Raw genomic sequence first — 54,472 nt, 5'->3', positions numbered from 1 at the left:
TTTAATATGTACTGCAAAAACTCGCCAATGAAATGTACTTACAGTAGCACAAACACGGGAAAACAGAGCGTAAACTCCCTGTACACAAGATTTAAAGTCCACCCAGACATTTAAAAAGGTTCCGTCTCGCGACCTTTAAACCGTGTTGCCACCCGGTGTTCGTTATTTACTGACTACGGCTTCATTCTTGAAGCTTTTTTCTATCTAGATATGCGAAATACTAAAAAATGATTTTTTGACCTAATTTTATCATCTCAGCTGTTGTGCCTCTCCTTAAGCTTGTTCTCAGCCCTACCTCTCTCTCTTACTTTCCTCACACATGCAGTTAATAACGCTCAACACAGAATTTTAGCACTCATGATCCATTTGATAAACTGAAGATAACTTTAAATTGATGTTATAACGTTAAACAAGAAAAAAGAAAAAAACTAATACAAAATATCACTCCGTGCATAATCTGTTTTTGGCTTAGTTGAGAAAAATTACAATGGTTATTTTCGAACCCACATTTATCTATTTTATTTTTTGAATGACCAAGTAATATTCTGTACATTCAAGCTCTTCTTGTTCCTATATTGCGAAATTTGTAGTAGGCCTCTTGCAGTGTTCTTCAAACCACACAGGACGGGGACATACAACTCCCAGTCAGTTATCTAAGCATTCAACAATAAGTTGAGAGAGTAACGAGTCGGAAAGGACGAGTAAGGCACTGTCAAAGAGTCGTGTCATGTCGCACAATAATGAAAGCCACGAGCTGACCTGAGTCCCTTTTCTTTTTTTTTATTTTTATTATCTTTTTGGAGGAAGAGGGGAAGTTGGCCAAGGGCAACAAAAAAAAAAGTCCCACTTGATTGCCAGTTCCCTAAAAGATTCAGAGAGTTAGCCAAAAATCTGGGACAAATGTCTTGAAACCGCCCTCTTAAAAAGTCGTAGGAAGATGGAAATATAGAGACAGGCATGGAGTTCCAGAGTTTACCAGAGGAAGGTATGAATGATTGAGAACACTAGTTAACTCTTGTATTAAAGAGTTGGAAAGAACAGTGGTGAGAGGAAGAAGAAATCGTTGTGCAGCGAGGCCGCATGAGGAAAGGAAACATGCAGTTAGCAAATTCAGAAGAGCAGTTAGCGTGAAAATAGCTATAAAAGATAGCAAGGGATGCAACATTCCGGTGGTGAGAAGAGGCTGAAGAAAGTCAGAGTCAGAGGAGGAAAGCTCATGAGACGAAAAGCTTTTGATTACACCCTGTCTAAAAAAAACTGTGAGTGGAACCCCCTCAAATATACGAAGAGTACTCCATAAAAGGGCGGATAGGGCCCTTGTACAGAGTTAACAGTTGGGGAGGCGAGAAAAACTGGCGGAGACACCTCAGGACTCCTAACTCAATAAAACCTGTTTTGGCCAGAATTGATATGTGAAGTTTCTAGTTTAGACTTTAGATTATGAGTAAAGGACAGTCTGAGGATATTCAGTGTAAAGAGGGGGACAGTTGAGTGTTATTGAAGAAGAGGGGATAGTTGTCTGGAATACTGTGTCGAATTGATAGATGGAGGAATTGAGTTTTTGAGATGTTGAAAAGATGTTGAGTTTTTCCTGCTCCAATGAAAAATTTTAGAAAGATCAGAAGTTAGGCGTTCTGTGGCGTCCATGTGTGACCTCTTGATTTCCTATAGGGTTGGTCGTCTCTGAAAAGACGTGAAAAAGTGTAAGATGGTATCATCAGCGTTGGAGTGGATAGGGCAAGAAGTTTGGTTAAGAAAATCATTAATGAATAATAGAAAGACAGCGGGTGGGTGAAACAGGACAGAACAATAGCAATAGAACTGAGGAACACCATATATGACAAAAATGGCCGAATTGTTCACTTTGGGTTAAAAGCTGTTAATAGATTTAGTAACCTTGAACAGACTGCAAGAACACACAGTGGTTGATATGTCTACTACAATAGCAATAGAACAGTCAGAAATAAAACTTGAGATGAAGTTGCAGAGAGAAGGATAGAAACCATAGGTGGGCAGTTTTGAAATCAAAGCTTTGTGCCAGACTCTATCGAAAGCTTTTGATATGTATAACGAAGGAGCAAAAGTTTCACCGAAATCTCTAAAAGAGGATGACCAAGACTCAGTAAGGAACGCCAGAAGATCACCAGTAGTGCGATCTTGACGGAAGCCATACTGACGATCAGATAGAAGATTGTGAAGTAACAGATGTTTAAAAATTTTCTTATTGAGGATAGATTAGAAAAAAAAGTTTAGAAAAACAAGAGATTAAAGCTATAAGACGGTAGTTTGAGGGATTAAAACTGTCACCCTTATTAGGAACAGTTTGAAGAGTTTGGCCAGGCAAGGTGCAAGCACAGAAGTACAGGTTTTGAGAACAAAAGGAAAGACCCTATTAGGTCAATAGCCTTTCGAGGGTTTAGGCCAGAAGGGCATGGAAAACATCATCTCGAAGAATTTTAATTGTAGACATGAAAGAGTCAGAGGGAGGAGAGGAGGGAGAAAAAATCCCATAATCATCAAAGGAGTTATCAGCAAAATCTAAGAAAAAATTTCAGCTTTAGAGATAGAAATGATGACAGTAGTGCCATCAGGACGAAATAAACGAGGGAAAAAAAGAAGTAAAGTTATTGGACATATTTTTGGCCACATGCCAAAAGTCTCGAGGGGAGATGGAGTTTAAAAGATTTTGACATTTTCTATTTATGAAGGAGTGTTTGGCGAGTTAAAAGCAGACTTGGCATGATTCCAGGCAGAAATATAAAATGCATGAGATTCAATTGATGAATGGCTCTGTTAAACCAAGGTTTAGAAAGTTTAGATTGAGGAAAAGAGTGAGGAATGTACGTCTCCCTGCCAGACACTATCACGTCTGTTCTGCGTTTAGCACACAGAGATGGGTCTCTGACACGGAAACAGTAATCATTCCAGGGAAAATCAGCATAATACCTCCTCAGGTCCCCCCAACTGGCAGAGGCAAAACACCAGGAGCACCTCTGTTTTGGGGGATTCTGAGGAAGGAATAGAGGCATAGAACAAGATACAGATATGAGGTTGTGATCAGAGGAGCCCAGCAGAAAAGATAAGATAACAGCATAAACAAAAGGATTAAAGGTAAGGAAAAAGTCAAGAATGTTGGGTGTATCTTCAAGACGGTCAGTAGGGTGTTGCACCAGTTGCTCTAGGTCATGGAGGATAGCAAAGTTGAAGACTAGTTCACCAGGATGGTCAGTGAAGAGAGAGGAAAGCCAAAGATGTTGGTGAACATTGAAGTTTCTAAGGATGGAGATCTCTGCGAAAGGGTAGAGGGACAGAACGTGCTCCACTTTGGAAGTTAAATAGTCAAAGAATTTACTATAGTCAGAGGAGTCAGGGGAGAGATAGACAGCACAGATAAATTTAGTTAGAGAGTGATTGTTAAGTCGAAGCCATATGGTGGAAAATTCGGAAGATTCGAGAGCGTGGGTACGAGAACAAGTTAAGTCATTGCGGACATAGACGCAACATCCAACTTTGGAGCGAAAATGAAAATAGAGAAAGTAGGAGGGAACAAAAAAAGAGGCTATTGTCAGTTGCCTCAGACACCTATGTTTTGATGAGGAAAAGATGATGTTTAACAGAGAAGTGGGTTTCTACAGATTGAAAATTAGATCTAAGACCGCGAATGTTGCAGAAGTTAACGAAGAAAAGCTGAGGGAGGTGTCAAGATATTTTGGGTCGACACCAATAGAGCAGTCCGACTTAGGGACATTTCTGGTCCCCTCCCCAGAAGGAGACTCCGAAGTTGTTGTAAGAGTCACCAAATTTTTTATTTTTATTTATTTATTTATTCTTTATTTTATTTTAAGTGAAGGTTGTGTGTGTGTGTAGGAAGTGCTTGTAATCTTGTGTAAAGGAGGAGAGTTGTCTTTAAAGGGCAAGCTGTGACTGCCTCCTGGAGTTGTAAGACACAAAGGGAAACGTTGAGGGAGTTCACAGCTATCTTTTATGGTGAGTTCACAACATCCCTTGAACTGATCCAAACAAGAAATGGACAACTAGGAGTGAGATCAGGTCTAGTTCTATTCAACCTCGCTGTGATGAAATTATCCTTTCGTTAGGTGTCTACTACCTCCTCCAGTGTGTGTGTGTGTGTGTGTGTGTGTGTGTGTGTGTGTGTGTGTGTGTGTGTGTGTGTGTGTATGTATGTGTAAGTATCTTTCTGTGTGTGTGTGTGTGTGTGTGTGTGTGTGTGTGTGTGTGTGTGTGTGTGTGTGTGTGTGTGTGTGTGTAGTATCTTTCTGTGTGTGCATGTGTGTGTGTGTGTGTGTGTGTGTGTGTGTGTGTGTGTGTGTGTGTGTGTGTGTGTGTGTGTGTGTGTGTGTGTAATTCACCTCGGTGGTCTGCTGGTCACCCAACCAGTCTTCCCCATTACAGAGCGAGCTCAGAGCACATGGACACGTTTCTGTGTGTGCGTGTGTGTGTGTGTGTGTGTGTGTGTGTGTGTGTGTGTGTGTGTGTGTGATCATAATAATAATAATAATAATAATAATAATAATAATGATAATAATAATAATAATAATAATACGGTTTATTAGTAAGTGCAGTGCATACATACTGAAAATGTACATGTGTGTGTGTGTGTGTGTGTGTGTGTGTGTGTGTGTGTTGTGGTGGCCTATGTCCACATATCTATATTATTATTATTATTATTATATCTATATTATTATTATTATTATTATTATTATTATTATTATTATTATTATTATTATTATTATTATTATTGTATTATCGTAGCATTATGTATATTTATTTGTTTATTGTTATAACTATTACATGATATTATTAATTGTCATGTATCTCTTTATAAGTTTATATATATTTTATACAAAATATGCCTCTTTGCTTTGCATTATGGGAAACGTATTTCTCTTGCACACGCAGCCCGCTGCCGCCCGCGAGTCATGATGGCCCTTCAGTGTTTGGCTGGCTACCGTACTGAGTAGATGTGTGGCGCTCTTGTGTGTCTAAGTCCTTTATGTCTGTACTTTGCCCTGTAGCAATACACTACTGTACTCTAAAAGTGTTTATCTACGCCCTGGGACATCACTACTACTATTGTGCTGCCAGCCGTGCTACTCACACATAACACCGCTGAAGTAACTCCATCCCTGTACATAGTGGTGGCAACGGTGGGCACCACAGTACATATTGGTGGCAAGCGGTGTTGCTTGTGCCTCGTCAGAGACCGTTCTGAAGCCCTTACATTACCTGGACTCATTGTTCTACGCAACAACTTCTGCTGTTTCTATGTGCTGCCTTGTCTCATCAGCACGCTACTTCTGGGTGAGCTGTTTGGGTGCCTTGTGCCACGGACTCCCTGCTCACTCCTCATAGCACACCTTTGCTGCCGGCCTACTGCTGCTAGCCTGCGCTGCACAGCTTCCTCTACGGCTCCCCGTTTGTGCTGTGCCTTCTATCTACTGGTGCTCAACATAAGTATCAATTGTGTGTTGCCTTCCGTGCGTTGGACCCTCCCACCTCGCTGGCCCCCACCACGGCCCATGCATGCATCAAGTCTTCTCCGGCTGCCTGAGTGCCTGTCCAGTAGTCCTTTTTTAGGGAATGTGGTCATAGTCCGTACCACTGGTTGCGTGAGTTGTAATTAACATACATTCATGTTTTGTATTTTCCTTTCTGTGTTGTAGGCTGTACCTCTCCCGCCATTTGCAGCAAGTCACCATTTTGTCTACAGGCCTTGTGTCCTGCCGTCTGGTTGACTGTAGCCTGTTGTGTTGTTTTCATTTGTCCTCAGAGACGTACTTCTTCTCTCATTGGCGCATTTGCTCGCCGAGTCTGTGACGGCTTTTGTGATTACACAAATATATCACGTGATCACCAGTGCCACTGATAGATTTGTGGATTCATTCTATTACATCTATCTATTTCAATGATTAGTTTTACACTACATATTATTTGTGCTGTGTTTATTTTGCCATTTTTTGCTGTTATCTGAGATGTATAGCCAACATGCACAATTTTTCACATTTCTTAAGCTAAATTTAGTTTTCTGCCTTGTTACATTTTTTTTTTTTATTTCCATAACACTATTAGCCTAATTTATCTAAATATTGCTAATTTTTTACAAGTACATTCGCGTTTCATTGGTGGGTTTTCTGGTGTTAACTATTTTTTTTTTATAATTTTGTATATTCTTTTCTTATTGTGTTTATTAATTTGTGCCTATCAGGTTTGCACTGCTGTCTTTATTTTATGTGTTGTGCTAATGCTTGGCATACAGTTTAAGCTGTTTTGTGAACCCTGCTCCCCTGCACCTCCATGCCCGACGAATTCTTGGATAACTCAATATTTTGGACGCATCTTTTTGTCTCACAGTTAGTAACTTATCCTAATTACTATTTTTTCTTTTTGTTTATGTTTTTGCGTTGTGGTGCTATCTATAATTTTCTTGTCACTCTTTCTACTAATGCTACTACTGCTACTGCTGCTGCTGCTGATGATATCTGATATCCTTTCTCCCATGGTTTCTCCTACTATTAAATTTTTGCATTAAGATCCTACCAATAAGAAGTTTAATGGTGAAGACATTATTCCTTATCCACCCACACAGTTCCTTCGGACGTGTGAGGATGTGCTTACAAATTCCCATATCTTTACAGGAGCAAATAAAATTTCGTTTGTGAGATCTCAAGTCATTCCTGGTTCTCTAGCATCAGATTTAATATGTGCTTCAACTTTTGAACATAAGGCTTTAAATTATGGCTATGTAGAGTTTAAATCCAATTTCTTACAAGTATTTGGCTTTTAGGAATCTTTTAATGGTTCTTTGATGCTGCTCAAACTCTCAGTGGCAGTCATGAAATTAAGATTTGCGTGCGCACTCTCGCTCAGTTCAGCTTTCATCACAGGCTGTTGAATCTTTTAGGGTTCCACAGTGAATCTATAACTGAGGAAAACTTTCGTCTCATTATGGACTTTCGGTATTATATGAACTTCTTAAATCCTGAGGAGCGCCGCATTGCTTCCACCCTTGATTACAAAACTGGCAAGTCACTCTTAGATTTTGATTTTTAAAATTGCAAACAAGAAAAGGGAACAGCCTCCTTTCATTGCTGACACTAATTGGCCTCATTCTGCTTCCTCACAGGTCTCTCACACCACAGACTATCACAATGTGCCTTTTTGGTGTAGTTATATTCACAAACAGTACCCAATGTTGCTTTTCGCGTCAACGCGATTAACGCTTTGCGGCTCGTGCATCACAGCCTCAGATGTTTCACTAATGTGCAATGGTCCTCCGCTTTCTTCTCAGCGTTCAGCTCTAGTTAGCTTTACCTCCTATGGTCGTTCTACTGATGTAAAGTCACATATATGTTATAGACTCGAGGCCATACCATGCTCGTTTATCATCACGGCAGGGTCGCACTGATAACTTACTTTCTATCCGTCTGTCTAAATTTTGCTTCGTTCATGATCCTTCTTCTTACTCCTCAGAGGAATGTTTTCAGATTCAAAAGCTTCAGAGACAACAACAGCAAATGCTTCTTCAACTCAGAATTTTCACTGTGCCAGCCTTTGATGCCCAATGGATTGACGAAACCTGTATCCTTGCCAACAGCTACCTATGTGCCTTCTTGCTAGATACTGGCGGAGACGCCTCAGAACGCCTAACTTCATAAAACCTGTTTTAACAAGAGATGATAGGTGAAGTTTCCAGTTAAGATTATGAGTAAAGGACAGGCCGAGGATATTCATTGTAAAAGAGGGAGGCAGTTGAGTATCATTGAAGAAGAGGGGATAGTTGTATGGAAGGTGTCGAGTTGATAGATGGAGGAATAGAGTTTTTGAGGCATTGAACACTACTAAGTTTTTTTCTGCCCCAACCAGAGATCGTAGAAAGATCAGAAGTCAGGCATTCTGCGGCTTCCTTGCGTTATTTGATAACTTTCTGAAGGGTTGGTCATCTCTGAAAGGAAGTGGAAAGATGTAGGGTGGTATTATCAGCGTAGGAGTAGATAGGGCAAGAAATTTAATTCAGAAGATCATTAATAAATAATAGCAAGAGAGTGGGTGACAGGACAGAATCCTGAGGAACACCACAGTTAATAGATTTAGAAGAACAGTGGCCATCTACGACGGTTGCAATAGAACGGTCGGAAAGGAAACTTAAGATAAAGTTGCAGAGGGAAGGATAGAAACTATAGGAGAGCAATTTTGAAATCAAAGATCTGTACCAGACTCTATCAAAAGCTTTTGATATGTCTAACGCGACAGCATAAGTTTCACCGAAATCTCTTAAAGGGGATGACCAACACTTGGTACGGAAAGCCAGTAGATCACGTAGAAGAGCGACCTTGACGAAGCCATACTGGCGATCAGATAGAAGGTTGTAAAGTGACAGATATTCAGGAATCTTCCTATTAAGGATAGACTCAAAAATTTAAGACAAGCAAGAGATAAAAGCTATAGGACGGTAGTTTGAGGGATTAGAACGGTCATCCGTTTTTAGGAACAGGCTGAATGTAGGCAAACTTTTCAGAGACGACCAACCCTTTCCTTTTCCTGTCATCCCTATTCTGTCCAACCTTCTAATGCAAGAGTTAACCAGTATTCTCAATCATTCATACCTTTTACTGGTAAGCTCTGGAATTCCCTAGCTGCTTCTGTATTTCCATCCTCCTGCAACTTAGCTTCTTTTAATAGGGAGGATTCAAGACATATGTCCCACTTTTGACAACTCTTTCTAATCTTTCATGGGAACTGCAATTCTAGTGGGCCTTTTTTTCTAATATATATATATATATATATATATATATATATATATATATATATATATATATATATATGTATATATATATATATTTTTTTTTTTTTTTTTTCCTTGGCAGTTCTCTCTTACATAAAAAAGAAAAAAAAAACAAGAAGGAAAGGTAGAAGTCGATAGACATAGTTGCAAGAGTTTAGCCAAGCAAAGTGCAAGCACGGAGAGACCATCAGGTTCATACCCTTCCGAGGGTTTAGGCTAGCGAGAGCATGGAAAACATTTTAACAAAAAATGTAGAATCTAGGCATGAAATAGTCAGAGGGAGGAGGAGAGGGAGGAACAAATTCAGAATCATCCATGGAATTTTTGCAAAGGTTTGAGAAAAGAATTCAGCCTTAGATATAGAAGAGATGGCAGTGGCGCCATCAGGATGAAATGAAGGAGGGAAAGATGAAGAAGTAAAGTTATTGGAGATGTTTTTGGCCGGATGCCAGAAGTCACAATGGGAGTTGGAGTTTGAAAGATATTGACATTTTTTTATTTATGAAGGAATGTTTGGCAAGTTGAAGAACAGACTTTGCATGATTCGGGGCAGAATTATAAAGTGCATGAGATTCAGGGGATAGAAGGCTCAAGTACCTTTTGTGGGCAACCTCTCTATCATGTATAGCACGAGAACAGGCTGAGTTAAACCAAGGGTTTAGAAGGTTTAGGTTGAGAAAAAAGAAAGAGGGAATGGAATGTACGCCTCCATGCCAGACACAATCATCTCTGTTATGCGTTCAGCATACAGAGATGAGTCTCTGACACGGAAACAGTAATCATTCCAGGGAAAATTAGCATTATAGGTAGATGGTTGGATAGATGGATGGATGGATGGATAGATATAGATAGATGGATGGATAGATAGATGGATAGATCTATGAATGGATGAATAGATATAGATAAATGGATGGATAGATACATGGATAGCTGGATGGATAAATGGTTGCATAGATGGATGAACAGATAGATGGATGGATAGATAGATAACAATAGACCAGAGAGAAAGAGAGAGAGGGGGAGGGGGTGCGTACTTGCCATACGCAATATGACCAGTCATGAGTCATTACCCATTGGACTTTGGTAAATGATTCCAGACAGTCTTACCGGGAGTGGCACTGGCGGTGCAAGTGGCACTGGCGGTATAAGAAGCGCCAAGCAATACTAGCTGATGACTGCCGCCAAGAAAATTTTTGCGGGTACGAATTTTTTTTTACCAGTATAGCACCTTTAAGCATGTTACCGGTAGTACAGGGAAATGTACCGGTACTTGCCCACTTTTAGTCTGGCATCCTCTCAGTGTTTGGCTGGGTACCATAGCGTACGGTCCCATCTCGCGCTTATTCGTCTTAGTCCACTGGAGTGACCCCACTAGAGTAAGTATTGCTGGCAACAGTGGGCACCCCAGTACATGTGTGTGTGTGTGTGTGTGTGCTCGCGGGACATAATGCAAATCGTTTTCTTTTTAGAAAATAGATGAATCATGTGATGTATAACGAATTTATGAAAATAAAAAAAAATGAAGAGTTACGGACATGACCAAATCTCGCTCGTATCAGTGAAGTGAAAAGGTGTGAAAGAAAACGGAAAGTCTCGTGCACTGAGCTTCGGGGAAAGGGGTGTATGCAAATAGCAAGATCAGAATAGTAATCACAATGGAAATAGTGATCAAGATAGCAATTGTCGCAAAGAGGAAGAGAAATTGACTGAAGACTAGAGAAGTTGATAAGACTTTTGATTTTAACCTTTGCAAGTAAGTGAGTGGAAGTCCTCACACATGTGAACCATACTGTGTATAGACAGAGACAGGTAAGACTTGTAAAGTTAGCGAGCTCGAAGATGAGAAGGAGAGAGAGAGAGAGAGAGAGAGAGAGAGAGAGAGAGAGAGAGAGAGAGAGAGAGAGAGAGAGAGAGAGAGAGAGAGAGAGAAGAAACTGGCGGATGCGATTCAACAACAATGAACACAAGTACAATACAAGAAAAACAACAGACAACATGAACGGCAACACAAGAACACCTGAACAATAAACTAATACAACAACAACAATAACAATAACAACAACCACAGAAAAAACATATTATATCTAGTGTTGTTGTTACTGTTTATTATCAACTATTTCTTTCATCATCACCATTAGCATCACCAAACAGAAACAATGCTGGTAATTCTTATCCATTTATCTTATAGTAATTTATTTTATATTTTGTGAATTACATTCCCTTGATCTGATTATGATATATTTTGTTTTACTTTTCCAATTATATTGCTTATATCATATTTACTTTTATTCATCTTATTTTTTGTTTAACTTTATTATTAAGTACAGAAAACTATAATCCGTTATTACGAACATCTATTTTTTCATCGATTCTAACATTTTGAGGTATATCTTGGGAGAGAGAGAGAGAGAGAGAGAGAGAGAGAGAGAGAGAGAGAGAGAGAGAGAGAGAGAGAGAGAGAGAGAGAGAGAGAGAGAGAGAGAGAGAGAGAGAGAGAGAGAGAACAATTTAATAGTCTGATCAATAGTGAAGAACACTTGACTATGTTCCTGAGCAACCGGTCGTAATTCATGTGTCTGGTTACTTGAAGAGCGATGCTCGTATAACCTACAAACTGCCAAGATCAGTAAGTACACTCGTGAACGTAAACTACATGATACTTAAGACTTACATCGACACAACCTTCCAGATAACTATCCCCTCTTTTCAATGGCACTCAACTGTCCTCATCTTCTACACTAAATATCCTCGGTCTTTTATTTACTCATTATCTAACGGGAAACTTAACATCTCATCTCTTGCTAAAACACCTTCTATGAAGTTAGTCCTTCTGAAGCGTCTCCGCCAGTTTTATCGCCCTTTCAGCTACTAACTTTGTACAAGGGCCTTATCCGTCCTTGTATGGAGTACTCTTCGCATGTTTCGGGGGCGTTGCACAGTTTTGTTAGAGAGAGTGGAATCAAAAGCTTCTCGTCTCATCAACTCCTCCACCTATGACTGATTGTCTTCAGCCTTTTTCTCATCGCCGCAATGTTGCATCCCTTGCTATCTTTTATCACTATTTTATGCTTACTGCTCCTCTGATCTTACTAACTGCATTTCTCCCGTCGTCCTGCGACCTCGCTGCACAACGCTTTCTTTTTTCTCTCATCCCTGTTCTGTCCAACTCTCTAATACAAGAGTTAACCAATACTCTCAATCTTTCATGTCTTTCTCTGGTAAACTCTGGAACTCCCTGCCTGCTTCCTTACGAGTATTTCCATTTTCCTACGACTGGACTTCTTTTAAGAGAGAGGTTTCAAGACATTTCTCCTAGACTTCTGACTAACAGTTTATATTATCCCACTCTCACCACCTTATCCATAACGCCACCGCCTCCCTAAAATTAAGCCTGTTCCTAAAAAGATTGGCCGTTCTAATCCCTTAAACTATCTCTTTTAGCTTTAATCTCTTGCTTGTTTGCATTTTTTAGTCTATGATTATTTGGAAGATTCCCAAACATCTGTCATTTCACAATCTCCTATCTGATAGCCAGTATGGCTTCCGTCAAGTCTGTTCTACTGATGTTCTTTTGGCTTTCCTTACTGAGTCTTCGTCATCCTCCTTTAGAGATTTCGGTCAACCTTTTGCTGTCGTGTTAGACCTATCAAATTCCTCTCTCTCTGCAACTTTATCTTAAGTTCGACAGTTCTATTGTTGCTGTGGTAGACGGCCACTATTCTCCTAAATCTATCAACAGTGGTGTTCCTCAGTGTTCTGTACTGTCACCCACTCTCTTTTTATCATTCATTAATGATATTTTTAACCAAACTTCTTGCCCTATCCACTCCTGCGCTGAAAATACCATCCTACACTTTTCCACATCTTTTCAGAGACGACCAATCTCTTAGGAAGTCAACAGATCACGCAGGAACGCCACAGAACGCTTGACGTCTGATCTTTCTAAGGTTTCTGATTGGGGCAGAGAAAACTTAGTAGTGTTCAGTGCATCAAAAAACTTCCTCCAGCTATCAACTTAACTCAACCTTCCAGACAACTATTCCCTCTTTTTCAACGACAGTCAGCTGTCAACATCTTCTACACTGAATATCCTTGGCAGTCCTTTACTCATAATCTAAACTGGAAACTTCACATCTCATCTCTTGCCAGAATAGCCTCTATGAAGTTAAGTGTTCTGAGGCGTCTCCACCAGTTTCTCACCCCTCCAACTGCTAACTCTGTCCAAGGGCCTTATCTGTCCTCGTATGGAGTATTCTTCCCATATTGGGGTTTTTCTACCCACACAGTATTACTAGATAGAGTGGAATGAAAAGCTTTTCGATTCATCAACTACACTCCTCTGACTGTCTTCAGCCTCTTTCTCACCCCCAAGATGTTGCACCCCTTGCTATCTTTTATCGCTATTTTCATGCTGATTACTCTCCTGATCTTGCTAACTGCATTTTTCCCTCCTCCTGCGGCCTCGCTGCACAAGGCTTTCTTCTTCCTCTCATCCCTAATATGTCCAACTTTATAATGGAAAAGTTAACCAGTAGTCTCAATCAATTATACCTTTCTCTGATAAACTCTGGAACTCCCTGCCTGCTTCTGTGTTTTCATATTCCTGCAACTTGACATCTTTTAAGACGGAGGTTGCAAGACATTTGTCCTAGACTTTTAGCGAAGTCTAATAATATTTTACGGGACTGGGAATCAAGTGGGCCTTTTTTGTATTTTTTTTTTTTACACTCAGCAAACTTCATCTCTTCCGTAAAAGAAAGAAAAAAAAACTGTGCTTTGGTATCTTCCTATAAGTTTTTGATATCTACCTCGAGGGATGCTGCTTAGAGGCTAATAGGTATACAGTACATACATGGGAGATAAGTATACTTCTTTATGTGATCAGATGTGAGGTGTTGTGTCATTCTTAGATGAGAATGTAAGTCGTTGTTTTTCTCCAACACAACATTGATATGTTTCTCTTCATACTTTAATTTGTTACAATGTAGGTACATGTGCTTTAACCTTTATTAAGATGTTTTTTTGTACATGGCACTAATTTACATGCAGATATTTTGCATTCTTCTTCTTCATAAGTGTAAAACACAAATTTGCTGTCACAATGCAGTCAGGCCTGTAGTGTCAAATAACCTATATGATTCTTTGCAGGTAACACTTCTCCAGACATGACGGTGGACAAGAAAGTGTTGAATATCAGCTCCCCGGTTGAAGACAAGGAAACCGATTATAAAGTTGAAAGGGAAAACTGGAAGAATCCCCTTCAGTTCATCTTTTATTGCCTAGGATATGCAATCGGATTCGGCAACGTATGGAGATTTCCTTACCTGTGTTACAAGAATGGAGGAGGTAAGCTTAGAGGAGAGAGGAGAGGAAGGCGTTGTTCTGGCAGTTGATTACTCCGTTCCCCAGCAATGAGATGACTTGTCACTATAAAGCAATTCAAGTTTGAACACACACACACACACACACACACACACACACACACACACACACACACACACACACACACACACACACACACACACACACACACACACACACACACACACACACACACACACACACACACACACACACACACACACACACACACACACACACACACACACACACACACACACACACACACACACACACACACACACACACACACACACACTTGGTTGAAATCATCAGCGACAACTGCATTATTGAGTAGATAAGCTCACACCCTAAAATCTACAGAAGAATTTCTAGGTATCATGAAGGCATCGCTCCCAGCGATGCCATCGTGTCCATGGATTAGCCCTCCTTGGAGTGGCTATGTAGGATGTAACACGAGTTTCTGCGGATATTGTTGGAGGTGAAATTGCAAGTTATTCTAGTCGAAACAGTTTAATGGACATAGACATTTTGAGGCGTTGTTTAGCCATGGCGTGAAATTGAAGTGAGGCCCAGCGACAGATAACAATAGTAGGGTTTGGTGGGTAAACACTGCAAACGAACACCATTTCCACACACTCTACATTGCTTCAACTTATCCAATACACTCTGAACGTATTCATTGCCATTGTCTTTAAAGAAAAATGTGTGATGCTGAAAATCTCATGCCTTCCTTTTCATTGACCGGATACGCATGGTGCCACGAAGGCATGATGTTTTCTATTATATGCTTATCTATTTCATGTAGGAAGGGCGGTAGCAAGGACAAAAAAAAAAAATTGCAATAAAAGAAGCCCACAGAGGTTCTTACCCATACAAAGATAAAAATATCAGCCAAAGCAAGAGGATGATTGTCTTGAAACCTGCCTCTTCAAAGAGTTTAAGTCATAGAGAGAATGAAATGCAGAAGCAGGCAGAGAGTTCCAGTTTTTTTTTAGGGAAAGGGATGAATGAATGGAAATAATGAAAGTAGTCTTTTGGGACGTTACTTCCTCTTCCACTTGCATCAGCCTTTGCTTGGGAAAGATGTACTCCGAAGTGTACAAAAATGTCCAATCACAGGAAACTGGCTACCATCTTCATAGTGGCAGAGCTCTCTTGACGTCCCTTTACTTGACGATGTAGTCATTATTCATAAAAGAAAATAACCTTTAAGAAGACAAAAGTCCTGTGAGAGGTTTGTTTATCAACAGCACCTTCCCTCCCTTTCTGCATGGAATGTGCGTGTCACCTGCCCCGCCTGTGAGCTTCTTTTAAGTCACGAATGATGTCATAACCCCTTTATTGTCCTTTCCGTTTTGGAATGCACCACTCCTGAAGGAATGAAGAAAGTCTTGTGTAGCGAGGCCGCAGGAGGAGCAGAGACTTGCAGTTAGCAAGATTAAAAGAGCAGTTGACATGAAAATTGCGGTTCATAGAAAACATATTTCCTATGTGAAGTATGCTGTCTTTTTTTTCACAAAAATTAGCTCAGCTGAAGTTATATTAAGAGACATAAGCGTAAATATCTTGTTACAATCATCAAAGAAATTAATCCTCCTGAAAGATCTGCAAACGTAGGTCCTTGTGGCCCAGTGGGTGGAGTGATGCACTTCGTGTCTGGAGTGAGGAATTTGAGGGGCGCATATATTCGAACTCCCTCTAGGAATTTACAGTAGGCTCATGGACCATCCACTCCATCACCGTGTGTGCCTAGCAAAAAGGCCTTTCCTGAGGAAAACCTGCCACCTGCCACACCTGTGATAACGTCACGGGACTACTTCAGGGATCAAAAGAATCACAAAATCTTTATAGGTCTTAAAAAGAGTGAAAAAAAATCAGCAAACATTTGAAGAAAGAATGCGTGTCTGTGGTATAGTTCATTATTTCACCTTCCTAATTGTCTGCAAAAACAAGCGTTAACAAACCTAACAGTCCTAACTTGAATGATTTTCTAATATGTGCAACGAGGATTGTTACTTCCAGATAATGACTAGTTTAGCGACCATTTTATGTATAAGTGAATTTCCATTTCAAGTTTTAGAACTACTAGCTAATTGTAATGATCAACTTCTTGTTTTCAGCCGCTTTTCTGATCCCTTACGTGACGATGCTTTTCGTGGCAGGAATTCCTGTCTTCTTCATGGAATTAAGCATCGGCCAGTATGTCAATCTAGGGCCCGCTGTTCTTTTCCCCAAGATGGCGCCCATCTTTTCTGGTGAGTCACTAAATGTACGTATATACCTTTATGAGAGAAGTAGTCCTCTTTGAGTATGTTGCTGTCCCAGATCGGAATACATTCTCTTATCCATCATTTTATTATGGCCTTATTTGGGAATAGTAGGCAGTAACCACCCGTCACCATAGTTAGACTTTGAATACCCATAGGACAGTTGGGAGCGAGGTGCTGCAAGACATGGCAGCTGTGGTTCCTTTTTCGTAGAATTGTATTTACTACACTATAAAGTCTTTTTACCTCGTATTATCCTCCTTCCACGGAATATGTGAACATTTTGTGTTCCAACTGAGAAGTTGTTTTAGTAACATTTATGGTGAAAGGAAGAACGGGAGAAAGGTTGCATCTTAATCTAATCGTAAAGTAAATGCAATACAAATGTAAATTACAGAACTTCTCTTGAATAAGATAACATCATTTTCCGACACGTCTCCTGAATTAGTTGAGGCTCAGGAAAGACTTTGTGTGACAACGAGGGCGCTGTGCTTCTTCATTTTTAACCCACAACTGTATACACGTATGACAATAACACTATGTATTATACACTCTTAACTAACTGCACATGTACACAAGTGATACATATTTCATCTATTGTATGTTAATTACCTATTCTTTGTCATTTTCTTTTCATTATTCTTGTATCATCATTCCTATTGTTGTTGTTACTGGTATGTATTAAATATCGCATAAATGTAGACGCTTCACCTTACTCTTTTGTTTCTAGCGTTCACTCTGTTGTGAGGCGCGTCTCATAGCACTCAGCATGCAATCTGACTGTGGCCCTTCACCATCCGTGCTGGCACAACCACCCTAGCACAATAGTCGTGTTTACTCATAACATTAAACACACAAAGATAAATGATAACTTATTATGTGATTTTTTCTAAGTGTCACCTCAGCATTACGTTTATAAGCCACAGTGTACCATGTATTGCACCAGTAATTACAGACTTTTTTTATGCAAGAGGAAGAGCCCCCATGGACAACAAAATATAAGAAAAATAAAGCCCACTGGAACTGCAATGTCCCTAAAAGATCTGAAAGAATCAGCCAAAAGCCTGGAACAAATGTCTTGACATCTCTCTCTTAAAAGAAGTCAAGTCGAAGGAAAATGGAAATACAGAGGCAGGTAGGGAATTATAGAGTTTACAAGAAAAAGGTATGAATGAGTGAGAATACTGATTAACTCTTGCATTAGAGGGTTGGACATAACAGGGATGAGAGGAAGAAGAAAACCTTGTGCAGCGAGGCCGCAGGAGGAAGAGAAGCACGTAACTAGCAAAATCTAAAGACCATTTAGCATGAAAATAGTGATAAAAGGTAGAAAGGGATGCAACATTTCGACGGTGAGAAAGAGGCTGAAAAAAGTCAGAGTAGGGAAGTTGATGAGACGAAAAGCTTTTGATTCCACTCTATCTAATAAAGCTGTATGAGTGGAACCTCCAAACATGCGAAGAGTACACCATACAAGGACGGACAAGGCAGTTGAAGGGGTGAGATAAACTGGTGGAAACGCCGCATAACGCCTAACTTCATAGAAGTTGTTTAAGCAAGAGATGAGATGTGAAGTTTCCAGTCAAGATTATGAGAAAAAGGACAGACTGAGGATATTCAGTGTGGAAGAGGGAGACAGTTGAGTCTCATTAAAGAAGTGAAGATAGTTGTCTGGAAGGTTGTGTTGAGTTGATAGATGGAGGAATTGAGTTTTGGAGGCATTCTCTGTCCCAATCAGAAGTCTTAGAGAGATCATGAGTCAGGCTGTGGCGTCCCAGCGTGATTTGATGACTTCCTGAAGGGTTGGTCGTCTCTGAAAGGAAGTAGAAAAATGTAGGGTAGTATCACCAGCGTAGGAGTGGATAGGGTAAGAAATTTGATTAAGAAGGTCATTAATGAATAATAGAAAAAGAGTGGGTGATAGGATAGAGTCTTGAGTAACACCACTGATAATAGATTTAAGAGAAGAACAAGGGCCGTCTATCACGGCTGGAATAGAACGGTCTGAAAGGAAGTTTGAGATAGTGTTGCAGAGAGAAGGATAGAAACCGTAGGAAGGCAGTTTTGAAATCAAAGTTTTGTGCCAGACTCTATCAAAAGCTTTTGATATGTATATCGCGACAGCAAAAGATTCATGAAATCGCTAAAAGAGGATAACCAAGACTCAGTAAGGAGTTTTTAGCAAAGATTTGAGAGAAGAGTTCAGCTTTAGAAACAGATGATATGGCAGTGGAGCCATCAGGATGAAATAAAAGAGGGAAAGATGAAGAAATAATGTCATTGGAGATGTTTTTTGCTAGATGCCAGCATTCACAAGGGTAGTTAGAGTTTGAAAGATTTTGGCATTTGGTAAGTTGAACAGACTTAGTATGATTCCGGGCAGAAATATAAAGTGCACGAGATGCAGGAGAAGTAAGACTCAAGTACCTTTTGTGGGCAATCTCTCTCTATCATGTGTAGCACGAGAACGTGCTGCGTTAAACTAAGGTTTAGAATGTTTAGGTTGAGAAAAAGAATGAGGAATGTACGCCTCCATGCCAAACACTATCACCTCCGTTATGTGTTCAGCAAAAACAGATGAGTCTCTGACACAAACAGTAATCATTCCAGGGAAAATCAACATATACCTCTTCAGGTCTCCCCCATCTGGCAGAGATAAAACTCCAGAGGTAGATCCGCTTTGGGGGGGCCTTAGGAGGAGTTAGATATACAGGACAAGATACAGAAATGAGATTGTGATCGGAGTAGCCCAACGGAGAAAATAGGGTAGCAGCATAAGATGAAAGATTAGAGTTGAGGAAAAGATCAAGAATGTTGGGTGGATCTCCAAGACGGTCAGGGATACGAGTAGGGTGTTGCATCAGTTGCTCTAGGTCATGGAGGATGGCAAAGTTCAAGACTAGTTTACCAGGATGGTCAGTGAAGGGAGAGGAAAGCCAAAGCTGGTGGTGAACATTGAGATCTCCAAGGATGGCGATTTCTGCGAAAGGGTAGAGGGACAATATGCTTTACTTTGGAAGTAAAATAGTCAAAGAATTTACTATAGTCAAAGGAGTTAGGGAGAGATAGATATCACATATAAATTTAGTTAGAGAGTGACTGTTCAATCTAAGCCAGATGGTGGAAAACTCGAAAGATTCTAGAGTGTGGGCACGAGAGCAAATTAACACGCGCGCCGCTGGCCATTTTAATCCTAAACCAATCCGTTGTGCCAGCCAATTTTACATATTTTTTATGCATTAAAAACTCGTAAATCATGTAAGAATAATGAAAACATACAAAAGTTGTCCTAGAAAGTAAAAAAGTAAAAAAAAAATATCATCATGCGTAGGTAGACTGGCTATTTGTATGTTAGCAGAGGTTGGTATATTTTTACCTACCGCCGCTTCGCTGATGAATAGTAGGCTTCCTCATATGCGTTTGCATGTGTGGTTGCATTTTTTTCAGCTGTATTTGCCATATGAACACCCTATTTTCACTTTAGAAATGCAGAAGCAAGGGCACAATGTACAACCCTACATCACACTCAGTACACTGAAATCGCGAGTCAGTGGGCCACTCAAGGAGCGTACCAACAAACTAACACTTTCAGTTCCTAGGGGGGAGCTTGAAGTACACGTTGTGTGTTTTTTATAACGTTATTTTGACAAATAAACATGCAAGAATTTTTCTTATAGGTTGCCGCCGTAAATTTACAGCGGTGGCAGTGCGCAGGTTAACTTATTGCGCACATAGACGCAACATACAGCTTTGGAACGAAAATGAGAATAGAAAAAGCTGGAGGGAACAGAGAAGGGCTACGGTCAGTTGCATCAGACAGCTGTGCTTTGGTAAAGAAAAGAAGATAAGGTTTAGTAGAGGAGAGGTGGTGTGTTACAGATTGATAAATTAGATCTAAGACCGCGTATGTTGCAGAAGTTAATGAAGAAAATGTTAAGGGAGGTGTGAAAACGTTATGGGTCGCCAACGAGAGAACAGTCCGACCTGGGGACATTTCTGATCCCCGCCCCAGAAGGGGACTCCAGGGATGGATTTGGAGTTGTCATATTTTAATTTTGATTTTTAAGTGAAGGGTGTGCGTGTGGTAAGTGCATGTAGTTTTATGAGAAGTAGGAGAGTTGTTTTCAGAGGGCAGGCTGTGACTGCCCCCTTGAGTTGTGAGACACAAAAGGAAACGTTCAGCGAGATCACAGCTACCTTTAATGGAGAGTTCACAGCACCCCCCACCTGAACTAGTGCTACTAGACCTCGTTGAGAGTAAATTATCGTTTCGGAAGGTGTCTACTACCTCCTAGCATGCAAACATTTGCCACACACCTTTTGAAGTTCATGCGCACATCCACACTCTTCTGTCATCCGTTTTGTTCCTCCTCCCGAGCAACAGTCCTTTAATCTCTCGTGTACTTCTCTCCTTTGGGGACAGTCCGTTGTTTGGGACGTGGCTTGTGCTGGGATCTTTTTCTCCTATTCTTTGTATTCAGCAACCAAATTATTATTATTATTATTCATATTCATATTCATATTATTATTATTATTATTATTATTATTATTATTATTATTATTACTATTATTATCATCATTATCAATATCATTATTATTATTATTATTGATATTATTATTATTATTATTATTATTATTATTATTATTATTATTATTACTACTACTACTACTATTATTGTTATTATTATTATTATTGGTAATAATAAAAAAATAATGATAATAATATTGTTATTATTATTGTTATTATTGTTATTATTATTATTATTATTATTATTATTATTATTATTATTAAAAAAAATATACATTATTATCATTATAATTGTTATTATTGCTTTTGTTGCTATTATTCTTAAAGAGACCTCTACGAAAATGTCAATTAGAAAGTAAAGTAACATGGCCAGGAGTTTGTGGAACAGTAGTGAAGTAGAATGAGCAGTGACAACACCTTTACTTCTTGACACATTGAAGAATTGACCCTCACATGAGAAACACTGACACCAATGACAGAAACTTCGATGACACCACCACAAACACAACAACCACTTGCTCACAAACACCACTAACAACCCTCCTGCAGGCCACAAACACCACTAACCACCCTCCTGCAGACAACAAACACCACTAACAACCCTCCTGCAGGCCACAAACACCACTAACAACCCTCCTGCAGGCCACAAACACCACTAACAACCCTCCTGCAGGCCACAAACACCACTAACAACCCTCCTGCAGGCCACAAACACCACTAACAACCCTCCTGCAGGCCACAACTAAGAACACCACTAACAACCCTCCTGCAGGCCACAAACACCACTAACAACCCTCCTGCAGGCCACAAACACCACTAACAACCCTCCTGCAGGCCACAAACACCACTAACAACCCTCCTGCAGGCCACAAACACCACTAACAACCTCCTGCAGGCCACAAACACCACTAACAACCTCCTGCAGGCCACAAACACCATAAACAACCCTCCTGCAGGCCACAAACACCACTAACAACCCTCCTGCAGGCCACAAACACCACTAACAACCCTCCCTGCAGGCCACAAACACCACTAACAACCCTCCCTGCAGGCCACAAACACCACTAACAACCCTCCCTGCAGGCCACAAACACCACTAACAACCCTCCCTGCAGGCCACAAAAGCCACTAACAACCCTCCCTGCAGGCCACAAACGCCACTAACAACCCTCCTGCAGGCCACAAACACCACTAACAACCCTCCCTGCAGGCCACAAAAGCCACCCTCCCTAAAGGCCACAAACACCACTAAAAACCCTTCTGCAGGCCACAAACACCATTAACAATCCTCCCTGCAGGCTACAAACACCACTAACAACCCTCCTGCAGGCCACAAACACCACTAACAACCCTCCTGCAGACCACAGACACCACTAACAACCCTCCTGCAGGCCACAAACACCACTAACAACCCTCCTGCAGGCCACAAACACCACTAACAACCCTCCTGCAGGCCACAAACACCACTAACAACCCTCCTGCAGGCCACAAACACCACTAACAACCCTCCTGCAGGCCACAAACACCACTAACAACCCTCCCTGCAGGCCACAAACACCACTAACCCCCTCCCTGCAGGCCACAAACACCACTAACAACCCTCCTGCAGGCCACAAACACCACTAACAACCCTCCCTGCAGGCCACAAACACCACTAACCTCCTGCAGGCCACAAACACCACTAACACCCCTCCTGCAGGCCACAAACACCACTAACAACCCTCCTGCAGGCCACAAACACCACTAACCCCTCCTGCAGGCCACAAACACCACTAACCCCCTCCTGCAGGCCACAAACACCACTAACAACCCTCCTGCAGGCCACAAACACCACTAACCCCTCCTGCAGGCCACAAACACCACCAACCCTCCTGCAGGCCACAAACACCACTAACAACCCTCCTGCAGGCCACAAACACCAACCCCCTCCTGCAGGCCACAAACACCACTAACAACCCTCCTGCAGGCCACAAACACCACTAACAACCTTCCCTGCAGGCCACAAACACCACTAACAACCCTCCCTGCAGGCCACAAACACCACTAACAACCCTCCCTGCAGGCCACAAACACCACTAATAACCCTCCTTGTTGCCCAAAAACACCACTAACAACCATTCTTCAGGCCACAAACACCACTAACCCCCCTTCCCTACAGGCCACAAACACCACAAGCACCAATAACAATCCTTCTGCAGGTCACAAACACCACTAACAACCTCTTTCAGGCCACAAACACCTCTAACATCTCTCCTGCAAGCCATAAACACCACTCTCCCTGCAGGCCACAAACACCACTAACAATCGTTTCTGCAGGCAACAAACAGCACTAACAACCCTCCTGCAGGCCACAAACACCACTAACAACCCTCCTGCAGGCCACAAACACCACTAACAACCCTCCCTGCAGGCCACAAACACCACTAACAACCCTCCTGCAGGCCACAAACACCACTAACAACCACTCCTGCAGGCCACAAACACCACTAACCCCTCCTGCAGGCCACAAACACCACTAACAACCCTCCTGCAGGCCACAAACACCACTAACAACCCTCCTGCAGGCCACAAACACCACTAACAACCCTCCTGCAGGCCACAAACACCACTAACAACCCTCCTGCAGGCCACAAACACCACTAACAACCCTCCTGCAGGCCACAAACACCACTAACCCCCCCTGCAGGCCACAAACACCACTAACAACCCTCCTGCAGGCCACAAACACCACTAACAACCCTCCTGCAGGCCACAAACACCACTAACAACCCTGCAGGCCACAAACACCACTAACAACCCTCCTGCAGGCACACACTAACTCCTGCAGGCCACAAACACCACTAACAACCCTCCTGCAGGCCACAAACACCACTAACCCCTCCTGCAGGCCACAAACACCACTAACAACCCTCCTGCAGGCCACAAACACCACTAACAACCCTCCTGCAGGCCACAAACACCACTAACAACCCTCCTGCAGGCCACAAACACCACTAACAACCCTCCTGCAGGCCACAAACACCACTAACAACCCTCCTGCAGGCCACAAACACCACTAACAACCCTCCTGCAGGCCACAAACACCACTAACAACCCTCCTGCAGGCCACAAACACCACTAACAACCCTCCTGCAGGCCACAAACACCACTAACAACCCTCCTGCAGGCCACAAACACCACTAACCCCTCCTGCAGGCCACAAACACCACTAACAACCCTCCTGCAGGCCACAAACACCACTAACAACCCTCCTGCAGGCCACAAACACCACTAACAACCCTCCTGCAGGCCACAAACACCACTAACCCCTCCTGCAGGCCACAAACACCACTAACAACCCTCCTGCAGGCCACAAACACCACTAACAACCCTCCTGCAGGCCACAAACACCACTAACAACCCTCCTGCAGGCCACAAACACCACTAACAACCCTCCTGCAGGCCACAAACACCACTAACAACCCTCCCTGCAGGCCACAAACACCACTAACCCCCTCCCTGCAGGCCACAAACACCACTAACAACCCTCCCTGCAGGCCACAAACACCACTAACCCCCCTCCCTGCAGGCCACAAACACCACTAACCCCTCCTGCAGGCCACAAACACCACTAACCCCTCTCCCTGCAGGCCACAAACACCACTAACAACCCTCCCTGCAGGCCACAAACACCACTAACAACCCTCCTGCAGGCCACAAACACCACTAACAACCCTCCCTGCAGGCCACAAACACCACTAACCCCCCTCCCTGCAGGCCACAAACACCACTAACAACCCTCCCTGCAGGCCACAAACACCGCTAACTCTCCTCCCTGCAGGTCTGGGCTGGAGTATGGTTGTCTGTGCCTTCTTCGCGTCCATCTTTTTCAACGTCATCCTGGCTTGGTCCTTCTTCTATTTGATCTTCTCATTCTACCCTATCCTTCCCTGGAGTCACTGTGATAATGACTTCAACAGCCCAGGTGAGTCATTCAACTTGTGCTGGAGTGTGCGTGGTCGCCCCAAACATATGCCACATAGGAGTACAAGTCCTGTACTAGTGTATACTCAATAACGTGAAGGCTTAAGTGGTACTTTTCCAAATATCTCTTCCATGATGGAGTGATTACTTCAGTGAATTCATGGATTAGATCAGGTCATGCAACAGACCAGTCACGTATCCTGAAAACAAATCCTTTTCATTGAGTGGATGAATACTTAACAAAATTAGATATTGATGGAAGTCACACCTGAGTTAAAAATGGAAGTTTACTTTCCCTTCCTAGACCAGTACTGTGGAATTAATCGTCATTTCGCTAAGTGTTTGTTTTATGTATCATAGATGATACATAGTACATACTGGTCTCAGGCCTTGTCATGCAGTGTTTTGATAGACAACAAAACATGTGCTACTTTCATCTATAAAAGTACCTCATAGAAAACGTGCATTTGTTTCGAGAATGTTTCCTAAATGCTTACTGAAACTGAAAACAACCATGATGTATTATGTATGGTGAAGTGCTTCCTTCTTTTCCAAACGTTGTTAAAGTATGGCAAAGTATCATGTAGTTATTTGCCTCTCAGTGTGTTGTTACAATTTTCTTTTTTTTTCTTTTTTTCGATAAATTTTATAATTCTTCTCCTATACTAAATACTGTAGTGGTTGACGCTTAGATCAACACACATTGAATAAGTGTAAGTGCCTGTACCATTATGAATTAATATTGAAGTCATTATTTTTTTGTGGAATTTCTGTTGTTTGTATTTGTATTAAACTTAATGATGAGTAGGTTAACTAACAACCTTCTATTTTTCCTTTTCGTTTCTTATTACTCTTGTCCTTTTTCATTCCTCACTTCACGTCATTCTTATCACCTTTCTTAATCGTTCTCTTCCACATTTCTTTTTTTTTCTTCCTCTTCCTTTTCTTTGCCCAATGCTTTGTTTTGTAGAATGTTACTATGAAGAAGGCGCCGCTTTGTGCAGAAACCAGAGTCTCTTCTTCTTCAGTCAGTCATGTCTGTCCCTTGAGGATTACTGTGGCCTGGCAGACTTGCTCCCATTTAACGAGACACACTGCCGCAACTCGGCTAACACTTCCTTAACTTCCACCAATAGAGTGGTCACCAAGATCTCGGCAAGTGAGGACTTCTTCAGGTAAAAAGCGAGGGGGTGAGGAGGCTCCTTCATTATCTAACTGTGTGTGTGTGTGTGTGTGTGTGTGTGTGTGTGTGTGTGTGTGTGTGTGTGTGAAATAATAATGATATATATTGATATTTCGGTTTATTTAATCAGTCAGCTGAAAATTCTACATATCATCATACTTATACATATCCTAATATACTACTAACATTTACACCTTTAGTTTACGCAACCCCACGGTGGCATCTGACATCCCGATGCCCATAGACAGTATGTGCATGGATAGCGCCAGATAAGCCTAGTGACCCAGCACCTGACCCGTGTGTATTTGTTTATTCGGAGTTTGTTCCTCCTAGACAGTAACGAGTCACAACTTTAGACTGACGCCAGGTTCCTAATCACTGCTAGCTGAACAGAAGCCACACACTTGAAAAGAAGCCTTGTCCAAATGACCTCTGAACTGACCCGTCAATCGAACTGGCTCTCTCGATTGTGAGTCGAGCGTGCTACGACTGCACCATCTGATGTGGTATGTGTGTGTGTGTGTGTGTGTGTGTGTTTCACTGTTTGATCTGCTGCAGTCTCTGACGAGACAGCCAGACGTTACCCTACGGAACGAGCTCAGAGCTCATTATTTCCGATCTTCGGATAGGCCTGATACCAGGCACACACCACACACCGGGACAACAAGGTCACAACTCCTCGATTTACATCCCGTACCTACTCACTGCTAGGTGAACAGGGGCTACACGTGAAAGGAGACACACCCAAATATCTCCACCCGAACCCCGGTCCTCTGGCTTGTGAATCGAGCTACCGGGCGTGTGTGTGTGTGTGTGTTAGGGTGTTTCATAAAATCAGACAATATCAGATATTTGTTCCTCATACATGCCTGAGTTCCTCTTGCCAAAATATCATCCCTCTCCTAAATCTACCCTCCTATGATAAAATTTAAGGGTCCCGAGAAATTAAGGTTTTCATGAAAAACTTTTTATAAATAATTGTGCTTTATTTTCCTAACAAAAGAATAATTGGCCAGAGAGCACACATAAAGTACAAAAATTATAAAAAGCAGTCTCATATAGTTACTTCATTATTTCTGCCTTTTGCTTCTTTGGAAATTCTTTTCTGTGCTTAAAGACTGCTTTCAATAAGAACTGTTTGTCTTCTTCTTTTGTTGTTAATGTGGAATTGAACTTTTTGATAAGAGCTATCCCCCGTTCAGCCAAATCATTAACCACAGCCAGGTCATGGACCTTGGCTTGACCTTCAAGGTACTTTGAGTCACTTTCCCAAGACGCAGGAGGATTTTGAGTAAAGGCATCATCAATGTTGAGAGTGGTAAACAGATCCATCGTCCTCGAGGTTACAAAATCAGATAACGTTTTTTCTTTAAATGAGCCAAGGATGTTTTTCCCTCAATACACTTTGCTACTTTCTTCAGTGCTGGCTTTAATAGGTTATCTTGCATTCTTCTTTTTTCCTCTTGGTTAAGTTCTTTATCAAAGAATGCCAAGCCAACCAGTGCCTCTGAGAGGTACCACAAATGTCGCTTCATGGCTGCTTGTGCTTCCTTGGCAACAGTGATGATCACTCCTTCTTCTTGTAATGTTTCCATGTCTTGCAAAACTCCAGATCAACAGCTGGAGCCTGCTCTGCTCTTGGTGCACGACACCAAGCCTTTGCATAGGCCAGGGCAACAAAAAGGCAGATTTCTGTGACACCTTTAAGTTCCAACTCCGTCATCTTGAATTGGTCTTGTAAAAGGTATAGCTTCAATGCATAGATAGCCTTTGCCATCCACCGTGCATTGTGATATGCTCCTGGCTTCCGGAGAGGCACATTAACAGTAGTCTCTTCCCCAAGAAAGAGAAGGACCAGCTGAAGAAGCTCTTTATAGTCATCCCGCTGCTGACAGATAGCAAAAGATTTTCTCACAATAAGAATAGTTTTGTCCCTGAGACCCTAAAGAGGTTCGGCAATAGTGCAGCTAGTTGTCAGGGACCTATCGATTTCATTCCACTGATTCTTGAGTCTTTTAAAGATTTCAATATTAGGCCCAGTGGTGGGGCCCATTGAGAGGTGGAAGGCTTTGGCTAGAACAATTTCATAAATGTGATGCCTGCATGCTAGGTATAGAAGTTGTTTCTCAAGAGCGTCCTCAATCTTGGTGCAGGCACCTGCATGAATTCCAGTGTTCGATGATGTAGTGTCAAATGATAACCCCTTGATTCTATCTGACAGGTGGTGTTCCTTATGCATTCAATGCATACACGTGCTATCTCCGCTCCTGTACCAGCTGGAATTTTGAATCCCAAGCACACACTGATGCATAGGTATTACTTATGCATCAGTGTAATTTATATAACAATTATTATGGAAAACACACACACAGAGACACTAACCTCTCGCTGTGAAGCCTACAACCAGACTAAGCGGTAAGCGCATGATAGGCTGACGGAATGTAAATTCTCGGGACCCCTAAATATTTTCCAATCAGGCTGAAACTTGTTCAAACTTGTTTTCTGAGCCAGTGGAACAAGATAAGCAATGAGGATGAAACTTCCTTACAGTTTTATTTTTCAACCCTCTGTCATGAAACACCCTAGTGTGTGTGTGTGTGATCAGGAGAGAAAATCTACAAAGTATATGCTTTCGTTTTTAATGATAACGTTATTTTTCTCTGTATTACGTCCATCATCGTAAGTGGCTGACTGTAATATAGAATTCACTTGATTTTGTAAAGAATGCGATTTACGCACACACACACCCACACACACACACACACACACACACACACACACACACACACACACACACACACACACACACACACACACACTTTTCTTTCAAGCTGCACCAAACCTAAGCTTTCCATTCTTTGCTAATCTTTTCATGAATGTGTATGAAGTCAATTGGCAACTCCTTGCTCACCGTCAATCACACAAATGTCAACCTGCTACACTGGATTTCTCTTCTCATATCGTGTTTGGAGTGTTTTGTCTTCGATTTCTATTGCTAGGTAGAATGGTTTGCTCTCCCTGCAACTCCTTACGTTTCAGGAATCGTATGTTGCTGATGAGTGGTACCACGTGGGAGGAGATGGGCGGCATGCAATGGGAGCTGGTGGGCTTAATGGCACTTTCTTGCGTGATAGTGAGCGCTTGTCTCTCGCGAGGGATTAGAGCTACTGGAAACATCGTTTACTTCACCGCTCTCTTCCCTTACGCTGTGCTGATCATCTTATTCATCAGGGGTGAGTTATTTATTAGTCCAATAGAGCAGATGTTCCCAATCTGAAAAATATTAGCGTTCCAGGGGGAGAATTTATTGAGAAATAAAAATACTTATTGGATGTGACAAACTTTCTTTCTGAGAAAAATAGACCAACATTTATGCTATGATTGCCTTTGATACTAACTTTGCTCAATATTCTTTATCAAGCTTTCATAATTCGCAATATCTGATAACTGTGCTATTTGAACCTGGCAACACAGGTGTAGCTAGGGCGGATAGTGGGTAGGTCAGTGAGTTCAGTTGTTGCTGCACGGATTGCCAATGACACCTGCTGTTGTTACTCCACTGTCTCCAGATTGGTTCACTTCTTAAACTGAACTGAATGAAGTATGTCAATGGATTGTTTTCTATTGCTGTAGTGTAGATGTTTTTTCAAATTGCGATGTTCTAGTTTAGTAATTATTGATTGTTGTAAGTAACAGTCCTTACTGGTTGTTTACACCAATATGAAATAGGATTGTTTATTCTTTATAATATTTAGTATTTGTTGGTTATTCATAGCATTTTGAAACTTCGTTGATGACTTTTCTTTGTCTATATGAGGAGGGAGCGAGTCGAATCAAAATCAGGTGAACTGAGTTACCTGGCAAAAGGTTGGGAACTAGAGTGAGTTACAGATCTCCAGCACATGTACGTACGCAGCTGAAGCCTTGTGGTGCGTTGGCTGCCACGCTCTGCCTGTATCAGTGGCATTTAGTCATTTATAAACCACTGCAGGAATCACCCTGGAGGGAGCATACAAGGGCTTGGAGTTTTACATCCTGAAGCCAAACATGACCCGCCTGATGGAGGTAGAGGTGTGGTCTGAGGCAGCGGTGCAAATCTTCTTTTCCTTGGGCCTCTGCTACGGCTCCCTTATCACCCTTTCTTCCTACAGCAAGTTCACCTACAACTGCATGAGGTATGACTTGACACTTCTTGGAATACACTTATTGAACTCAAAACTAAATTGGTGGTATGACATTCTTTTTCTTGTATCGTCTTTCTCTATTTGTGTCCTTTTGTTTTCAGGATGAGTGTCATTCTTTGTGGTGAAGTGTTACTGAGCTGGTAAATGTCGATAGAGAGAGAGAGAGAGAGAGAGAGAGAGAGAGAGAGAGAGAGAGAGAGAGAGAGAGAGAGAGAGAGAGAGAGAGAGAGAGAGAGAGAGAGAGAGAGAGAAACATACATATATGCAACATAAAATTTTCTACTGATGTATTTTTTTCTCCTTTCTTTCCAGGGATGCGTTTGTGGTGGCTCTCGCCAACTGCTCTACGTCTGTCTGTTTCGGGGTGGTCATATTCTCTGTGCTGGGCTTCCTGGCCAGCGAGATGGGGGTCGAGGTGAAGGAGGTAGCGGCATCAGGCTCGGGTTTGGCCTTCGTGGTGTACCCAGCCGCCATAAGCCTTATGCCTTTCCCGCAGCTATGGTCTGTGTTGTTCTTCCTTATGCTCATCACCGTCGGCTTCGGTACCCAGGTAATTCTACTAGTCCACGTTTATGTTGTCTTCTAATGTCGCTTATTTGTTCCTGTTGATCGTCTCTTGTAGTGCTTCTTGCTATCAGACACTAAGGTAATTCAATTCTTGCATTCATCATTACAGGTAAGTAAGAATAGCTCCTTTCATAGTTACCACATCTGATTTAACCAATGTAATGTCTTTGTTGTAGTTCAGCATGGTGGAGGCTGTTACCACTGCAATCGTCGACCAGTTTGAGTCGTTACGGAAGAAGAAGGCAGTGGTGGTGGTAGGGACGTGTATCTGCCTCTTCCTGATGGGACTCTCCATGTGCCTTCAGGGAGGAATTTACATGCTGGAGCTGTATGTATTCTACTCGCCGGGCGTCGCTATTCTCATCATTTGTATCCTGCAAGTCATCGCTGTCGTTGGTATTTTCGGTAGGTGGGCCTTTGAGCAATTCACCATAGACACTTTCAAATCAAGTGCTGGACTTGTTAGACTCATGATCCTTGGGAATAGTGTTCCAAAGAGAGGTTCGAAAACCTGTAGTCAGTCCTATATACATCCCATCCTCCTCCTAAAGAATAATAGTAGATCATTGCTAACATTGTATCTGAGCGAACGCAGACTGCGAACTGACTTGTGTGTGTGTGTGTGTGTGTGTATGATATATGGAAACCCCCCCCTCTCTCTCTCTCTCTCTCTCTCTCTCTCTCTCTCTCTCTCTTTAAACGTAAATACATATATAATTGTGCATAAAGGACAGTGGCGTTGATTAAGCTAAAGTTCCTGTTTTCGCCAGGAACTATTACTATATTAAAGTTTTATCAATCAATCAATCATGGGGGGCATATGTCGCGGGGTGCCACTCCAGGCTGTCACGCCTCGTGAGTCTCCACGCAGGTTCCCTTCCCGTGCCAATAACTCCCAGCAAGAGGTATTGACTTGCGGCAGCCTCCATGCCGGGATATCCCTTTCAGAGACAGGAGCGGCTTCTAGGCAGCGTGCCACATGCCCATATAGTAGCAGTTGGCGTTGACGGACTATGCTGGTAATCGGCCTCGAATCAGTCTCATGGAACAATCACTGATTTGACAAAACTCATATCAGCAATACCCCATGATCCTGCGAAGGCACCTAATATCAAAGACATCAATTTGCCTCTTCAGATCGGTGTTCAGTGTCCAGCTTTAGAAGCTTTAGAAATAAAAGTAATGAATGATGATAGTAATGATGGTAATTGTAATGACAATAAGAAATAAAACAATGAGTGATGATAGTAATGATAGCAATGGTGATGACAGTGGTAACAATAACAACAACTTCAATAATGGTGATGGTGATAATGATAATAACAATGACTATATTATGGCGTTGAGTGGAGATATTTAGGGTGGATGGAAACGTGTGTGGTCACCTTCATCTGCTGTGTGGACAGAGGTCTTACCAGTGAGGTCGTTCCATCATGCAGCAGTGACGGAGAAGGTCCTTTGGTGAGAGCTGGAGCGAGACCGTGGCACCTCCAGGAGCAGTTTGTTGCTCTGCACCGTTCTCGAGCAGCGCTCAGATCTCCATGTGGCTCTCATGTCTGTTAAGTGAGGCATGTGACGGATTTGTGACTTGTGTAGCACAGTCAACGCAGAAACCCTTCGGCGATGCTTCAGTGTGTTCCTCAGCATCGGCTCGTCCTCTTGCCTCAGCTGTTGTTGCTCCTGCCACGGTTGCGGGGGGGGAGAGTGCAACTGTCGGACACCCGTGATGAAGCGCTCTGCCCTCCACTGTACTTTGTCCAGTAGGTTGAGGTGGCAACGGGCACTGGACATCTATGTTTTTTTTTTTTTTTACGGTAAGGCCTATAGCGCCTGTAGGCTCATTTGAAGAGTGTATGGAAAGCGCTGTTCAGCTTCCGCCCATCAGTGGCGCAGGCAATTTTATTTATAGTGGTACCCATATTAGGGGTCATATCACCGCCCGAGCTCATCTTGAGTGTAACCACCTAGAACCTGGGTATCATGGTGATATGTAGGTAACTTTAAACCACTCGACAAGTGGCAAAGTGTTTTAAGGCTGTACGTGGTGGGATTTGAACCTACGCGTAGACGTCTGCCCGATCCCACTCTCACCACCTTATCCACTATGCCACCTCCTCCCTGTGAAGGGCGCATATTCCATGATGGGCCTGACCTGAACCACGTACAGGATCAGGAGGCCCTCTGCGTCAAAGTGCCGCCGCAGATGACGCAGTAAGGACACGCTTTTCGAGACACATTCTAGAGGTGACGGTCGAAGAGCAGCCGTGAGTCCACCTCCACGCCAAGGACGTCGAAGCTGTCTTGAAGTGGGATGGTATTGTCTCCCATCATCAACCTCCCCACGCAGCTTGCGTGCGTCCCGAGGAAAGCGTGATATCAACATGGCCTGAGTTTTGTTGGGGGTAAACTTTATTTGGCACCAGTCATCCCAGGCCATGACGTCACGCAGCAGTGCGTTGGCAGACTATACCACAGCCTGTGCCTCCTCCCTCTCGTAGGTCCAAGAGAGGGTACAGTCGTCCGCGTACGCAATAGCTGATGGAATTCTCTGCAGGAGGTCATTGAAATAAATATTCCACAATATGGGTCCCAGGATTGACCCTTGTTTAACAGAAGCCTCCACAGGAAAGCTGGCTGATGTGTGACCGTTCACCACGACACGGAGACTCCTGCCCGTCAAGTAGGTGGAGAGTAGGTGCAGTGGGTCCCAGGAAATGCCAAGCTGCTCAAGCTTAGCTGTCATTCCCCTGTGCCACATGATGTCTAAGGCACCAGCTATATCTAGGACGATGACAAGTGAATGCCGGCCAGCATCCAGAGCATTATACCAGGGCTGTGATAGAGGGAGGAGCAGTCGGAGGTGGAGCGTCCTTTCCTGAATCCGAACTGCCTTGGCAACTGAAGGTGGTAATCATCCAGGAATCTTGTCACCTGCTCGCCGATGATTCTCTCGAACGTTTTACTGCCCACCAAGAGGAGAGAGATGGGTCAGCAGTTTTTCAGCTCCGACCTTTCCCTCTTTTTATGTACAGGTTTGACCTTTGCCTCCTTCCATAGAGACAGCCACACCCTGGACACTAGGCACTGGCGGAAGATGTTGACAAGGGGCGTGGTAAGCTCATCCACGCAGTTTTTCAGAAGATGAGGACTGATACTGTAAGGACCTGGAGCTTTCCTGACGTTAGCACCTTTCAGGTGCCATCCGACAACGTCACGTGAAATCACCACAATTTCCATACCTGTAGCAACAAGATGTGGAAGAGGTCGCTGTGGTACAGTGGATCCATGCGTGCTTTGAGGTCCGAGGGGTCTCCAAGCGCACGTGTTCGAATCCTGTCCACGGTCTGAGTGTAATTTGAGCTTTCTCACTCAGAGCAATGGTTTCCCAACGGGTGGGCTTTGAGATAGGAGCTACCCTAAAAAAGTATCCCCTTTAGCCCATAAATTCCCGTGAAAAGCCCATATGGTATAAATAAAAAAAAAAAAGGTGGTGGCTGCCTATCAGGTTCTGGTGTCCTCATCTTTTCGCTGGGCAGGGATGTCAGCTTTTTCTTGGCTGCTGATAGCCAGGACCCCACTAGACTTTGTGAGAGCTGGCAAGCATTCGTTGTAGGTGACACCCTGGTTCACCTTCACTAAACTCCACCAACACTTCGGGCTCAGCTGGTTGGAAGACAGCATCCTCCTGTTCTCCTCCCATCTTGTTTTCGCCCATTTCGCTGTTCGTGTCATGGCTTTGCATGCAGCGCGGTGCAAAGCTTTGTTTCTCTGGCTGGGGTGTCTCTTGTACCGCTGACACGCGCTGTACTTTTGCTCAGCATCAATTCGACAGCGATACCCAAACCAGGGGTGGTCCTTAGGGCTCGTTGTTTAGGTACGTGGTTCTGCTGTAGGTCGAGGAGGACGGTAGTGAAGGTATGGACGTCGTGGTGCGGCTCGCCGATTAACACTAAATCCCACGGGTACGCGTTCAGGGTACGTCTTGCAGCATTCCAGTCAGCGCGGTCTCAGAGGCAGATGGCCATGTAACACTCCTCCTCACGTGATGAGGCGCGGATAAAGGTGGAGAGAACGGCGAGGTGGTCGAAGGTACCCAAGAAGTCCAGTGGGCTGCACTGAACACTGTCACCTGCCAAGTCAGTCAGCACAGGGTCCAAGGAGCCTCCACGCAGTCCCCAGGTCGGACTGCCCCTCTGCTGTCGACCTTGGGTGTCTTGACACTTCATCTAATATTTTCACTATCAATTTCTGCAACATTCGTGGCCTTCGTTCTAATTTTCAATCTGTGGAACACCACCTCTCCTCTACTAAACCTCATCTTCTCTTCCTAACCGAAACACAGTTGTCTGTGACTACTGACAGCAGCCCCTTTTCTGTTCCCTCCTACTTGCTCTATCCTCATTTTCAATCCAAAGCTGGATGTTGCGCATACGTGCGTAACGACACCACTTGCTCTCGTGCCCACAATCTTGAATCTTCAGAATTTTCTACCATCTGGCTAAGACTTCAATGTCACTCTCTAACTAAATTCATCTGTGCTGTATACCTCTCACCTAATTCCTCTGACTATGTAAAATTCTTTGACTATTTGACTTCCAAGGTGGAGCACATCTTATCTCACTTTCCTTTTGCTGAGATCTCCATTTTAGGGATTTCAATGTTCACCACCAGCTTTGGCTTTCATCTTCTTTCACTGACCAACCTGGTGAACAAACCTTCAACTTTGCTATCCTTCATGACCTAGAGCAGCTAGTGCAGTTCCCTACCCGTATTCCTGACCGCCTTGGAGACACGCCCAACATTCTTGATCTTTTCCTAACCTCCAACCCTTCTGCTTACTCTGTTAAACTTTCCTCTCCGTTGGGCTCCTCCGACCACAATCTAATTTCCGTTACCTGTTCTATCACTCCAGTGCAGCCTCAGGACCCGCCTAAGCGGAGGTGCTTCTGGCATTTTAACTCTGCTAAGTGGGAGGAACTAAGGCAGTACTATTCTGATTTCCTTGGGATGATTATTGTTTTCATGTCAGAGATCCTTCTCTTTGTGCCGAGCGCATAACAGAGGTGATTATCTCTGGCATGGAGCTATACATTCCTCATACTTTCTCTAACCCTAAAGCTAAAAAGCCTTGGTTTAACTCTGCTTGTTCTCGTGCTGTCAATGATAGAGAGGCGGCTCACAAACGGTTCCGTAGCCATCCAACTGCTGAAACTCATGCCCTATATATTTCTGCCCGTAATCATGCCAAATCTATTCTCCAACTTACTAAAACTCTTTCATCAATAGAAAATGTCAAAGTCTTTCCAATTCTAACTCCTCTCGAGATTTCTGGCATCTAGCCAATAATATCTCTAACAACTTTACTTCTTCGTCTTTCCCTCCTTTACTTCATCCAGATGGCTCTACAGCTGTCTCTTCTTTTCTAAAGCTGAACTCTTCGCTCAAACCTTTGCTACCAACTCAACTTTGGATGATTCTGGGCATATTCCTCCTACTCCTCCACCCTCTGACTACTTCATCCCTAAAATTAAAATTCTTTATAAAGACGTTTTCCTGGCCCTCTCTGGCCTTGATTCTCGGAAGGCTTACGGTCCGGATGGAGTCCCTCCTGTTGTTCTCAAAACTGTGCTTCCGAACTCGCTCACTGCCTGGTCAAACTCTTTCATCTGTGTCTCTCTACTTCTATTTATCCTTCTTGCTGGAAGTTTGCTCACATTCAACCTGTCCCTAAAAAGGTGACCACTCCAATCCTTCTAACTACCGCCCTATAGCTTTGATTTCCTGCCTTTCTAAAGCCTTTGAGTCTATCCTTAATAGGAAGATAATGAGGCATCTATCAGCTCACAACCTTCTCTCTGATTGCCAGTATGGTTTCCGTAAAGGCAGATCTACTGGTGATCTTCTTACTTTCCTAACTGAATCTTGGTCATCCTCTTTTAGGGACTTCGGTGAAACCTTTGCTGTCGGCCTTGACATATCGAAAGCCTTCGATAGAGTCTGGCACAAATCTTTAATTTCTAAACTACCCTCCTACGGATTCTATCCTTCTCTCTGTACCTTCATCTCCAGTTTCCTTTCCGATCGTTCTATTGCTGCTGTAGTAGACGGTCACTGTTCTTCCCTAAAACTATCAACAGTGGTGTTCCACAGGGTTCTGTCCTATCACCCACTCTCTTTCTATTATTCATCAATGATCTCCTAAATCTGACTCAATGCCCTATCCACTCCTATGCTGATGATACCACCTTGCATTATTCAACAGCGTTCAACAGACGCCCAACCCAACAACAATTAAATGACTCAAGGCGAGATGCTATAGGACGCCTAACTTCTGATCTTTCACTTGTTTCTGATTGGGGCAGAGAAAACCTGGTTTTGTTCAATGCCTCAAAAACTCAATTTCTACAACTATCTACTCGACATAACCTTCCAGACAACTATCCTCTCTTCTTCAATAACACTCAACTTCCCCTCTCCTCTACATTAAACACACTCGGTCTATCCTTCACTAAAAATCTAAACTGGAAATTTCACATCTCTACTCTTGCTAAATCAGCTTCCAAGAAGTTAGGTGTCCTGTGGCGTCTTCGTCCATTTTTCTCTCCCTCCCAGCTGCTTGCTCTGTACAGGGGCCTTATCCGCCCGTGTATGGAGTATGGCTCTCATGTCTGGGGGATCCACACACAGCTTTACTAAACAAGGTGGAATCTAAAGCTTTTCGTCTTATCAACTCTTCTCCTCTAACTGACTGTCTTGATTCTTTAAGTCACCGCCGCAATGTTGCATCTTTATCTGTCTTCTACCGCTGTTTTCATGCTGTCTGCTCTTCTGAACTTGCTAACTGCATGCCTTCCCCCCTCCTGCGGCCTCGCTGCACAAGACTCTCTACTTCTTCTCATCCCTATTCTGTCCATCTTCCTAATGCAAGAGTTAACCAGTATCTTCACTCCTTCATTCCCTACACTGGTAAACTCTGGAACTCTCTACCTGTGTCTGTATTTCCACCTGCCTATGACTTAAACTCTTTCAAAAGAGGAGTGTCAAGACACCTCTTACGTTAACTGGACCCTCCTTTTAGATTTTTTGTTTTTCTTTCTCCTACTTTCCTCTTAACAGGGCCTGGCAACCAGCGGGATTTTTTTTCCAACACTTTGTTTTCCCTTGGCCAGTGCCCTTGTAATGTAAAAAAAAAAAAAAAAAAACACTGGTGTGTAGGGAAGTCTACATGGTTACGTTGTTCTTGCATCACTGTCAGCTTTGTGAAAGCCCTCATGATAAGGTACTGGTTGAGGTCTCCTACTATAGCAATGTTCTGACAGTTATGGGCCGCCATGATGCCGTCCAGGTGATTAGTGAGGTAGGTTAGTGGCTCTCTCCCCTGCCACTGAGGTCAGTACATGACACACAGCAGCAGGGCGTTCCTGTCCTCTTTTGGTGTGTCTGTTGTCAGGGCGTCAATTTGGTGTCCTCGCGACGACATACAGCTAAACTGCATCCCTGTCCACCGTGTCGGTAACGCCCCATTCAATGGGAGAAACCGGCGATCCTTTCACAGGTGGTAACACAGCTGTCATCCAAGAAGGTTTCTACCGCCACCACTATGTCGGCGTATTGCTTAAAAGCAGTGCGTGTCAGCTCTCCAACTTTGGTCCTGAAGCCACGAACGTTGGCCGTCAGGATGGTGAGAGTGGTGGTGGTGGTGGTGGTGGTGGTGCTGGGGGTGGTGGTCATTTTTCTAACGGAACAGTAGTGGGATGGGATGGGGGGTGCTGAGTTCTTCCCCCCCCCCGTCTCTCTCTCTCTCTCTCTCTCTCTCTCTCTCTCTCTCTCTCTCTCTCTCTCTCTCTCTCTCTCTCTCTCTCTCTCTCTCTCTCTCTCTCTCTCTCTCTCTCACACAAAAGCTTGCATTGCATGTCACTGAATTCCTGCGTCTTTCAGGTTTCCGCAATGTGTTCGCTGCGCTTGAGGAAATGAAGATGAACGTCAGATTGCCTCTACGTATCTACTGGGGAGTTACTTGGCTTTGTCTGACTCCTGCTTCTCTCCTCGTAAGTATCTAATGTGGGAAGCGCTGTTAAGCTTCCGCCCGTTAGTGGCGCAGACAATTTTAGAGTGGTACCCATATTAAGGCCCATATCACCACCTTAGCGCGTCTTTGGTGTACCCACCTAGAACCTGGGTATCATGGTGATATGTAGGTAACTTTAAAGCACTCGACAAATGGCATAGCTTTAAAACGGTATGTGGTGAGATTCGAACCTACGCGTGGACGTCTGACCGATCCCCCCGCTACCAGTGTAGCCGTTTTGGGTTTTTAGACATTTTTCTAGCTGTTGGCTTTGGGTCAACTCAACCAAATCTCAAGAAATCGTATTGGAAATATTGGGGAGAACTTCTCCATGGAAATTGAGGTGAATAAAGTTTGTGACTGGGTTCAATGGTGGCGCTCTGAACGTTGGTGCAAAGTTAAGTTTTATTTAAGATTCATTTGAGGCATTTCAAGTGTTGTTTATAAACTTCCGTGGTTGAATTTGGCTGTCCCTCATTCTCTGAGTCCGGGAACACTGAGAAGCATACTTGAGTATTGATGTGCAGAAAGGTGGGGAGGTGGGAAAAGGTGCGTCTCGCAAAGGATTTTTGAAATCAGAAGAAAGAAAACATCCAGACCAGTATGTCCTGCACATCCTGACTTGCCATATACTTTAACTAACACCTTCAATATTAAAGGATCACTGACCCTACCAACAACACCGAAATCTCCGAGAAACGATGTGTAATCTTTACGAAAGGCACCACAAGACATAATCATATTGAGGAGGAAAGGCTGCCAGACCATTACGAGTATGTGTCACCTGTTCGGAATAAAAGATTCTTTCAGGATAAACAAAGGAAACATTAATTGCTCATTGTAAAAAGACAACTTTCTTTTCATACCTAGTAACGTATTGTTACTTTATGTTTGAAAATGCGAACATTTACACCAAATTTCATTGGATATTATTATTTGGGATAGGATTTTTTTTTTTTCAAAGTTTTATATCAAACACCAATTTAAAACAAATAGAAAGCAATTTAAAACAAGCAGATTAAAAAAATTACGTGTTATTGTAACGAGAAACAAACATCACAGCTAGACGAAATCTTTTTACTGATTACAACTTCCTTTGCTTGTTTATCGATAAATCAAATATCAAAACAATACAAACTCCACTAATAGAAGAAAACTCATAATATGGAGCTAAAGTCATGTTCTTGCTCCTCTCTTAAAAACTCCTCTTTCATTCCCCACACACTCCTCTCTCATTCTCTTCACACTCCTCTTTCATTCCCCACACACTCCTCTCTCATTCTCCTCACACTCCTTCCTCATTCCTCACACTCCTCCTTCCTCATTCCTCACACTCCTCCTCCCTCATCCCTCACATTCTTCCTCTCTCATTCCTCACACTCCTCTCTCATTCCCCTCACACTCTTCCTCCATCATTCCTCACACTCCTCCTCCCTCATTCTCCTCACACTCTTCTTCCCTCTCCCCAACCTCCTCCACCTACTCCTACACAGAGAGTCTTTAAATCACCTGATAACACCTGCAAAACACTCAAAATCGCACAATATGTGACGGGATTCATTACCTTATTCTTGGCGGGTCGGGAAGGCACCAGCGTGGGACTTGGCGGGGTTCACCGGGGCTGGACAGATGGAGGCGCCAAGGATGCTTTGGTCTGGTGTTTTGTAGTGACAGTGGTGGTGGTGGTGGTGGTGGTGGTGGTGGTGGTAGTCGTACGGATGGTGTGGTATGATGTGGGGAGTTAATGTGTAGTGGTGCTGTGGTGTGTGGTCGTATCTGGTGGTAGTGTGTGGAGGTGGTGTCTGGTGGTGCTGTGGTGTGGTGGTATTGTTGTGTGTGATGGTGTCTGATGTGATGTGGTGGATTGGTGTGTGGTGGTGTGAGATGGTGCTGTGGTGTGTGGTGATGTCCAGTGTAGTGCGGTGGATTGGTGTGTTATGGTGTAAACTGGTGCTGTGGTGTATGGTGATGTGTGGTAGTGTGTGGTGGTAGAGTCCAGTGGTACTGTGGTGGTGATGGTATTTGGTGGTACTGTAGTATGGAGGTGTTGTGGTTTGTGGTGTTTATGTGGTGGTTGTGTCTGGTGTTTGTGTGTGGTGGTGATGATGGTGTGGTATGGTGTGTGGGGTGCACTGTTAACATTACGCTTCCACAAGATTAACTGCCCTATGTCTGTGTGTGCATGTGTGTGTGTGTGTGTGTGTTAATCAGAGGTGAGTCAGAAAGCTGTATGTATAATTGGAAACTTAACTCTTAAGTTGATACCTGCTGTGTGTCTGTGTGTGTGTGTGTGTGTGTGTGTGTGTGTGTGTGTGTGTGTGTGTGTGTGTGTGTGTGTGTGTGTGTGTGTGTGTGTGTGTGTGTGTGTGTTCGTGAGTGTGCATCGACACGTTACTTCAATTATTACTGTATATGCATATAAGAATGTATGTATATATGTCCCTTGAGCTTAGCTAGACTTATGTGTTTCCCGGCTCCGTAGTTGACGAGGCAGTCTTCATGCCCTTACCTTTAGCTAGATTCACATGTCAACGCAGGGATCTTAATGACTAGTTAAATATCCTAGGCAAGAAATCGTGACGTGTCAGTTAATCTATACTTCCTTTGTCAACCCCGCTCCATGTTCCCCTTCCTTTTCCCACTCCATCATTGTTGCTACATTTCTAACTCCCGCCTTTATCACCTCCATCTTAACCTCTCTCTCTCTCTCTCTCTCTCTCTCTCTCTCTCTCTCTCTCTCTCTCTCTCTCTCTCTCTCTCTCTCTCTCTCTCTCTCTCTCTCTCTCTCTCTCTCTCTCTCTCTCTCTCTCACACACACACACACACACACACACACACACACACACACACACACACACACACACACACACACACACACACACACACACACACAATTAACTTCTCTGCTTCAAAGCTGCATTTGCCTTGGAGACGTTGAATGTACTTTCCCTATCTTTATGTTCCTTTGGGTGTCCTAGAAATATTTGTGAGAATAACCTCACGTGTTTGTCTGCTGACCTGTAAGTCCTAAACAATATTATTTAACTGGTGTACTATTCTTTGAACAGTTTTCCATACACTCTAACTCCGTCCCTGTGGGCACAGATAGTTCAAAGCCCGGTGCTACCGCAAAGATGGACAATATAACATGTGCTGCTGTCCGTCCAAGGACATACGTACACATATGTTCATGTGCGGGGGTGTCGCTCAAATGCTGCACCAGTCAGATGCATTAAACGCCACTCACACATCAATCAATACCTTAGGTGCCGTGAAACACAACCATACTGTGATGAGTGTTTAGTTCTCGTGACAGTACTCGTACGACACTCTCTAGTGCAGCTGCAGGAGTGATATCTTTTTCGATGTCGCGGTGAAGGTGGGACTTTCTGGATCTCGCGGATAATCATAGGGTTTCCCCGGGATACAATATTCTCATGTCTGTGGTTAAAGTTTAGTAATGATAGGCTAAAAAACGTAACATTACCCATGCATCGGGATGACCTGGAAGCAAGTGAGGCAAACGTCCTGAGTCAGTGGAGTCATTGTCTTGGCAGATCACAACGAATGTCAAACACCAGTGGCGTCAGTCTTTTGAATAGGAAACAAACAAAAAGCAGCTGTGCTATTCGGAGCCGGCCATCACACACTTCAAATTAATATATTCAGACAAATCCTTTCAATATGTCGTACTTCACTTCTCGCTCATTTATCCCATTGCATTTTATATATATGCACATTTCAGTGATATATATATATATATATATATATATATATATATATATATATATATATATATATATATATATATATATATATATATATATATACACACACACACACACACACACACACACACACACACACACACACACACACACACACACACACACACACACTCTTACCATGTTACGACATTACCGGTGTGCTTTAAATAGCTATACATTAACGTACCATCTCCATCTTGGATGCTGTGAACATTTTGGGCTGGCGCCGTAAGACCACGCTGTTGTGACGCATTAAATCAAATCAATATGTCAATCAGTCTATGAATCAATTCTACTAATGAGAAGGAACCGCTGTTAGCCATCACTTGTATTGGGGAGAAGAGCGCCGTTGTTGCCACTTGTACTAGTGAAAGATTGTCCACCGTTGCAACCACTTGCATTGATGAGAAGTAGAATCTTGGTCACCGCTGGAGTTGATATTGGTAGCTGTGGCTTGGAGTGAGAGGCTGGAGACTTGCGTAGTCCTTTGAGTGTTACGAGGCGTGGGAGTTTGATAAACACTCTTGATGCTTGGCTCTTATATTTGGTAATTATAACACTTGATATACAGCACGGCTGACGATAGTATCTTGATTTGAGGTGATGAGGTGAGCGTGCGACTTGAAATTTAGTGACAGTGAGGCGCCAACGTGAGTCTTGAGAGTTGAATGAGAGAATGGCGCGAATGAGAGAGTGAGTCAAGAATGAGAGCGGAAGGTGCCTGAATGCGACTGTGCCTCAATGCGAACGAGAGCGAGAATGATGCGATGAGTGTTTTTATGTGGAATGGTAGATCAGAAAGCAGAGGAAGGAAGGTGACCAGTGGGGAAGCTGGAATAGGCAGATTTTGGCCATTGAGAAGAAAGGAAGAAAGAAGCAATCAGGTGACTGAGATGGACAGATTTGGCACAGTGAGAAGAGAGAAGGATGGAGAGGAAGATGCGTGACCTGTAGATACTCCCCAGGGGAGAAGAGGTCCCCAGGGAGAGAGAGAGAAGGTATGATCTGACCATTTTATGAAGATCGATTAGGCGTTGGTTTTTCCGGGGATTTCGCAGCCTGCGGCCCTGTCACACATGTACCAATATGCACCTCAAGTAAGGTACTTAATACTTCGTAACTGAATAGTGTTGTAGTACATATACATTGTGATGCTCTAAAAAGGCAATTTAGAGTAATTTGTGTTTATTTTTATATATATTTTGCATTGTTTTTTGCAAACACAGCAATACTTGACAACGTTTCCTCCGAGCGTTGTCACATCCCTTTGAGTGACCGAGTGAGATCACAGGTCAAAGTGACCGTGTCAATCCATGAGTCACTTCCTCTCCCGCTACCACCCAGGATGAGAGAGAGAGAGAGAGAGAGAGAGAGAGAGAGAGAGAGAGAGAGAGAGAGGCAGCTTGAGTGGCTGACAGGCAGATTCTTTTCTCAAATTTTAGTAATTTATAAGTATAGATATCTAATAGAAATATATTTGCATGAAATGTAAATTCTATATGGAGAGAGAGAGAGAGAGAGAGAGAGAGAGAGAGAGAGAGAGAGAGAAGATAGAGAGAGTGTTGTTTTAAGATACACGTGTGGAAGACAGAGAAGCAGAGATGACACGTGACTACAATCACGAAGAAGGGAACAAATGATGACTCATACAGAGAGAACACGTGACTACAGTCATGAAGAAAAAGGGATCAAATGATGACTCAATCGTCGTCATTGTTACTATCATTACTATTACTATTATTATTGTTATTATTGTTATTATTATTATTATTATTATTATTATTATTATTATTATTATTATCATTATTGTTATTATTATCATCGTCATCATCATCACCATCATTGTTATTAGTATCATCGTTATCATTCATATGATAATAATAATAATAATAATAATAATAAAGATAATTATTATTACTATTATCATCATCATTGTTATTAGTATCATTGTTATCATTCATATGATAATAATAATAATAATAATAATAATAATAATAATAATAATAATAATAATAATAATAATAATAATAATAATAATAATAATAATAGGCTGTGGATGAACGGAAGTGCTCGGCACAGTGGTGTTCCCAACTTTAATGCTATCTCATGAATTGGCAAGTAACTTTGTGGAGCATTTTGAACCCAAAGCCCATGCAGGATGTTCAGGTGATTCGAGGAGTAGTAGATGGCCAATACGGTTATGTCCGTGTCATTGGCATGTATGACAACCCTTTCTATCCCGTCATGTTGTGCACTGTGTATCGCGTGCAAGAAGACCCGCGTATCTGCCTCTTCTTGTGTCGAGTTCAGTTCAGTCACAGGTTGTACATTGTTGGGTGTGATCAGCAGAGTTTTCGTTTTGTCACAGAAGCCTCCACCAAGGTAGACTTTGGTCGGCCCTTGAGCCGATCCATCAGTGAACCACCACTTGCTCCATTCTTCGCAAAGGAAGTTTAGTAGCTCTGATTTGTTTTTGGACAGCCCGAAGAAGTCTTGTGGATCTGGAGTCTCAAAATGTGCCTTGACTTCGTATGTCTTTCCCCGTGTTGATTTGTCATACCTCTTCTGCCTTTCCAATGCTTTGATGCTGCTGGAGGAATAACTGTCACAGCAAATATGTAACACATCTGTTGTTGCAGGCAAGATACTTCTCAAATTTCTGCTGTAACGATGTGCAACATCTCCAAACGTTTCGCCCTTTTGAAACGACCATTGGCGTACCACGTACATGGCATCGACAACCACTGCAGTTTGTTTATGCTCATCAGGAAGGCAGGCTGTGGGTTGAATTCCTGTGTCGTCTTTGATTGCCTTGACAAGACTGGCCTTCGTACCAGAGCGCATTTCCCCATCTTCTGTGAATAGAGCTGGGGGTGTTTTGCTACACTCGTGGTCACCAATGAAACTGATGACATCAACGTCTCCTCCACTTGCGATCACTTGAGTTATGCGCAGAAGCGCCGAGACTTCTTCACTTTTTCCAGCTGAAGCTTTTGTCTTGGTCTTTTTGGGTTTCTGGTTTTGTGTATGGAAGGTTTGAAGGTTTACCTTGACAGTTGCAGACTTCTTGCTTTCCAGAGCATCGTTCAAGGCCTTTGTTCCCAATTCCTTCACAGATGTCAGGTGATTTTTCACGGTGTCATCTGCACATTCTCCACTGGTTATATTGATGAGGTTCATCGAAGTTGATGTGTATGGATTCACTTCAATGGCTGCTACAATTTTAGTGACCAATTCATTATCATGTGCTACGCGCTTGGGACCTGACTCATGGTGTGGCTGCGTGCTGTTGAGATGCAGCATTGACCTCAGTTCGGCAGATACACTTGCAGTGATAGGTTTTGTGTAAACCCATTTACTTCGAGCAGCTTTGTTGAGCGTAATCCCGTCCAGTCCGCTTGCTTCTTTCGCATCAGCATTGAAAGTTTGCTCCAGGAGCATATCTGGGGAAACTCCATTGTGCTCGCCTGCAGCGTGTCTTCCAACGAACGATCCCTCCATGAACTGTGTTTCTACATCTGGTGCGGAATCGGACAGGTTTTTCATCTCAGCCAAGTACAGGGGCAATGATTGCTGGGCATACTTGTAATGCCCAGCTGCCGCAAGGTAAGGAAGCATGTTTGCACACTCGTGTAAATGTCCCTTCCAGTTCGCTTCCCTCTGATAGAAGATGAATCTTTGAAGGATATCTGTCATCGTCAAAAAGTTCCTCCAAAACACGCCTGTTGGAAATTTGTCGAATGACTCCTCAAATTTCGCCAGTTGTGCTTTCAGTACCTCCAGATGTGGGCGGGCCTCTCCAACTTGTAGTTGCAGAACACTTTTGTCACTTTGGTTCTGAAGGAGAGTTTTCAAAATGGAAATGTGGCAGTTTTTATGCATTTTTTTTTCATTGTAGTTGTAAAATCAGACTCCTCGAATATCAAAACATAGAAAACGAACTTTCATTCATGTTTCTATCGCAAATAGTTGCAAAGTTATGACAGTTTGTATATTTTCAGACATCGGTGGCGGCCATCTTGGATTTTGCCAAATATCTTGCTTCCAGTAACCTTTTTGCAAGGTTGTGCACCCAGAAATTGATTTTATATGTCCATAGACTCCAATGGCACTTCACAACCTTTTACAGCAGGCGAAACACATTTTACCAAAATTTGGTCATTTGGCCCTCTGGGTAATTACTGTTATTGATAATGCCATTAATATCATCATTGCAAATATTTGTGTGCTTTTGAATGCACGATAACCAAATTCACCTCTCTCTCTCTCTCTCTCTCTCTCTCTCTCTCTCTCTCTCTCTCGTCCGTCCGTCCGTCCGTCAGCTCATCACGGTGGTCTCCTTCACTGACATCGTGCCAGCCTCCTGGGAAGAGTACGTGTTCCCGGACGCCATGCAGGTGCTGGGGTGGCTGCTGTGCTGCTGCCCGCTGGCCTGTGTTGTGGTCGGCGCCGCTTACGCTGTGGCTACTAACAAGGGAGGGCTCCTGGCTCTCTTCAAGACCACGCCTGAGTTTTGTCCAGCGAGTCAGAGAGGAAAACTGAAGGAAGAGATGAATGGGAAGTTTCAATATTCGTGCAATAATGAAGTATTTACGATACAGTCTGAGTCCCCATGAGGATTGTGTGTGTGTGTGTGTGTGTGTGTGTGTGTGTGTGTGTGTGTGTGTGTGTGTGTGTGTGTGTGTGTGTGTGTGTGTGTGTGTGTGTGTGTGTGTGTGTGTGTGTGTGTGTGTGTGTGTGTGTGGGTGCTTTATGAGGGTGACAGTGACACTGTCACCAGAGAGAGAGAGAGAGAGAGAGAGAGAGAGAGAGAGAGAGAGAGAGAGAGAGAGAGAGAGAGAGAGAGAGAGAGAGAGAGAGAGAGAGAGAGAGAGAGAGAGAGAGAGAGAGAGAGAGAGAGAGAGAGAGAGAGAGAGAGAGAGAGAGAGAGAGAGAGAGAGAGAGAGAGAGAGAGAGAAATGCCACTGAGGCGCCAGTTCATAAAAAAAAATATAAAAAAAGTATTTATCCAAGTTTGTTGGGAGAGTGTTTTGAAAGTTGGCGTGTGTAAGGCTTCAAGTTACACGTCGAGAAGCAGACAGAGTTCCAGAGCTTACCACAAAAATAGATGTAATATTGAACACAGTGGGAATCTGCTGCATTAGAGATGTGGACCGAACAGGGATGAATGAAACTAGAAAGTGTTACTCAGCGTTGCCGCGAGAGTAGCAAAGGTATGAAGTTGGAAAGATGAGAAGAGCAATTAGGTCGAACATAGGTATAGAGATAGTGAGAGATGGATAGACTGAAGCAAAGAAGAAGCTGATGTCAGTCAGTTAGGTAAAAGGAGTTGCTAAGAGGACATTGTTTTGCTTCCATGCTATTCAGAAGAGCAGCATAGTAGAAACTCGTGCATTATGAAGCGTACTCTGTAGATTGGATTACATTAACTCTTATTGACTTCAGCCGATGCAAATAGTAACATACAATAAATAGGTTTAGGTCCAAGCAAACAAACCAAATGATCTTAGTAAAGTGAAAGTGAAGCAATCATAAATGCTGAAATGAAACAAGACATTTTGTCTGTTACGAGTACTAGTGTACTAAAGTGGCATTGTCATGGGGTACACTTCCAGAGTTTGACTAATGCAAAACTCTCCAGACCGTCTCACTTGTGGACCTGCCACAACATAAATCACCCCCGTCAGAACAACTGAATGTGTCGCGCCTATGTTGTGTGAGACTGCACTGTTCTGTGACGTGTGCCTCTTACAACCATCCAAAGAAAAGCAGCCTTTATGAAAAAGCAATCGTAAAGTTCAAATGAGCACATTTTTTATCAGTTTTCCTGTTATTCTATTTTGATAGTAATCACAAGCCACATTGTCTTCATTCATTGATAAGTGAGCAGATATTGTGTGGCTGCATTAATGAGCAAGACCGCCTTGGCATTACAATGGACCCTGCAACGTGTGAACTCCTCACAGTTAATCCATGAAAGCATTTGTCACACTGACGACAAAATGGTATTATAGAAACATGAACATATCGCGATAAAGAAAGGAATGCTACACACACAAATATTTCCACCAAACTAACACTTTACAGTCTTGTTGCTCATTGATGGTCGATGCGGAGTTGTAACATCTTAAAATACGAAATTGCTGCTCTAATTATGTAAAAACGAGAATGTTAAACAAATGAAACATTTTTTTTTTCTTTTATCTATTGGGTATTGAAAACTCCACATTGAATTTTTTGTTTCCTTGAAGCTATGCAGTACAATGGAAGTAAGGAAGTGTTGTAGAGGCATCAGGACTTTATCCTTGCACCGAGAGAACCTGGAGGCGAATGAGGACACACAACAAACAACGCTGTATGGAGTCACTGCCTTGAGTTTGAAACAAAAAACGGCACACGCATTGTTGTTCTGCGTCACTTGAAATTAGTCCACTGAAATATCAACATTCTCTCATTTTGTAACAATAAAGTGGTTCGTTGTTACTTTACTTACATCCTATATTCTATCATATATTGATATTTTTAAACGTCTTTACTGTCATGATTTTGTTTCTAACCTCAATATTTCAACGTACCGTCTTTGCTGCTTCGGACGTCCTGCAGGTGCACCATATGACCGTGGTGTTGCGGCGCCATGTATCAAATCAGTCAGACAGAATGTGCCTCAAAAAACTTAATTCCTCCATCTATCAACTCGACACAACCCTCCAGACAATTACCCCTTCTTCTTCAATGACACTCAACTGTCTCCCTCTTCCACACTGAATATCCTTGGTCTGTCCTTTACTCATAATCTTAACTGGAAACTTCACATCTCATCTCTTGCTAAAACAGCTTCTGTGAAGTTAGGCGTTCTAAGGTGTCTCCGCCAGTTTTTCTCGCTCCTCCAACTGGTAACTCAGTACAAGGGCATTATCCGTCCTTGTATGGAGTACTCTTCGCATGTTTTGGGGGGAGTTCCACTCATACGGCTTTATTAGATAGAGTGGAATCAAAAGCTTTTCGTCTCATCAATTCCCCTCCTCTGACTGACTGTCTTCAGCCTCTTTCTCACCGCCAAAATGTTGCATCCCTTTTTATCTTTTATCGCTATTTTCATGCTAACTGCTTTATTGATCTTGCTAACTGAATGCCTCCCCTCCTCCTGCGGCCTCGCTGCACAAGGCTTTCTTCTTCCTTTCATCCCTGTTCTGTCCAACCCTCTAATAAAAGAGTTAACTAATATTCTCAATCATTCATACATTTCACTGGTAAACTCTGGAACTCCCTTCCTGCTTCTGTATTTCCATCTTCCTACCACTTGACTTCTTTAAAGAGAGAGGTGTCAAGATATTTGTCCCAGGCTTATAGCTAATTCTCTTAAATCTTTTAGGGAAACTGCAGTTCCAGTGAGCCTTTTTTTCTAATATTTTGTTGCCTTTAGCAGTTCTCCCTCTGGTATAAAAAAATGTTAGTCACTCAGGTGAGCCACGTCATAAGACTAAAGGATGGAGTAAAATAATGATCGTCAGGAGACACCAACTCGCCCAGTAGTGCTAGTATGCCTGGCAGTAGTATGTGGCACCCCTGCGGGAAGGGACTGTGGTCTGTACTGTGGACTCAAAAGTGCTGAGCACCAATGGTCTTCTCACACCAGCAGAACATCACTGTAATATCAATTTGTCATAATCACTGCAATGATCTCAAGAAGGTGTGTGTGTGTGTGTGTGTGTGTGTGTGTGTGTGTGTGTGTATAGCTGCTGCAGCACATGCGGCCTCCTTGGTGGTCTGAGAATGTGGGAAAGAATTAAGTGCCAGACACAATACACTACTCAGGTCACACCAGCAGGGCGTTCAGTATCCACTTGTCTCTACAACAATCTAATTACTGTTTGTCCATCACTTTTGGGCAGGGAATAAAGCCTGCAGCCTATAGTAACCATCACAACTGACTGAAGGTAACAAGGGACAACTCGGGCGTGGCAGTCTTCCCCTCAATTACACTGCCCGTTATTTGAATTCAAACAACATTGCCTCGGTCAACATGTCACAGGCCTTCCACAAGTGTCTTCTGGAGACTCAGCAACTGCAGAGACTCTTCATTGTACCAGAGATGCAGCAGCTGCTCTTATCTCTACACTCTATCTACACTAGCTAATTAAAACAAAAATCTGGGTAGTGTTGGCACCTTTCCCGCGGACCAGCCAAGGTCCCAGTTAGCTGTTGGTGCCTGGTGCGCCGTTTGTTGCTGTGTAAGTCACTAGTCGATTCCACCAGCCGTCCAACTGAAGCCGCATCTCCTCTTATGTTTAATTCTTTGCTTTATATAGTCCCGCACACATGACACATGTAGCCATTCCGCCAACCCATCCTGCTGTAGCCTACCTGCCCTCGGCCACCGTTGGGTAGTGGCTGGAAACGCAACACGGCAGAGTTCGTTTATTGCGTAGTTTTCTTCTCAGACTTCATAGACAGAGTGCAGGATAGGTGTGGATTGATTTGTTTGGAGCTCACACCAGGCTGAGCTAACCGGACAACATATATAACTAAAATCATTCACTAAATGTCGCCATCCTGACACCTAGAAGGCTTTCAGTGCACCGTTAAAGTTGCGTCAAGAACACCTAATGGAGTATCGTTATTTTCTTTAAAAAGGATGAGTGTCTTGTATTGCGTCACTGTAAGGTAACCACGCGTCGCCCCAAAGCAAACCCTCCCCACACACTTGTTGAGGAGTGAGCGTTCATCATTGTATGCACCGCTTGATTCATGATACAAATACTATACACCTTTTGTTTCCTTTACACGCTGAAAGGAGCACTTCAGGTACCCCGTTCATCGTTTTCTGTTGAATCGTATCGAGGTAATATTAGAAAACCCAAGGGGTCTCCAAGCGCACGGGTTCGAATCCTGTCCACGGTCTGAGTGCAGGTTGGGCTTCCTCACTCAGGGCAACGGTTTCCTAGCGGGTGGGCTTTGAGATAGGAGGTATCCTAAAAAGTATCCCCTTTAGCCCATAAATTCCCGTGAAAAGCCCACGTGGTATAAAAAAAAATTTAACTGTGATTTGTTTGATTTATATGAATAAATTGTAAAACATCTATGTTAGCCCTTTTCTCAATAAGAAAGAGGAGAATCTTGAAATATGACTGTGTGTGTGTTTGTGTGTGTGTGTGTGTGTGTGTGAAGTGACAGATCCGGAGACGAGACGAAGCTTTCCCTTTTGCTCTAGACTAGGTAAGTAAGTATAGAGGAGATTACTTTTGAAATATTTGGGTAACTCAAGACTGCAGAGAGACCAGTAATATTTGAAGTAGTGTTTACAAGGTTAGAGCGAGAGGAGGCAGGTATGTAGCAGGACAGACAGACACTTGCATGGTGTATAAACAGTGATGAGAGTGTGCGTAGTACGTCATGGTGTTTGTGACCAAGACACTGCTAGAGAGCGTCTTGTTTTTTTTTTTTTTTTTTTTATTTCGCCACCACCCTGTCTTGGGTAATAGGCCATTTAATTATTGTATTTTCTTTTGAATTTGTCTGTAAACTTATTTTCCATATATACAGTTTATTGTGCTTAATGACTTTTTTTTTATTCTCATTTATTTATTTTTGTTTTCATGTTTTATGTTTAATAAAAAAAAAAAAAAAAAATATATATATATATATATATATATATATATATATATATATATATATATATATATATATATATATATATATATATATATATATATATATATATATATATATATATATATATATATATATATATATATATATATATTTTATATTTTTTTATATTCAGACCTTAATACACGCTTCATTCACACTGGGGTCCTATTCCTATCTGAAATCTATTGTCTTTAGAGCGTCTCGTGTGTGTGGTGGTTATATAGCTTTTCCGAGAGAGAGAGAGAGAGAGAGAGAGAGAGAGAGAGAGAGAGAGAGAGAGAGAGAGAGAAAATACAACAACGCAGTTTGAATGGAAACGCTGCTTTTCAAAACATCTACTAAAGAAAATAAAAATAATTCAATGCATATGTGGAAAAACTGTGGAGTGACATGAAGAGAATGGACGCGGCTGCAGAATAATAGACGCAAACAAATACCTTGATTTGACTGCCGCTGAGAAGACGAAGACTACCAAGTACCACAAATCAACCTGTCCGACTCGCACCTTGATTTCTTTACTACTACTACTATTACTTTACTACTTTCCAAAGGATCAGTTCAAGTCACACTCATTATTAAGAATATTGTTACTGCCATAATGACAAGGTTTTTACATTTAATAGAAGAAACAGGCTTAAAAATGTAGCTAATCATCTGGTGGCCTTTGAAACCGTGGAGGTGAGACAACAAAGCGCTTCAGAATACGGGCCTCGGGTGGCCTCCCGTGTTTGAGCTGCCGCACCTCAACCAAGGAAGCGAGAGACCAACTTTTATTACTCTCGTTGCTAGAGACTATTTGCTTCCTTGCCGCTAGCCACCAGTAGGAGTGATGGCAGCTGTCTGAACGCGTCGTGTGAACTTTATCAGTGAAGCTAAGGGGAATGCTGAGTGTGGAAAAGGTAGAAAGGAGTGTGATGGAGTGTTACTGCAGCGTTGAAATACGAAAAGAAGTGAAGGAGTAGACGTGAACTGTAGGAAAGTGAACCAAAAAGGTGAATGTGTTTCAGTGAAGCGTGGAAAAGCGAATGAAAGTAAAGAACTATTAGTTGAATTTGAAAAAAAAAAAAAAAAAACTGAGTGGGTGTGCAGTGCTGGAAAACACAAAACAGAAGTGAAGAAATAAAATAGTAAAGTGTATAAGAGAGAAAAGTGAAGGAGTGTGGCATGAAGTGAAGTGTAGAAGTGAAGGATAAAAGTGAAGGCAACGATGCAATGTGTACGAGCAGGAAAGGAGAGTACGAGTGTGACTGGGACTGACTGCTGAAGTGACCGTGCTACCAAGTTTTTGTCTCGGCAGTTCATGGTAAGCTTTCTGAATACTGTTGTTACCACACCACCGCCATCACCAATACACCACCACCACAACCACCATCGCCATCACCACCACCACCATCACCATCACCACCATCGCCATCAGCAATGCACCATCACCACCACCACTACTACCATAATCGCCATCAGCAATACACCACCACCACTATCATCATCACCATCAGCAATGCACCACCACCACTACCACCACCGCCATAATCGGAACTCTCGTAAAGAAACCGTCCCGCCCGCTCGCCTCGATTCCCGGCTCCCCCTTCTTAGCTCCTCCACCTAATGTCCACCTAATATTCAGGTCTACCTACGCCGTGACGAGATTTCGGTCCCTTCAGCGCATTCCGGCTACGTCATGCGGAGTCACGGGCTCGGGGTTAGTGGCGGTTACTGGACTAGTGTGCCTTGGAGAAGCGTGGTGAGAGGTGACGGTGTTAATTAATCAACGCACTTAAAATAGCACTAAATAATGTTAGAAACAATGCAGATATATTTTCATCATAATCAATAACGTTAAGAGGAAGAGGTCACGGGAAAAAAAAAAACAATGAAAAAGATGAAAATGAGAGAGAGAGAGATCAGAGAGAGAGAGAGAGAGAGAGAGAGAGAGAGAGAGAGAGAGAGAGTGTGTGTGTGTGTGTGTGTGTGTGTGTGTGTGTGTGTGTGTGTGTGTGTGCATATCTGATTACTAAAGACAAGACATGGAATCCACACCAATCTCCGGGAATATGGAATGTAACATTTCAAGGGGTATGAAAAATTGATTTATTTCAAGGGTTTCACCCGTACCTATAATGGCTACCA

General features: G+C 42.8%; 1 protein-coding gene across 1 annotated transcript; it reads left to right on the top strand.

Moving 5' to 3' along the window:
* Positions 1-5,826: 5,826 nt before the first annotated feature.
* On the top strand, positions 5,827-47,567 carry LOC123515679 (sodium- and chloride-dependent glycine transporter 1-like). Its single transcript, XM_045274509.1, has 11 exons — positions 5,827-6,371; positions 13,952-14,149; positions 16,288-16,422; positions 24,783-24,926; positions 25,896-26,100; positions 29,148-29,341; positions 30,100-30,283; positions 30,605-30,842; positions 31,036-31,264; positions 38,798-38,907; positions 47,017-47,567. Exons 1-11 carry the CDS (start codon positions 6,263-6,265, stop codon positions 47,308-47,310), a joined length of 2,040 nt encoding a protein of 679 aa, XP_045130444.1. The 5' UTR covers positions 5,827-6,262; the 3' UTR covers positions 47,311-47,567.
* Positions 47,568-54,472: the final 6,905 nt, after the last annotated feature.

The sequence above is a fragment of the Portunus trituberculatus genome, chromosome 39 (assembly GCF_017591435.1).
Source record: "Portunus trituberculatus isolate SZX2019 chromosome 39, ASM1759143v1, whole genome shotgun sequence".
Lineage (NCBI taxonomy): Eukaryota > Metazoa > Arthropoda > Malacostraca > Decapoda > Portunidae > Portunus > Portunus trituberculatus.
The sequence above is the reverse complement of the archived record's forward strand: the minus strand, read 5'-3'. Positions and strand labels throughout refer to the sequence as shown.

Bases quoted from the DNA above. Each gene is read 5' to 3' on its own strand.
- LOC123515679 (XM_045274509.1), top strand. From the start codon at position 6,263: ATGCTTGGCATACAGTTTAAGCTGTTTTGTGAACCCTGCTCCCCTGCA. The intron at 16,423-24,782 runs GTGAGTCACTAA...TCCTCCCTGCAG, and splicing joins GATGGCGCCCATCTTTTCTG to GTCTGGGCTGGAGTATGGTT. The intron at 30,284-30,604 runs GTATGACTTGAC...CTTTCTTTCCAG, and splicing joins TTCACCTACAACTGCATGAG to GGATGCGTTTGTGGTGGCTC.